A 72,089-nucleotide genomic window follows, 5' to 3' on the forward strand; every position below is an offset into this window, starting at 1 on the left:
GCCTTAATCCTATTACAAACTCTGCTGAATCCTTACCAAAACTGTTCTCATTATATTTTCCAGGCTGAAATACCTGCGTGTGTTTCATCAGACATGGCACCCATAAGAGAGGGTAAGGTGTCAGCATGGCCAGGAAGGCCCAGCATGGCAAAAACAAACTGTGCCACTGGGATGCATTTGCCAGGCATTTGGTCTTTGAACGCACCATTTTTTTCAGCTTAATTGCTCTTACAAATATTCCCTGACATTCCTTCAGCTGCACCAGTCAAGGAATTTCTCATAGATGTCCTTTCACAGCAAATGTTTCAAGGAACTTCTCAGCCAATGGACCTGAAGGTGTTTCAGGGAAGCCATGGCCACTTTTGGAAGTAGACTTCTCAGCAGGAGAATGTGGCAGATGAGGAGAGCCGACTCAAGGTGGCCGCTGTGGCAATGCTTTGCTGCTGCTGTGGCAATACTTTGCTGCTGCTGTGGCAATGCTTTGCTGCTGCTGCGGCAATGCTTTGCTGCTGCTGTGGGAATACTTTGCTGCTGCTGTGGCAATGCTTTCTTGCTGCTGTGGCAATGCTTTGCTGCTGCTGTGGCAATGCTTTCTTGCTGCTGTGGCAATGCTTTGCTGCTGCTGTGGCAATGCTTTGCAGGCCGGTGCCCCTCGCCTGTGCTCACGGAGGGCGGTGGAGCCGAGGGCAGCGGCGATGCTGCGGATGCCGGAGCTTCCCCCGGCCCCTCAGGCGGGCCGGCAAAGCCGCCGTTTTCCGCTGGGCAGAGTCATATGACAGCACACAGAACAATATTGCTGTGTTTCCTTCCCATTGACTACTTAGGGACCGGTACTTTGGGGAAAAGTAGGAAAATTCCTGTCTGCTGCTGCTGAGTAGCAAAGTTATGAAAAAACAACTATTTCTTTTAAATTCACTACTCATTCTCCTCTTGTTACATTTTTTTTTTCATTCTGATGTAATGCAAGACCTTTTACATTATTTTCTGTGTCTTAAGTTTCCTGCATAGGAAGCATCATTCTGATGTATTGTATCAATCCTTAAAGAGGATCAAATGAAAAAAAGACAAAAATACTCAAATTAGGATCCTCTTGAAGATGATTTTCTTGTTTTCCATTTCCTGTCAGAATTTGATTTTGCAAATGAAGCTGACATATGCAAACTCTGATCACATCTCGCTATTAGTTTTATATTTAGATTTATGAGCTTGATTCAGATTTAGCTTGGGATTATCAGAATTTCAGCTGCTCATTTCTTTAACACAGAAAAAAGTTCTGCAAGGAAAGCACATCTGAGGATAACAGCATGATAGATCAATAAGAGCATTATATGTAATACCATATTTCTATCAAAGATAAATCACTTCCCACTTGTCAAAAAGGTGCATACCTATCTCCTGGAACAGCAAAAGAGAAGAGACAAATCTATATATCCAAAACCAAATACAGGGGAAACAGAAATGAACTGAAGACTGTTCAATTTGGATGTCAAAGTAACATTGAAATATTTCCGTACATTGTAAACAGAACTGTGGAAAAACTGCAGTGTAGCAGAGGAACACATATTCTCAGAAAAGTCCATTTTAAAATCATAGGAAGTCACAGTTTTGTGACTTCCCCCCATAAAATTTTTCACAAGAATATATTGTCTCCTTCATATGATATAAAATGAAAGTTGAGAATATGCTGTCATATATATCAAAATAAGTTGTATTCAGCACATATTTGTATCAAAAGATGTAGCATCACTGTAGCCAAAAGGCATAAGAAATAAACAAGAGAGGTTTGGTAAGTAGGGATTACATCTTTTATTAGATGAATTGGTGTAATTAAAAAAAAAATAGAAATAAAAAAAGCTGCCATTAACACAAGCTCTTGTATAGATCTGAAATAGAAGCAGCAAGGCAAAGTTTGCTATGGAACTAAGTTTCACTGCACATCACTGACTGCTCCTTTTCCCATTCTCACATCAGGCAGGTAATACATTACCCCTCCCCACACTTCAAGGGATAAACTTATCAAATTTCTCCATTTTGCTGAGCAAGTACCAGCTACCTTTTCTGCCACGTGGCCAAACTTACATACACCCAGTTTGGCTTAGAGCAGCTTCCCTCTACTTCTGCCAAGCTTTGAAGTTTGCTTCTACGTCTTACCAGCAATGGCCAGGCGTGCTCAAAAGTTTGTCTTACTCAGTGTGCAAACCTCTTCTTGCCAGAGTGTGTTAGTGCACCCCATCTCCATCAATTTGTTGCCATCTCTCATGATGTGCTAACACAGAATAAGCCAGATGAGAAGAAAAACATGGGCAAGTTTTACTGCAGCAGCATGACAACGACATAAACACTTCAAGCACTAGCGTCACTGGCATAGGAGAAAATAAACACTTCCACAGCAAGAAATAAATTCTTAGAGAAAATTTTAGACTCACGAATGAAATATGAGTGAATTCCGTATGACACAGTATTTTTAGACCAGATGAATGCAGGGGGATGGCAGTCACTTTTGTTAGTAGATGAATATTTTCCAAGAACAGTTCAACACTAGATGTTATTTGTAAGTATTGTCATGGTTTGAGAGGAAGTGAGTTTTTTGGGATATAGAAATAATTATAGAAATAAATAAAAAAATAAATTTATACCTAATATATATATATAAATGATTATTTTTTAAATTTTAATTTCATTCTCTAAATATGCAGTGTGGACTCCAAAACTCTAAGAGAGCACACAATAAGTATCCATACTCAGACAGCCCCAGATAGACCACCTAGATTTTGCATTTTATCACAAAAATGAGGGAAGGTACAGGGTGTGCTTGCTGTCCCTGTGTCCATAGGGCATACTCGGATGAGGTCTGGATCAGTGTATAGGTGAGCTGGAAGTGTGGTCTTTTAATTAGCAAAGAGATATGGACTGAAGGTATTGAAAAAGGGAAAGTTTTGTCTGTCCCTAATTAATAACGTGTGTGCTCCACCTTTCTCATTACGTAATGTGGCATTATGTTATTTATGTTGCAAGTTAGCCTAAATAAAGGGAGACAGGGTAAGGAAAACGGCAGGAGGAAAAACATAAATTTCAATCCAAAAATTTTCCAAGCATGAGATTAAAATAATAAGGAAAAAAATCCCTCCATTTTTAGAAGTCCCAACGCAGCACTGTTGTGTGCAAAAGGCCTGAAGAAGGAGGCCCTTGGTTGTGTTACCCTCGTCTTCACATTACACAGGTCATCAACTCTGTTGTCGCAACATTTTCGGGCAATTGATTACCTGGTTAGGAAGCACAACTTAATGAGTCATGAGCAGAAAGGTTTTGTTGTGAGTGACACATGTTTGTTTAATCCACATGAGAAATTAAATGTTTGTTCAATCCATGTGAGAAATTACATTAAAAGCATCAGTAGCCATTTCAAACTAGATGAACATCAGAGAAGAGCAAATAGTTTTGTATTTCTAATACTACATGTTGGCACCAAACCCTTCTTCTGACAGGAACCCAAAAGGTAAACAATGAGCCAGTGAGTGCTTGTGCCCATAAAGGCTGCGTGTGTCGCCAGCAACAGTTAGCCGTGAAATTGAAAGCAAATATTTGCTCTGCTTAAAAAATGCTCAGACTGTAATAACTGCATAGTGCTGTAAGCTTCGAGAGCTTCTTGATCATTTACGGACACTGCCTCTCTGCCTGCAGAATATTTACTGAGCTCAGGGTGAGGTTCTCAGCAATTGACAATCAGTCACTCCCCTGGTTAAACCCAAAACATTTTCAAACAGAATTATGCATGTGAGTCAAGTTCTGATACACCATATTTTTAGTTTCCTGGTTCCCTGTAATACAAGCAGCTGGTTTTGTTTGTGGCAGTGGGCATGCCCCAAAGTCCAACCCCTCGTTCCTTTAAGGTCCTGATTTGGGTCTCTTAAAATTGCCATCAAAATCTTGACATTTCCTATGCCAGGCATGCTCTAAGCACTAGGTGGCTTGGGGGTGAGTTGTGGGACTGGATTTGTCCTGTCTCAACCAAAAAGAGAGGAGAAGAGTTTGTGGCTGGGGTTGGCTATTTTTCTCTTCCACTTGGCATCCAGATTTTCCCAATTCTCGACTTTGCCCTAAGCCACAGATTTAATGCAAAAAACAAAAAGTGCAAAACCCAAGGAAAATTGGGTAAGAACAGTGCCTTTTACCTGGAATAAATGCAGGAATAAATACAGTTTTATAACCCAGAGAGCTGTGTAGCTCCTGTAGGGCTGCTGCAGGTGGCTGCTGCAGGGAGCTGCAGTGAGCTACCATGCTCCCTCCAGGTCAGCATACAGAGCATCCTTTCTGAGTCTTACCCAGGCTAGTACCACCAGCCCATCCCCCATGTTAGGAGGCAGCCCTCACCAGGTCTGAGAGCACTGTTCCCCTGCTCTGATCCCAAGCATCCCAGTGGTGCCCCAGCCATGGTGTGCTCCCCCTGAGGCTGCCTGGGCCCCAGGGAGGGTCCTGCTCTGGGGAAGGGAAACAGCAGTGCAGTGGGGACTCTCAAGCACCCAGTCTAGGAAGGGGATGGAAGGGGTGGGGTTAAAAATCTCTTGTTCTAGCTCTTCCAGTGGGAAGTCAGGTCCCAGACAAGTTGTTGTAGACAGCTCTAATGAGTTAAAAGTGCTAGCTCAGGCTTCAGGGAAGAAAAGCTGCCTGTGCACCACCTGCCCATTTCTGCCTTTGCAATGGCCCCTCTGTGAACAGATCTGAGCTCAAGGTTTGGGATGATGCTGTTGCTAACCAGGATGTGTGCCCCAGCCTGGCTGGAAGGAAATGGGATGGCTCTGCAACCACAGCCTAGTAGGGAGGCATGCTCCTGCATGGACTGCTCCTTGCCCCTGGGCCCTTTGTAACTTCTGAGAAATTATTTACACCATTACATCCTGGACTCCCCTTTATGGACCAAATTTCAGAAAGTGCTTCAGTACAGCATTTGTTTTATGCATCTCCCTACCTTCATTATCTTCAGGAAGCTTCTGGCCAGCCCTAACACTGAGATTGCCTAAGGGGCCACTTCTCACAGCCCCCCTGCCCATGCAGAGAGGGGTCATGGACTCTGCAAAACTGGTACCACAACTTTTTCTGAAAATAGAAGTTTTGGACTACAGTCTTCAAGAAAAGCATCCACAGACTGAACCAGGTAGCATTTGTGATGAACATTAATATTTCAGAACACATTTGCAAAATGCAATTATGCCTTCCTTTTACATCAGCATTAAGCCATGATGGTAATACTAAAAACACATTGGGCTTTGTATACTAGTCCATAACAGTATTTCCAATGTGACTTCAGTACCTGAATGCACAAAATTTGCAGGATCAGGCTATGGCTTTCTGCCAAGGCAAGGCTTTAGGAAGACAGTGTTTTCAAATGGCCATTTTGAACTAAGTACACTTAGCAAACTACAGTCAAGCTCCTGCATGAAATACAAGTTCTAAACCCATACTCAGGATTTTTTTTTAAATGTATTTATTATAAGAGCTATAGTAGCATCAGATAATATAGATTATACAAGATAATATAGATTATACATTGGATCAGATAATATAGATTATATATTGGATATCTTTAAATTTTAGCTATAAAATAATAATGTAAATTTATATATCCTACATATTGTAATATATCTTTTGTCTTCTGGTTACTCAGAGCTTTATACCCCAGATCTACTGGCAAAGCATTTGTTGCACTCTGATCTTCTAAGAACTTTTTCTACTATCAGTTTCCTCAGGATACATCTTTTTAAACCAACATTTAGACTCTTACATGAGTCTTTGAAATTTTATTGCACTCTACCTCTGACACAGTCTTGTTAAAATGTTACTGTTACCTGTTCTCTTCATCTTCTGACTAAGCAACATGAAACAGATGGTGAAACAGGAGGGACCTGTAGATGAGTGAAAGCAGTGGGAATCAAAACTACTGAATCCCTTTTCCAGTGTGAAGAGCCTCTGCCAAAGCTTGGGTTGTGTATGTTCCACTGATAATGATCATCTTGTTTCTGTGAGAGGGTCCACATTTAGTTGTAAGCATTGCTAAGTGAACAGCATCTTCTGCTAGTACATACACATTTGTCTGAAGAGGCTGCAGGACAAGGCAGGCAGTCTTCACTCAGGTGTTCAACTTCTGGTCACACCAACTGTCCCACACAGGACACTATGGGGTGTAAGCCCTGACAGGAGAGGGATTTAAGCCCACAGTGTTGAAATACATTTTAGATGGGCAAATAGACAGCTGCTGGAAGACAATAAAACAGATGCTGGTAAGGAGCAGGTTTAGTTGTCCATCCCAAAGAAGTCAGGAGCTGGTATGAAGGCAGCCCATCTGAGAGGTAAATATCAGTAATTAAGGCAGACATGTGATGTCTTCTCTCTTGTAACACTGTGCTTCTATCGTTAATATGACTACATAGAATTGTATGAAGAGTGGGGCATGTTCTGGGAAATAAAAGTTGCAGGTGCTGTATCTACCTGGAGACTGTGAGCAGTCTCATTTTGTACCCAAAACCTATAGCACCAGGACCTGCATGGAAGATCCTTTTATCCAAAAGAAATGCAACAAAAGGTCTCTTGCATCCTCTTGAGGACATTAAAGAAAAAGGTATCTAGTCTTTAACTAGCTAGTCTTGCTGTAACATTTGATGGGTGTCCTAAATGAATAATGTATTCTTCTTTTTTTCCCCAAGTTTTCAATTTGCAATGGGACTAATAATACTTGCCCCTTGTAGCAAAATACTAAGAGATGCTGAGATGAAAAACTCTGTGTAAATTTAAAGTACTTAATGTAATCAATAATTCTACAATATGATAGACCCCTCACTTCAATCAAATGCACTTAAAAAAAAAATTATGTGCTCTAAAGATAATTTCCCAAACACTATCCTTGAAATCAGAGGATTCAGATATGGAGTACTTAATTAGATTGCAGGAACGCATGCCACTTCTAGTCCTGTAATGAGGCAACAGAGCAGATCTAATCACTTCATTACTGTAATGACAGCTGCTACACGAAGCCCAAAACCAGAGAGAGAAATAGGTTACCACACAGGTACCTCAGAATGTGTTTAAGCATGACTGCTAATAGAGCTGCATACTTTGACATTTTTGTCTGCTATTTGCCTTTTCTCCTCATCTGCAGCTCGAGCTCAGAGCCTGTCTGTGAGGCTGGTGTTGTCCAGCTCCCTGCAGAACAGGAGACCCAGGGGAAGCAGCCACACCAGCAAGGCTTGAAGCTTCCCTGTCTTGGGCAGATCAGGAACTCTTTATATATTTATAACATGAAATTCCAGTGTGTTTAATTTTATTAGTTTAATGCTTTTTCTATGGAACTTTACTCCTCCATAAACATGTCATTAAAGACATGCACACATAATAACCACTGAACACATATGCACACAGCATGGCCTTGGCCTATAGCACTGTCACAATCTGGGACTTGCATGGAATATGCAATACTCAAAGCCTTGTAAATGATGGGATAAATTCTGCTTGCACTGATTTAATTTACGTTTAATGAATATTGAATTTGTTTGTATTTTACAGAATTGCAAAAGCTAATGTAATTACCAGAAGAAGGATGAGATGGGTCCTGAGTACCATATGAGGCATCTGTCTGGTCTTACAGATGTGTTAATGACATCAGATTTTAAATAAACTGACTACTTCTGTCAGATTCCAGCCACCCTTCCTGAAATGCCCTCAGACATGTCAATAGCTTTGTTTTGGTTTATTCTTTTAAAAAATATTGGCCATCAAGGTGTTCTTAACAGATATCATTTTAAAATGTAGTCCTCTACTCCCTGAGTCTGAATTTCTTGTGTGAAAATCTAAGCTTTTTTAGTTGTTTGTTTACTGTTGTGATTTAAAGAATTCATCATTTTTCCACCATCCTGAAAATCTTATGCCATCTTATTACATAGGAATTGTCAAAAAACAATTCTTTCTTTTTTTCCAAATTCTCCCATTTCATGATGTTTCATGATACCATGATGTCAGCAGATAATGTTATTGCAGGGTTACACTAAGATCAGTACGTACAACCTGGATACTTACAAGTCAGCACCTAATTTCACACATAGTAAGGTAAATGAGCACTCTGCTTTCTAAAGAAACTGATTTTCCTCCATGCCCATGTATTTAAGCAGCAGTGAGATATGCTCATCAACTTCAAAAGCTTTTAATTAATGTTATGGATTTAGATATATAATATTTGGCACCTAAATTCTCAACTAAGTTTTCTTTTTTTTTTTCTTTCATATATCTATATATATCTATATATATCTATATATATCTACCTTTTAATCTATCTTCTTTAAAAGAGGAGAATTCAATTACGGGGCTCTGCACTAGCAGCCCAGTCCTAGATTAAACAAATTATATTTAGTATAATTTAATACAATACATAACTAAGTATTTTTAGTATAATTTAATTCACAACAGTTTTCAATTATCTCATGTTTCTAGACACATCCCATTCTCAATAGCTATGCTGTATATGCTGGAACTAGGAGTTGCAATTTGCCAGGACAATTTCTGACAACATAAGATCACAGGTATTATCTCTCAAAATGCTAAGCAAGCCCTTGAAGTTCTCTCTACAAATGGAATGGCAAAACCCATTCTTTTCTGGGGAAAAGAAGAGAGGATCTCATCTTTATGTTGTAACACAGCTCAGCATCCTGGTCACCACAAAATATAAATTTACTCATTTCAAAAAGATCAAAGTTTTATGGTATATTCAGATCATATAAATTGGTCTATAGTGCTATAAACTGACGTCAATAACAACACCTTAAAGGCAAGTAAATAAAAGAGCATCTTGTTACACCTACTTTTAAAATATATTTAAATGAAACTTCTACTATCACTGCAGGCATCTATCGTATTGTAAATCTCTTTTATTTTAGCCACTGCTATTTCCTTAGCCTCATGCAAGAAGTTTGAAAACTTTGTATCACAGTAAAACACTTGTTCTGACCGAAAAAAAGAGTTAGAGTAGATGATCAGGAGTTAAGGAGAAAAAGCACAACTACCTGGTTCGTTGTGTGAATTCCTGAATCTAAAGAGAAAGAGCAGAGGACAACTCTTATTAAACCAGGATTACTCATCATCAGTTGTATTGTACTTTGGCCAGGAAACTAACAAGTGATAACATCTCATGGTCACAGCATTACAGACATGCATGCAAGATTTCACAGCCCTGGAAAACTGATTGTCTCAACATGCAGGGTTGGAGGCGGCTGAACACATGTTTAAACACAGTTGATGCTATCAGTGTTCACAAAATCTGTGACAAGTGTGGGCAGCTCTTTTCGGAGTATCACACAAGACCAGTCATGTACAGATCGTACATTATGCATCACAGTCAATGATGTTCTGCCTTGCCCAGCTGCTAGGCAAAATATCCTCCTCTGCTAATGTCACAGACTCAGCGTCAGGACCCTGCTAGCACCAGAAGGCTTTTAACATGGTGATTGATATCCCCAAAACCTATATTTTTGTTTGATAGCAAATCCTGGTGCAGCAGCACTAGAGAATCCACAGATATTTGTTGAAACATTTCGTTTATTTCCAGGAATAAATTTGTACTGTGAAGTAAATAGCTTACTCTTCCACTCTGAAAGCCTTCACTCACTTCAGCAAGCCCCATCGTGTGTTTGGGCTTGAGCCATACCCAGCCCAAGTAGGTATCAGTATTTTGTTTGTCCTTGCAGCACATCTCCAAGAGTTTTCGAGCACACGGTCTCTGTGCAGCTTTGGTGAGAAAGGGATCTCCCTGTCTAATTACTTCTTTTAAGAGGACCAGTACTGCCCCCTCCTGTGAGCAGTCCCGTGGCTAAGACACTGTTATCAAACCTAAGCTTCTTGGCTCTCCGCAGGAAATGGACATGAATTCCTCTTTCCAAAAAAAATAAAAACAGTGGGGGAAAAAAAAGGCACGAAATTCTATGTGCATTTTAGTTCAGCTTGATTTAGATGGAGTACTGAGGTGCAAAAATAGCCATTGCTTACGCCCTTTGCTTCATCGCTATTCTTGAATGGCAGTCAGAGACTTTAAAGAGGTTCAAGGTCACTTTCTGGCAGCAAGCACCTTCTCTGAAAAACACAGGATTTTGTCCTTCAGCTGGATTTACACTTTTGATCTGTTCTCTTTTATTCTCCTCTCTTTCACACAAGCACTAACACATGAGTTCAAGCATGCCAATGACGGATGTACTAAAATAGAGGTGAAGAACACTCTGTAAGCACCTCCAGCTCCACCTGTCAGCCTCATCACATCAGCCGTGAATTCCTCTGCCCCAGGCACAGCCACCTCCAACTCCAGCAACTCCATTCCCCTGGGCTGCAGCCATATATTTGCCTGAGGGTAAAATAGTTGAATGGATAATCATACAAAATTAATGATGCTCTGTCATCAGCTTTGTTTCAGGTGCAAGAATTGTGTCTGGAATGTCTGGTAGGCTTTGCTGCAATTTGGAAGCAAAAGACAACAAAGAAGCCAAACAAGCCCCACGTTCAATGAAATGCATGCCAAATCAAACAGCATTCTGAAACTGCATGAAGAAAATTGCCAAATATTCACACGTGCAATAATTTAGTCAACCAAAGAAGTATTTGGTGTCTTTTGATTTAAGTTCACTTTTATTATGTAGATATATTTTTTGTCGCATACCAGCAGTTTCCATTAGTAAGTATAAGTTAGTCAATAAGCATAAATTTTTGAAGGAGAGTACAGAAGGGAATTTTCCAGACTCTGGAAGAACATTGCACTTCAGAGGGTAGTTTTGAAAATGAACATGACTGTTGATTCATTTTAGGCAGGCAAAATATAATCTAAAGGATATTTGGAAGTTGCAAGTCTGAACAAAAGCAGGATGAGAATGGTGATACCACAAACAGAGAAAGGCTCAGGGTTATTTCAGAGGAAAGAAAAGAGGATCCATTTTGACTAGATAAAAGTGCATTGAAAGACATCCAGAAGAGATTTGTGATGGATAACCATCTCATACCAGTTTAATATGGGCAACAGAAAGAAAAATATTACAGTAAATTCCTGAATTTTGTAGTATATCTCTAAACCAGGAATAGGAGCAAGATAATGAATGAAAAGAATAAAGAGAAAGATACAGGAGGCATGAATAGGGTCAATAAGGAGTGACTGCTATGAAAACCTGTTGGAAAAAAGCCTACAAGAAACCATAAAACTAGAACTAGAAGATGCTTGCCACAAGCATCAAAGTTTCACAGCATATCAAGGCAAACAGAACCAACAGTGATAAAAAAATCAGAGAGATATTGAGAGGGAGATTGGAGAAATTTGAACTACTAAAGATGCAAAGTAAAATACTTTCCATTCCTGAGAAGTACTATAATTTTTTGGAGCTGGTTAAAATATATTAAAATGACTTTTTTTTGAAATTCTATTAAAAATAATTACCTCCATTCTAAGAATGCACATGACAAGGTAAGAATCAAATAGCCTGCCTTTGTAACTATAAAAGGAAAGGAGGTAGCAGAACACATCAAATCAATGATCATTCACCTGATAGCCTGATACATATTTTGTTTTAAAGAAACAAAGTAGTATCCTCTTATTCCCCACAGTAACACCACCTGACCTCATCCACTATATAATACATATTTTTATTCAATAATCTGGGGGAGAGATTGATTTTCAGTTTACCATATATAAGTCTAAGTGAGTCAGAGGGAATTGCAAATACTTACTTCTCTGCTTTCAGGCACGGTACCTTGCACTGAGGGCTGGGTGGGGAATGAAGCCTCTGGCTTGAAATCCAGTCCCACATCTTTTGTCAATCTTAAATTTCTCTGGAGCTGCATATGATTCTGATGTGATTCTGTGTTTAATCACACGAGTGAGGTTGAAAGATCAGCCCTTGCCTTAATGCCCTTGTTCAGCTAGCTCTTCCTCAGGCTTCACTCTCAATGCTGGGATGATATGGCTCTTGTCCTAGCAGGGTGCAATAGGTGTTAATTAAGTTACTGCTTGCACAGCACATTCAGAGAACTCTGGGGTCCTCAGCACAGGAGACACATGGAGGTTTGGAGCAGTAGGGTCCTGGTGATGATCATAGGTATGGACCCCCTCTCCTATGAGAAAAGGCTGAAAGAGTTGGTGTTTTTCAGCCTGGGGAAAAGAAGGCTCCAAGGAGACCTTATTGTGTATTTCAGTACCTACAGAGGGCCTATAAGAGAGTGACAAACTTTTTAGCAGGGCCTGTTGCAAGAGGACAAGGGTCTAAACTAAGGAGGGTCAATTTAGATTAGATATAAGGAAAGATTAGATATAAGGAAACACTGAAAGAGGTTGCCCAGAGGGATGGTGGATCCCTGAAAACATTCAAAGACAGGCTGGATGGAGCTCTGAGCAATTTGATGTAGCTGAGGATGTCCCTGTTCATTGCTGGGGGTTGCACTAGATTACTTTTAAAGGTCCTTCCAACCCAAACTGTTCTATGATTCTGTGAACTGCTCTACTGGGGAAAAAAAAATAAAAATTGTGAAAGCACCAAAACAGGAATCCAATTTCTGTATGCAAATCAGTAATTTGAAAACCACAGTTCTTCATGTGTGTCATCTGCCTTTTCGGCCTGACATTTATGAGACACAGCAGTGGAAATTCCAGAGCAAGCACCTCAAGAAGCTTATGAAAGAGTTGCCATGAAAGCTTCCCAGAAGCCATTACCGTTCATGGGTAGCGAGGCAAACTGCACCCAAACCCACAGGCTCCATCACCCTTTCATTCTCTGCCTTGTGATATCCCATGCAAGTCATGTGTTCTGTAGGGGAGGGCAGCCAAGGACAGCTGCAATACCATCTTGCTTCAGGTTAGTTCTTAAAAAGTTTTTTTCCAATCCAAAAAGCTCATGCAATGCTTTCTAGGTATTAGGATGGAAATAACAAGCTACAGCAAATCATCTGTGCACTGAATTCCCCCGTTCATTTTAAGGAAGGTGTCTTGCCCCAGCAGGAAATACTCCGACCTCTTGCACAAATGGCAGCATTTACCTTTTGCATGACACAACAGGAAATCGGCTAACACAATAGTGCCAGATCTTCCGTAGCCATTTCAAGTCACAAAAATCCAACCTGCCTTCCAGGAGGGCTTCTCCAACCGTGGCGTGAAAAAAATTATTGTCTTTTGTAAAAAGAATGAAAAATCACTTTAAAATCACTTTTTTTTTTTTTTTTTAAAGGAAAGGTGTTGAAGGTCCGTGCGGCCGGGGAGCTGTGCGTGTCGGGGGGCCCGAGGGTGCCCTGCCCGGACCCGTGCGAGGAGCGGCCGCCCCGCGGAGTCCCCGCGCCCCGCAGCACCTGAAGGCGCGGCCCCGGCCCCGCGCGGCGCGCGCCCGGCGCGCTCCCGCCAGCCCGCCCACCTCCACATGCACACACCCGCGGCGGGAGGAGGAAGGGCATCTTTCTAGTCGTTTTCGTTTCGTCAGTTTCATTCACCCCCCTTCTCGCCCCTTTCTCTCCTTCTTCTTCTTATTTTTTATTTTTCTTTTTTTTCAATTATATTTTATTTTATTTTTATCGCTATAATTATTTATCAGGGTTCTTCAGTCGGATCCCGGCGGAAAAGGTGGATCGCTTCTCAGAGGGTCCCCGCGGCTCCTGGGCAAGGTAGGCAGCAGCGGCTAACGCAATGGGAGGGATGGGGCCGCGGCTCCCCGTGCCCCCTTTGTCTCGGCACCGCGGCCGCGCAGCGCGGGCCGGAGCCCGGAGCCCGCCGCCGCCCGCGCTTTGTCCCCGCCGTGTGCGCAACCCTCCCCCATCCCCTGCGAAACGTGTCTGCTCGCCCCTGGTGCTGCCCAGCGCAAACCCTAAAAATGCGAGCAGCGAGCCGGGCGGGGCTCGGGGAGCCCGGCGGGGCGGAGGGGACGAGGGGACGGGCGGCCATGCGGCATCTCCCGCGGCTGGGCGCGCTGCCGCGCCGGAGGCGGGAGGCGATGCTCCCCTCGCCGACTGCTGAGGCGGGCAGCAGTTTGTGGAAAAAACCCACAAACAAACAAAACCCGCAGAAATAAAACAAAAACCAGGCAGTCTGCGGCTACGGGCTTCCGCTGGCAGAGAAAAAGAATGTAGTAATAATAAATGAGTTTGCCCCTTATGACGGCCGGGTCGCGGGTGCCGCAGCCCGGGCAGGGTGCGCGGCCGCGGTGTAGCCGTGCCCGGGGAACGTTCCTGCCTTTCCCTTAAACCCAGCACTGCCATGGGGTCAGTGCAAGTTTTACGGTATTCGGAAAATGCAGTCTGGGCCCATGGCGCGCACGCGTGTGCGTGGTGCCCGTAAATACATAGTAACAGCTGAGGTGGTCGCTTTTCGTGAGCCGAGGCGAGAACAAAAAGAGGCCCGGGTGAATGCCCGGGGTTGCATTGGCTCACGTGTGTGTACGTCCTGCTCGCTCTTGCGGCTGGGGGCTTGTTCCATTGTTCTGCAGAGTTCGTAATGCAACCTGTAGCTAGGATGTGTCTGTTTCCTTGTGAGGGAGGAGACGATGAGGTGTGTAAAGCCGTGCTTTGTTTATGTGACATTGGAAGGACTGAAATAAACCCTGGATCTGGCAGCTGGTTTTATGGAAGGAGAAGCTATAGTTTTCTTGCGCTACCAGCTGAACTCACCTCATGTCCGCAGGCTATTCAAAATCCCAGACTGCTGTGGGGCATATCTACCAACCTTTAGTCCAAATTATAAATAGGAACCTGTGCTCTGCTTCCTTCACCTTCGGGTTTGTTTGGCTTTTACTTGTGCATGAAAGGCAAAATAACATAGAATAGACATTGTTCTAGAAGTAAAGTGTAAGAAAAAGATACCTTTTAGTTGATAAAATATATTGCAGGAATAAAAAACATAACAAAGCAAAAATCCCCTACATTCTGAGGATAACCTTCATAGATCAGAAGAAATAAAAACAGCTGCAGGGGGAGAAAGAAACAGCATCCTCCATCTAAATTTTACTTCATTTGCTACCAAAACACCACCTTCATTTAGAAAGCCTCTTAAAGGACATTCCATCTGTTGCTGAAGGATATAGGTATCAATAACTGCCCTTTCCAGGCTAGGAGCCCCTGCCGAAATGGCGCTGAAATCCGCTTTGCAAAACCTGCGTGAGATCTCCGAACTGCCATATTGCTGGTGAGCAGAGGCCTTCTGCTGAGGCTCAGTGGAAATTCACTGACTAAAATGGGATCTGCTTCACTGTCGTGCTGAATGACTCCTATTTGACTTTGCCTTTTTGGAAGGTCGGGTTTTTTTCTTTTTAAGAGGCACCATAGAGAGAGCACTTCACTGAAGCACACTGCAGCATCCTCTGTCTCGTCACTTGAGACGATTTATGCTGTAGTTGGACCAACTGGGCTCTCCAGGCTGGGTGAGGATGGGAGACGGTTGTTGGCAGTGTGCACCAAGCTGCACATACCCGTGTGAAGACGATTATCCCCAGAGTTTGGGGCTTTCTGCAGACTGCTGTAAAATGTGGAGAATCAATTGTCCTTCGTGCCCAAATCCTGCTTTTTACAAGGGTTTTAAAGGGTGGGAGGGGAGGCAGTGCTCTCTCGGCCTTCCTGCTTGGAGGCTGCTCATCCTGGGTCTCTGTCCTACATTTTGTCTGTGTTTGCTGTTTTGGGAGCTTGCTCTTAGCAGTGTAAGAGTGGTGACTGAGCAGAAATGGGACTCTCTCCTGTGCTCTTCTCTTTCTTTTTAGCATCTTGCTCATTTCTGTTGGAATCTGCGTAGCAATTAACATGATAATAACCATCACTTACAAGTTTGTATTGTGAAGACAAGTGGATGTTATGGAAATATTTAAATATTTTAAGCCTGAATTCAGTTTTCTTTCTGATGGATACTTACTGCTGTGACCTTAATCCAATCCAAGAAGTTTGAGCAGCTGCTCTTGGGAAAAATGGCAGCTTTTACATGTTTTGCAGTTAGCGCTTAAAATATTTGCCCAAGCTTATCAGGTAAATATTGCTTCAAGTCTCTTACAGTCAAGAAAACTGAGGCAGAGAAATTACTTGTAAACTGGGGCAGAGGAAAAGTGAGTTACACATGAATTTATACAAAGGATTCTTCCTTCTGTAGTACAAAAGTTTACTTAAATGGAAATTTCAAAGCTGCTGTTTAACCCTTAGAAATACATCTGGATAGTGTGTTTTCTTGCAGTGACCCATAAAGCCCCACTCATACAGAATTTCCACTTTCTGTGGAAGACAAGAGCGCATTTATTTGTGGCGGTGCGTTGTGGGATCTCTTCTGAAAACCAAGACTGTCGAGAGAATTTCACAAAGAAATATAATTAGGAAAAAATGTGACTATATTCCTCTGCCAAATGCCTTTCCTAATTTGACTGGGAAGGGCTCAAAACAAAAATGTACTCAAGACCATTTTCCTTTATGGCTCATCTTTAAGTGTTTTGCCTAAAGTAATGAATCACTTGGTGAATCAGACTGGGATTTTATGGTTTCTTATTTGCCTTCCTTTGATCAGCTGAGTAGCCTGTCGAAACTTAATTTGGGACTGTCTTCCCTTTCTTCATGGCAGCATGGAAGGGCAGTGTGGAGAGTGATGGGGCAGAGCAGGAACGTTTTCCTGTTGCAGCACAAGGTCGTGCACTACCAAGAGGATGGCTGACTATCCACATTTGTTCTCATCACTTCTGTTTTATGGCACTCTTTTCTGAGCTTCCTTCCCAAGACTTCTGACACTTGTTTTCCAACCCCCTATCTTATCTTTTAACTGTTTCCATCCTGCATGCTGTGGGGGTTGTGAGAGAGAGGAGCCTGGGGATGAGAGGTGGTGGCTTGCAGACACCAAGCAAATGGCTGCAGCAGCACCAAGGCCTTCTGGCCACCACGCTGCCCTCATCCTGGCAGTGCCCCAATGGGCAGGACAGTGCCAGCACCCTGTGGGTTCTGTGTGGCACCTTGACCCAGCTGGGACACCACTGGGGCTGGGGTGAACCCGGTTCCTTCTACTGCTCCTGTGGCTGCAGTCTGCTGCAGAGGGGCAGAGCTGAGGAGCTGGAGGCAATGACATTTCAAGCACTGCAGATGTTTGCTCAGTGGATGTGAGTCAGTCTAATTTCCAAGCTCTTTGTTATCTCAGTGGCTCTTCTGTAATTTCTCCATTTTGTCCTTTCTGTAGATGAGGAGTAAGTCTGGAGCTTTATGTCCCTCATGTCAGGTGTCACCAATGCAGAACAAAAAGCTGATAGCTGCTTCCCTGCCTCCCAGTGTGATACTGTTACGTATAAAGCCTATTCTTGCTTTCTGTCATTTAAGTGAATAGTTAGTACACAGAGTTTCAGTCTCTGTGTTTCATTATTTATATCCATGGTGTCTTACTGGTCATATTGCTCTTCTTTGAAGAAAACTTTCAAAAGTATGACCAAAGAATCACACCTCAGGCTTTGCAGGAATAAAAACAGCTTGTGTGAAACTCGAGTGCAGGGTTCTCATGACTTGTAACTAACCTGGTTTTTCTTGCCAATACTCTCTTTGAGAAGAAAGTTGACAAAAGTCGCATTTTGTCTTTTGAGCAACTTATCTCGATTTCCATAGTTGAAAGTGCTTAGTGTGTTTTGGATATTTACCAGCCCCAAGACCATTTGACTGCAGGAAGTGTGCAGTGAATGAAGTGCCCAGTGAAAGGGCATATTGCAAAAACCATACACAGAGGTGGACTAGATGTTGTCCAGATTGACCACTTGCCCAAATGCCTCTCATGTACTGGGTCAGCTTTTGAGCAGCCATATGCCTTAAGATTACACTTTTGGAACTGTGTCATTTACAGGATATGAAAAAAACATGAATTAAGCCATTGTGATTACTACCAGGAGTGATGATGTTCTTTTTAGAAACACAGCTTCTGACGAAGTGTTTTCTGAGATTATACCTCTTCCATGTATGGCCTAGAAAGGATTCATGCATGAACCAGAAGAAATAGGTTTTCTGTATTATCAAATTTTTTCCAAACATAAAGTTTTTGATCCCATTACTGCTCTTGTGGAATTTTAACAGTCCAGGAAAATGGAGTTGTAGGGATTTTCTTTTTTATGTTTCACAAGTCAACAGAAAAAATTACTACAGTTCCTGGAATATGTTTTAATGGCTTGTGAAGGTCTCTGTGTCCTTGAAAATAATAAGCTTATTTTATCTTCTTGTGTCATCTCACAGTCCTCCTGAAGTTGTGACCAGTTGTAATCTTTCCTCTATTCTGCAAGGAGCACACAGCAAATAAATTATCTGTAATGGCTTTTACAAGACATATCATGGGATATTTAAAGAGAAAGCCAAGCTACTAGGCCAGAGCAATGCTTTTCTACTAAACAGAGGAGCTGGGTCAGCTACCAAACGCAGATCCTTGAGGTTTATTTTGAAGAGTCATTAGCTCTTTGCTGGTCTTCTCTCCGGCTGATGCCTTTTACAAGAAGGAGTGCTTGCCCATTTGAGTCGAAAAATTTGAAACAAGAGCAAAATTCAGATTTGTCCTTTATGATTTACTAAGTATGTGTCTGGAAGAAGAGGTTTGATTGTGAGTCTCTGGAGGTTTTCCTTTCAAGAGGTTAAAAGCTGAGTAGTAGGACAGAGTAGTAGGCACAGTGGCTGAGGTGATTGGAATTTCTGCAGTCACTATTAATGTGATTATTTACTGTCTTTCAATTTGAATTAGGAATAAAGCTCAGCCTAAGAACTCTTGCCAACATAGCATTTTTATTTGCATGTCTTTTAAGACATTTCTTGAATGAAAAGGCCGTAAAAGTACAAATATTACCCTGCTGCTTCCATTAAATCTCAGTATCAACATATGGTGAATTTTTATTAGTTGAAGCAATTTTGGGATTTTTTTCTCACAGCACTAGTGGCACGTACACTTGAGGTGGCAACTTGCTCAGCTATCCCAGCACTGAATCTCCTTTTGGGAGCAAAGCTATTGCAATTGCAGGGAACAGCTCAGTGTGACTGCAGACCCCTCCCATGGGTCAGGGGGTTGTCCCCCAGCAGCAGGCTCTGCTGTAGAGGCCAAGTGACAGGTCTGGAGTGGACACTGGATTTGTAAGGAATTAAGCTATTTGACATGATCCCTAACCTTTTGGGATTTTAGATTTTATTTAGGCTCTGTGATTTGTCACATGAGTGAACTTGAAGTTTAGTCTAGGTGATTTGGGGATGAAATTCATGTGACCACCTATACTCCCTTGACTGTGGAGAGTGCCCTGAGTAATTAGCAGTGACAGAGGGTTTTCTCTGTATATCTCTAAGATAAAGTTATTGCAAAAATTTTGTGATTTGCATAGTGTTTTATTCCTGGTATCACACTTGTATCACCCTTTGTCTCTAAATCTTCAAGCACTTCACAAACTGAGTGTTAGTGTCGCTATTACCATCTTAATTTTATAGGTGGAGATGCAGAGGACATGTTGGTTTTACTTTGCCAGAGATCTGTGATGAGTTCATGCCATGACAATGAAAACTTAGTTCCCAGCCCCACCACTCTCTCCTCACCCACCTCATGTTTTGACGCTGAGATCAGGTTTTCTCATACTTGGCAGTGCTATGCATTATTTCATTCACGATTTTTTTGTTTGTTTGTTTTTGTTATGGTGTTTTTTTTAGTAAATCACTTACCCTAGCAAGAACCTGACACATATTCAGAGATATGCCCACTTTTATGGTGCTTCAGGAGCAACTTGTCTGTCTGAAACATGAAATCTTGCTGGTGCTTCAGTTTACTCTAAGATTTTGCTCTGTCCTATAGAATCATGGAAGGGTTTGTGTTGGAAAAGAGCTTCAAGATCACCTCATTCCAACCCCTCTCCCATGGGCAAGGAGACGTTCCACTACACCAGGTTGTACAAAGCCCTATCCAACCTGACCTTGGAACAGTTCCAGAGATGGGGCATCCACAACTTCTCTGAGCAACCCGTTCCTGTGCCTCACCACCCTCACAGTGAAGAATTTCTTCCTAATATCTAACTTAAACCTGTCCTCTTTCAGTTTAAAGCAATTCCCCCTTGTCCTATCACTACATGCCCTCGAAGAGTCTCCATTCAATTCGTTTTCTGTAGAAGCAGGGTTTTGATTGAAACGGACAAAGCTTGCCACTTTTGTGCTGCAAAGATTCCTTGGGAATGAAGCAGGGAGCTGTGTTGCTGCCAGTCTGGTGCTGTAGTGTTTCAGGGACAGAGGGGCAGAGGGCGAAGCTGGAGCCACACGTCAGTGAGCTGTGCAGCCGCTCTCCGGTGCGCTGCTTACCTCACATGGCTGCTAATTTCAGCACCTGCTTCTGAAACACTTAACGGGGAATTTATTAAGCCCAGGCAATGTCAAGGCAGTTCTGAAAATCCTCCTGGGCATCATGATGCATAACGGTGCCCAAAGGAAAAGCTTCTCTGCTTGAATCTCAGCTGAACCTTTTTACAGGCTTTAAAATGCCAGGGGACCCAGATCCTGGTACAGAGGTTGCCGGGTCTCTTAAGAAATTGTTTATTTTAGGAACTCATGGTCACAAGAAACTACAGAAATTAAGTGGGCTTGGTCCTTGCCACCTCAGCACTTGCTGTCTCCTGTGGCTTTATCCTTTTATAAAAAGATTGTGCTTCTCTTCCAAAATAGGTAGACTATTATATCCCTGCAGCCTCTGGGAAGACTGTTCCAGAATGCTAAAACCACCCTCTGCTTGCCAGTCTGCATTTATTTATCAGTAGCCTAAATCAATTTTTATTTTTTTAATATTTTATTGTGCCAACATTTTAATACCTGAGTAGCTTTCTCCTGCTATCTGTAGTGGAAATCTCTTTTGCAGAGGAGTTGAAAAGTACCCAGCTCACACACCCCAAACTCTACCCTTCCACCAGGCAGTGTTTGCCACTATAACCACATGCTTAGCTGCTCCTTCAGTTGAAGAGAAGGGATCCTGCTGTTAGCCTCGAGGGTAGCCTTTAAACTTGGCTCCTGAACTTTGGACAGGATGGGCTCTTGAGGAATTAAAAATGGCGTTTCTGAGAAAGAATTTACAGGGAAAAAGCTGTTCATTTGCAAAGCTATCTTCTGTGTGGTGGGGATGTGGTATAAAACAGAAGTACTGGCTTCTGTAAACTTAATTTGAAACAGGCAGATGTCATAACTGAACGAGTGAACTACATCCTCCTGTCTCGCCCTGCAAGAGCCTGGGGATGCTCGTGCCTCTGGTTGCATGCAGTTCGATGGCTTTGAGGTAGCCCTGAGAATTAAAATATCCCCAAACTAATCTGGTGTCTGAGGGTTCACCACGTACCCCAGGCTGAATGCTGTTTGGCAATACTGCAGGAAATTCATTCACAAAATGGGAATTGAGAGAGTTGTGGTGCAGGAGCTTGTTTGTGAGTAACATGCTGTTGCCTCACTACCACGCTGGAGTTGTAGCTCAGCCGAGGGTGGTTGGACTCCAGGAAAATATTGGTCTTTCGGTTGCTTTGCATTGCTGATGAGGAAGTATGTCACTGTAGCAGGCTTCTCTGATCTGCCTTTGGTGTTCCTCTTTGTGCTTTTATGGAACACATCTATCAGAAGAGACATCACCTGGTCTCTAGATAATAACTGCTTGACACAAGGTATACATTGCTCTTTCTTTCTGTGATACATGAGCTTAGGGATTTTGGTTTTTTCTGTTTCTCTCCTTGTTCATAACAAGTTTAACCATCCAAAAATTTGAACAAAGCATCCACTGCACCTGTGCTTTCCCAAAAATCCTTAACAAGTTGGAATACATGTGCTAGTAGCACAGAGTACTGGGATAACTCTATCCCTCTTTGTATCCCACTTAGAATCAGCATAGATATGTATTTTATATTTTTAAGTAAGAATGGAGAGCATAGAGAGGACAAACACCAGATATTGAATTGGGACAGACTTCGACAAGCAAATAGTTTTTAGTCCTTAATTTGAGGTTAATCTTTTTTCCTGAAACAAACAGGGTGGGTTTGCTCACAAGTTTAAAAAAATTACTGTCTTCAGCAATAGATTGCAGGACAGGGTAAATTTGTAAGGTTAGTGAGGTTGATCTCATTAAGACATACAAGGTTACTATTGTTCAGCAATATATTTAGATAATAACATGAGGTCCATATAACAGTACAAAATTGGTTGGTATGGATGTCCCTCCAGTGCAGGTTTCACTGGTTTTTCCTGGTGATATTGCCTGCTGGTTTTGGTATACATCTTGGGTTTTTTCCTTTTGTTTTATTTAGGTTGTGGACACTGTGGCTCCAGTTTACTCACAAGATACCAACCAAACACTAGTATTTGAAGATCCACTTGGATAGGCACAGCTCCTCACCCAGCATGCCTTTCAAAGCTGGATTAGAACTGACCGAATTGCAGAATATGACTGTCCCTGAAGATGATAACATCAGCAATGATTCAAATGATTTCACAGAGGTGGAAAATGGCCAGATAAATAGGTGAGTATTTTTCCACTGACGTTGCCTCTGCTAAGAAACACACTGTTTAAAAACAGCATTCTAATTTTCAGTATGTATCTTGAATTATTTATTACCAAGTCATGCTCCATTTGAAGATGTAATTTGAATTTCATACGTAACATCTGTTGGGCATAGGCTGCAATAGCAGATAAAGCAAACAGAGTAGCAATTTATTCATCATTTTGAATCTTTCAAATTAGTCTAATAAAATTCATAAACATATAATGCAGCAAAAAGCCAAAATTTTAGATGCTTCTTTGCTTCCACACAGCAAAGAAGTAATAACAGTATGATGGCATAATTTTGGGGAAGTCTCTTAGTTGACTTTTCATCTCTGGTATGACAATTTTAGCTTGTCTGGCCACCTCCATGTATCCAAGCTTCTGGTGTGGTTGGCAGCAATTGTAGTTCCAGTCTGTGTTTGCAATTTGACAAGATAAACTGGGCAGCAGTTTGCTCCCTTGAGGCAGAAGTGGCAAGATGGTAAAACTCTGTCTTACACCTAACTCGGATCAAGGTTAAAAATTGCATCAATATTGGTGAAAATTCTTAGTTACAATTATTATCAATACAATTATTATCAATACAATTATTAGGCTGTTGGCTTTTTCTATAAGCTTACAGTCATTTCTGAAGAGCTGCCTTCTCTCCAGAGAGCAGTTCTCCAGCCCTTCCTGCCAGCCTCCAACAGGTGCTGAGCCATCCAGTTTCCAGCAAAGACCTGCTGACAGACCCTGTTTGTATTTTGTGAGCTGTAAAATAGGAAGCTCTGTTTTGATCAAACTTCCTGTTCAAATATTGCAAACCAAGGTGGAGCACAGGGCCAGTCAGTGCCTGCATAGGGATCCAGCCCTGCTGGGAAGCCTGTGCCAGCACATTGTTGCGATCCCTTCTGTGGGGCTGCCACCACCTGTTTTATGATCTTTAAAATCTTCTTCTCTTGCCTTTTCTTCCTGTTGGCAGCATCCTCTCCAACTACGTGAGAAACTCATTTTCTAGAGTTAAAATGAAATTCAGAGCTGGTTTTTCCCAGGCGAGGTTAGAGTCAGTTGTGACACTCGCAACTGCATGGGTGGACAAGGATCTTGGTGACAGGTGTGGGAATAAGCACCCAGCATTGTCCACACCATTCAAGTAGCAAAAGCAGCCAGCCGTGCCGTGGGACAGGGCAGGGACCCGGCTGGTGGCGGGGGTGGGGGCAGGAGGGTGCCAGCCCCGGGGAGGGGAAGTCCTGGGGCCGTCGCCGGCAGGGCGGGTGGTGCTGTGACCGCAGCGCAGCTGCGCTGATGAAGATTAGAGCTGGTCAGGAATTTTCTGATGCAACTGCTTTGATGGAAAGTGCCAAAATGAAACACAAACCACTTCTGTTGAAAAGAAAAAAAAAAAAAAAAGGCAAGAGAAAGACAAAAAGCCCGCCAAGTTTGCCAAAACAAAACAGTTCCAGTATGAACCTGCTTGCTTTCCTGCTGGTTCACGTTGTAAGGAGAGGAGCTATGGGGCTGACAGTGGTAAATTCACTCCCCGGAGGCTGTTGAGGATTTATATCCTTGAGACAAGGAGTGGCTATACCGGGCTGGCTGTGCCTCCCCAGCACTTTGGCTGATGCCATCAGTAACTGTTATGGGGAAAAACCCTGCTGGCACTTCATTGTCAGTGAATGTTTATGGAGGGTGGGGAAGGAGCGTGCTGTATGTGCCTGGTCCTCTGTGGTCACCATGTGCTCTGTGGAGTTAGGGCATAGTAAGTGTGGCAAGATCTGGGCTGGATCCAGACTGCCTGCAAAAGGAAGAAGAAAAGTGGAGTGATGAAAGAGGGTCAGAAACTCAGAGGTAGAATTTCTAATTACTGTTCTGGCTCTTAGGGCAAGTTAACATATTTCACAATTTTCTATTCCTTTCTGGAGAACTTGCTTCCTCTGCAGAAGAGGATATATCATTTGTCTATAGGATATAGCATATTATGGTTCCCTTAGTCCTCTGCCCAGGCAGTCATGGGACAGCTACTTGCATCCCATGCATGACTGTTTTGCCCTGTATATCCCAGTTTGTTCATGTCCCCCTCCATGTCCAAACCAAGAGTTTCAAGGCAGCTGGCACGGACCAGAGCTTCCAGTGCAGCAGCAGGCTGGCACCAGTGCAGCCCTGCCAGCATGCCCTGGGGCTGAGGCTGTCACTGAGCCACCCACAGCTGCTGCCCTGTGCAAGCACCTCCATGCCATCCTGTGTGACGAGCAAGCAGGCATATCCTGCTCTGCACCCGTGCATCCTGAAAGGATGTGGTTAGTCCCTTCCTATAGCTATTTTGGCAGACACCTATTTTTCCATGGAGTAAGAGGTTAACAGGCATAGGGAGCAACACATTTTGTGCTTCCTGGCACGTGATGTGAGGCCTTGTAAAATGCCCAAGTCCATCAAAATCAGTGGGACTTTTTCTGTTGATTTCACTTGAGCTTTAGATTAGATCTCTAATTTTCAACCAACTTACTTTTTTTATTGTTTCAACCTGTTTGATTTTGCACTCTGTATTTAATTTCTTTTTTTTTTTCTCTCAGGACGTAGTTTTTCCAGCTCAATGTAGAGCAAATTTTTAAGGGTCTTTTGGATGGTAACACCAGGCACAAGCTGTTTCCAAAGCTGGCTGTAAACTCCAAATATTTCTTGATCTTGGAAAAGAATCCTGTATGTTCCTTTGGCTTTCCAGCCTTTTCTGGGCCTAAATATATGTAGGGAGGGGATGTTGATTTGAAGAGGCTGTACTACTAAGAGGGCTTTTTCTTTGTATGCAGATGTTGAATGGGAATGTCTTCTGAAAATGTCAGTTCAGAAATTTGCATGAAACCCAGACATGGATTTTGTGACTTTTAACTATGTCTCCTGGCTATAAACCTTGCCATCTCTGCACATAATTGTAAATCAGTATTTAGATAGCCTACTCCTTGACTATAACTATGACAATGGTCTCAAGAGGTTGATGTCTGAATGCCTGTCTTGGTTTACAGTTGCTAGTAAGTTATCAGCACCCCTTGTTCAGTTAACAAGGTTGTTAGTAGGTATGCTAAGATCTGGTCCAAGTTTCATAGTGTAAGTCAGATCAAGCTTTCCTCTGCATTTCTTGTTCATGCCTGCCCTGGAAATCTTTGCCACTGCTCAAGTTAGCATGTAGTTTAAGAAGCTGCCTAAGGATAAAGTTCTGTCATCTTGGCAAAACTAGCTTTCCCTAACAAATGTTTAAGGCATTATAAAATACCATTTTAATTTAATTATATTTAAACGTATCCGAGATGGCTAAATGGTTTTTGGCTAACTCTGCTTAGCCAAAGTGGTTAGCTTGGGGGTATCACCTTAATCAAACATTTCTCATTGAAGTCCTTAAATAAATTAAATTTGGAAACCATAGTTAAACATCATCCTTTTTAAACCGCTTTATCAATAAGGCTAAGTTTCTACTTTGCACTAAATCAAACCAGGAAAAGAATTAGATTAAGATATTCTTTCCAGGCCAGCTGTGAGGCTTCATGCATCACAAGGATGAGCTCATTGTATCTTGGCCAGGATATTTCATTAATGTATCAGAAAAGTTTTGTATAGTCTTTTCCTGCTCAGCTATCATACAGGAAACACAACAGGAAAGCAGAAATATGTAAGAACAGGTTATGTCTTTCAGTGATGGGTAAAGCATCGTTTGAAATGAAGACAACAAACAGTGCAAATGGATTTCATGCTTGTCAGGGAGTCTCAAGGCTTTGATGGCACAGACAGTCCTACAGTGCATTGCCACAGCACCTCTCACAGTTGGCCTCTGATCCTTGGGAGGGCTGGCAGAGGCGGCGTAAACAGGCGTTTCACTTAATTTGTGTCATCTTCATAAAGGTCAAAAATACAGCATTCTGTAACAATGAATGGCTTGTTTTCTGAGCACATCTATTAAGCAGAGCAGATGCATGGCACAGTTTAACTAGAAATTCCGGTACTCCAGCATATGTTTCCTTTCATATGCTCTAAGGGAGAAAAACCGCCCTGAAATAATAAAAAAAAAAGTTTATAAAAAGCAATAACTTGATATAATTTGTTTCTGCTGAATTCATTGGATTACCTTCCACTGTACTTTTTTTTCCTTTTCATTTTATTTCATTTAAGATCAGTAATATTTTTCATTTGTGGAAAAATTTTCTGGCATGTGGTATAGCCACACCAAGTGTTGTCCCAAGGCAGACTTCTGCTCTGGACTTGCAGGTTAAGTTGTCTGCAACAGCAAATGCAGCACAGGCAGAGCCCACATCCCCCTGTACTGCAGCACTGCTGGGCTGTCCAAGCAAGCCATCCTGGGGCTGGGAAGTCCCCCATAAGAAAGCTGGGCTCAGTGCTATGTCCCTCATTGTTTGGGGTCCCAGTACCCTCATTCCCATGTCTGACTCTGCCCTCCTGTACACATCACACAGAAAAATGGCAAAAAGTGCAGTTTGATGTGGGGTGGATGAGGAGCCTACTGGGCAACAAGCCAACTCCATTTTTACTCTAGAACTAACTCAGAAGAAAGTACTTTGGATCAATTTATCAAATCAGACTAGTTCTCTCAAAGTTGCATCCAGAAGGAAATAACATGTTTGTTGGCTGTGGAAGATACCAGCTTTGCAGAAGCTGTTTATTCTGTCAGAAGTATTCTAATGGAAAGTCCCGTGGTCACTTTTATATTCAAGCAATGTCACTCAAGTGTTGTCTTTATCCTGTATTCGTTTTTTAACAATAATTTTCATGAAAGTTTAATACCAGAAGACAATAATAATAGTGTGCACAAATTCGTTATTTTTGTAATTATTAAGGGGGAACTGGCTGCAGAGGGATGAGCAGAACTGGGGGGAGCAGACTAGTGACTTCTATCATAACTCTTGACAAAATCTAAAATGACACATGATCTCCATAAAGAACAGAAGAAGGCAAAGTCTGCAGATGTTCCCAGCAGCAGTTACAAATCCAAAAGAGACAAAACTTTTCTCTGTGCTCCTGCCTGTACAAATTGCCTGCAGGGTGTTTCGAGAGAGAGCTGGAATGTCTTTTTCAAGCCGTTCACACTCTGCTGCCTGTGTTCAAGAGATGGGCTTTAAACAGACATAAAAGAGAAAAAGCACATGCTCTGAATCAGGTTGAGATTCTATTCCACAAGGATGAAATACCTACAAGGTGAGCTTTGGAAAGCTAATTTCAGATCAGTCTATCTTAGAAGTGGTTGCTTCTCACTTCATAAAATGGTGGGGGAGGTTCAGCCATCTATTCCAACTGTGTTAGTAAATCTGACATCATATCTATATTTTGCAGCAAATTAGTTGCTGAAGTTAGTATTTAAAAAATACAGGAGAAGCCTATAGTTCTTTTTTGATTTAAAGGAAGTCAAAGCAGACCAATGGGCAGGAGGCAAAACTGCAAAAAAACCCAGCTAAAATACTACTTACATTTTGCCATCTATGCCTGGATTTAAGGCATAAACACAAAATGTTAAAGACACGAGGCCCAGTGTGTCAGCTGTGGAAGCCAACTCAGCAGCATTTTAGCTGCATGATTTTGGCATAGCCTTAGAAGCTGTGCTAGCATACATATCAGCAGTAATTAGGCCACAACTGGGGCAGTAGGGAAGTTTGCTCAAGGTCTGTCTTTATAAGTTCACGGATTTATTACCAGCCTGAATACTGCTGGATGTATTGAGATGATGTAAAATTTTCAGTCACAGTTTGAACTATACATTCCTGGCCAGTAGATGTTTCCCACTGTGGGAAAGGACCAGCAGTGCTGCTGTTTGTGTTGTGTTGTTTGCCTGCTTCAATTTAAGAAGAGCCAGCTTAATGTAGCTACAGCTAAAATGGGCTCTGACACTTGGTGACAGCCCCTGGTTAGGTATGTGACGTGTACCACGGCTGAGGCATTAGCCAGTGCAGACTAAGAACCGTCTGTGGATTAGCAAAGATGCCAGGGACTTAATTGTGCATAAACCTTCAAAAGATGAAAAGCTGAAAGAATGCTTTATACAAACTAACATGTTTGCTGAAGAGAAGGTCTGTGAGAAAGTAACAGCACATCCAAATCAGAAGTGTCGTAAATCTCAAGGATGCCAACACTGCCACAGGGGGACAGTAAGTTCCTAAATGTGGATTTATCAAGGACACAGAACAAGCAAAGGGTAAAGAGAAAGAAAAGCTGTTTATTCTATGTTTCCCTGCACCGAAGTGTTTAATTTTGCAGTATGATGAAGTCAGCATTGAGTTTTGAAAGACACTTACATGAAAATCCAGTAGCCCAGAGCAGTGTACCAACCGAGCAGGTTGCCTGCTTCAGGACTGTCCAGCCAGCAGTGGCATGTGTGTCACATCTTCCTCCTCTTAACTCCCTATGTGGCAGTGTCCTGGGGTGTCTTTATGATGCTTGTATCCCCATTTGTCTGTTTAGCCCAGAAATAACTTTTGCATCTTTAAGACTGGTTCTGAGAGAGAAGCGGGGGAGAGAAGAAGTGTGCAGTTTGTTGTCAGAAACTGCACTTGCTCCCCTGCATCCTTCTCCTGGACTGTGTTGTCTGCAGATGGACAGATGGCAAGACAGAGCTCTCCTTTGCTTTTAGCTAGTTTTTAACTCACTGAGGCAGAGAAGTTCCCTGGACTGTGGTTTTTCTTTTTCTTGGACCTGTTTAAACCTGCTCTGGACTGAACACCCAGAGGAGCGCCAGCAGCTCACACCTGTGGCCCACGGGACCGGGCCTGGCCTGTGACATTTCCAGCCAAAGAGGGATTGCTAACAGACTGGGGGAGCTGAGCTACAGCCCACAAAAAGGACTTTCTGAGTTTGTCATCTCTTCAGATTGGCAAGAGGTTTTATTGTTTAATATTGTTCATTTTCTGTGCTGGTGAATGCTTTGCCTGTTAAATAAACAGATTTTTCCACTTTCCTCCAAGGAAATCTTTTCCTGAACCAGTTGGGGGAGGGCCCACTTGAATTTGCTTTCTAGAGGCACCCTTTTGGAGGTTTTCTCCCAAATTGGCCCTAAACCAAGACAGGCAGCTTAAGGTTTCAGTAGCAATATAGGGTTTTGCAGTGCCACCTGACAGTGAGGAGACAGTGACATCTTTTAGGGATCCCTGGCAGAATAATGATGGCAGTAATTCATAGTTACATAGATTAAAGGTTTATTTTTTAGCAGGATGTTATGATTAGTGTAGCACAGAATTTATTATTAGAATGGCACAGGATTTCAACAAGCAGAATCAATGCAGTGCAATCTATAAGTAGCATAATACAGAATTTAGAGTATAATTTGGCTTACAGTTTCTAGTCAACTGGATGCTCAGCAGATAGGGTCTGATCTTAATCTATGGTTTCTTGTATCAGTACACAAACATAATCTCGACTCAAAAATCATGTAAAAGAATATGAGCCTCTCCCATAATCCTTGGAGGATGCAGAGGACAGGGGTTTGTCTCTGGCCAGGGGCAGCTGCAGTCACAAGTTCCCCACTTAGGACTTGTGACTGCTTGATTTTATCCTCAGTGCCCAGGATGCTTGTTATTCTTTCCTCTGCTTGATTTTATCCTCAGTGCCCAGGATGCTTGTTATTCCTTCCTCTTCTGTGGAGGGTCATCACCACTGCTTGCTGAGCCGTGTGCCTGGGACCTTCCAGCCTGGCAAGGCAGGAAGTAATTGAGCTGGTGCCCAGGAGTCTTGAGGTTGATAGGGAGGGGAAGAAGAAGTCTGTTTGGTTTCTTGTTGTACTTGCTTCACAGGACCTTGTGTTCATATTTTCTAAGCACTTTGTGGAAATAAATCCTCTGACTTCTTTCAGCAAATTTATTTCGGATCGAGAAAGCAGAAGAAGTCTCACAAACAGCCACCTTGAGAAGAAGAAATGTGATGAATATGTAAGTCTCTCTCACTGCTCTGTTCCCTGTCAAAAGGATCTGCATGTTGTGTATATGAAAGGCCTTTAGACATTGTCTTCAAAAGTGCTGGGCACACACAACTGTAACTGAATTCAATTTCCAGTAGGAACTGCCTGGGATCAGCACATAAATAAAACCCCCGAGCATATTAGTTGGGTTGAGGCCAGGGAATCCCCCTGGCTTCTGTTGGGCAGGAAGTTGTGGTTCCTTATGGCTTTGCCATATATGAATTACACATCCAGGATGTTTCTCAGGTGTAGTAGAAGATGGGGTTTAAAACTGAAAGTGCAATATGAGCTGTGTGTTGCCTGTACCATTTAGGTCAGTTTACAAAACCTATTGGGCAGCAAGCAGCTCAGCTGTGACAGAGTTCAGCGACACTTTCTCCTCTTTCAAAAAATTTTTATTAAATCCTTTTCATAGCAGTAGTAACTTACCTCTGATACATCACAAAACATGGGGTTTGAAGCAGGGGTGCATTTCCCTGCTCTGTTCCAAGCTGTTGCTGACACATCTGTCTTTATTTCTCCAGATCCCAGGAACTACTTCACTGGGAATGTCTGTCTTCAACCTTAGCAATGCAATTATGGGCAGTGGGATTTTGGGTCTTGCTTTTGCCTTGGCCAACACAGGAATTCTCCTTTTTCTGTAAGTATTCATGTGGTGAGTAGCTGATCTCCATGGAATTTCACTGTGTTTAAAGAATGCATGCACTGCCAGCAAGTGGAGGGATTTATAGTCCATGTGTAATCAACTACAGCATTCAAGCCTGAAAATATTAGTTACAAGTTTCAGACATCTTTTTTTCAGTCACATGCTTTTGCGGAAAAAAACACTACTTGTAGTGCTAGAAAAAATTAGTTCCATGTTATTTACTACAGACCTAGACAGGGATTTTTCCTGTGCTCTGCAAGCTACATAGACATCAAAAATATTCTATAGTAATAGTTGCAGTGATGAGTTAGTACTTAGTTCTTACTTCTGTCACAGGATTTCCAGAGCTTTCTTCAAAGCATGGTGCAATAAACACTTTTTTTAAACCAAGAATATTTATTTCCTTTATATGTTACATATAATATTTTCATCTCACTCCCACAGTTTCTTTAATGAGAGTCCTTGAAAGCCAACATAAATATAGCCAAGATTTTAGTATAGAAAAGAACTTAGGTAGACTACTTAACTCCAGAAAAAAAAGAAAAAAGGCTTTTTATAAAGGAGAATTTCATAGTTAAAAATGAAACAGCGCCATTGAATGACTAAGACAGTGTTATTCTGGATCTCAGTATGAGACATTTCATTTTGAAAAGTGATTGTTAAGAAATCAGTTGGGAATTGTGTGCAGATTTCAATGATAAATGTTCATTGAGGAAGGAAATACAATAATTTACATTATTTGAGAACAATTCAACAAAGTTATTGAGTTTACAGATTGCTCTAAAGAGATGTCATTTCTTGAATGTCAAATCTAAAAATATAGAACTTTTGCCATTTCTTGGGATTTTGGGAAATACATAATTTGAGCCCTGTATAAAGCAGAGTAGATGGCCAAAGGGGTACATATAGCCATCTGCTCTGGAGTTTTGTGCCAGGATAGCTAGATCCATGCTGCTAGCTTAGAGTTTGCTGTGACTGGGTAAAATCTAGGGGTAATCAAAGGAGTTAATCCATTTACTTTAAGAGTGTAGAAGGTCTCATTATTGTGCTGTCACTAAGCTAGGCTGGACTGTAATTTACATCTTTTGTTAGCAACGTGAAGAGTTTGTTTTATTTTTGCTGCTTTTTTACCTAGTGCTCTAACCTGTGTGTAATATTCCACCCATGCTCCATCTCTGAGAGTACAAACTGGTGGTTGCAATAACTGCTGTTGATGCCTTAGGCCTCTGTTTTTAGGTAGTCCTGAAAAGGCATTGCTGTAAGGAGAGAAAAAGAAGTTGCATCTTTTCAGGCTTGTTACCTGATACAGGCTGATTAACAGGCTCTCAGCAAAGGAGCAGCCTCAATTTGTCCTTACTGCTTTAGTTTTTTTACAATCCCATCCTCTTCTCATTCTTTCAGCAGTTTTTATGAGAGTTAGGTGACATGTGTTTGTTCTAAAGGATGTAAAAATGCAGTTTCTTTTAAGTGACATAGATCAGACAGGTGACCTGAACACCAGAGAAACTTCTAGCAAGGTTTACTGGTGACTTGAGTAGTGAGTGTGTAGATCTGTACCAACACATTGTACAAAAATCTGCCAAACATGAATGTGGAGGTCTCATTCAGTAAATGAGAGCATTGATCTCTATAGAATTAACTGTGTGTATTTAAAAGTGGATAATAGTTTTTGTTAGCTTTATGATGCCTTTAGATCTGTTGGCCTTGAGATAGAGCAGCCAGCTGAGATCAAAGGAAGTAAGTTAGCAGCATCTTCCTGAGCAGGCTAGTAGAGCTTCCCTCTTTGAAGCCTGGAGATGCAGGATCCTAACCTGGTGTCTATAGTTAGGCTTGAAAGTTGAACTGCTTTAAATGTTCTGCTCTCATGCCATAATCTCAGCATTAAACCTAGTCCATTAGTGATAGATTTTTTCTTACATGCTAATTCAGTTCATTTTTCCCATAAGCATATAGTTCTGCTGTCATTGTCACAGGTAGATCATTTCTGCTTTGCAGGTGATTAGAGTCCTAACAATACTTTCACTGCTTTTTGCACATGAGAAAGACCTTAAATTCACTGCTTTTGAGTAGCACAGTTCTGGAAAGGTTCTAGGTTGCTTTATCTAGTATTGGCATGCACCATCGCTGAAAATTCTGCAGATGCAGAAAAATGAAGGGAGCATTTTCAGCACTAACAAAGCAGACCCAGCCTGATTTCCACTCTCACAACTTTTGGGCTCCTGCAGTGTGAAGTGTGTACTGCTATGAACATCTGGATCAATTCAGGTCTGATATCCTAAGCAAAAGATGTGCAAAATAAACATGGCAATGACACATCTTATTTGCTTAACAGTGCCATCACAAAGCATTATACTTTCTAGCCAAAATTACTGGCCAAAATTACTGAGGGTGGGAACTCAGAGGAACTTCATCCCAGTGTTATTGATAACTATTGCCTAGACCAAAAGACAGCATCATTTCCAGGATGAAAAAGGAGAGAAAACTTTGCTGTAGAAAGATAACAGAAGAAGTTTGGAAAACTAGAGATGAGCTGGACTACCTGGGGATGGCAGGAGCAGTTGTTGGTTGTTTGTGGTTTCATCCTGGAGAGCCAGGACCAAAGTGATGGATCACATTGCAGAGAAATATGGGCTGGCCGAGCACCAGGTATTTTCAACCTGCATTTAACCCAGCACTGCATGTGATCTGAAACACCTTGCTGAGGCAGAGGGGCTTGTTAGATTGGGAATAATATGAGACTACAGCTGAAGTCTCACACTGCAGCCACTTCTGCTGGGTGTGTCTGGAAGGGGCCAGGAAGCTGCAGTGTAAGTCCTGCAGTGTTTTAGGGAAAGCTGGCAGACCTGCAGGGAGGCTGTATGAGAGCAAACCCTCTGCTCTTCCATCCTCTGCACCTTTTGAGGGTTCAGAACTGCTCAGTGAAATAATTCTTATGACTGCATAATCCTCACAGGTGTTCTAGCCCCAAAGCCTGGGACTCCACAGAGGGGAGGGACAGCACAGGTTTCAGTTTACCTGGTAAATGTGGCATCTGGGAGAAGACAGCAGAAGGCATCACAGAAGCACTTTGTTCTTCCCAACACTGTATCAGTTCCCTAGCCTAAACTGTTTATTCTTTTGAGGAAGGTAACTTTCGTATCTGCTGTTGGCTTCCGTAGCTACCAGCACTTCTTTGAAAGCAGACAAAATAAAAAGTAGAGGAGTGCTTTTGAGACTGCAGTGCAAGCTCTTCTGCTTCTGTTTTGAATTTGTGCAGAGCGAGTGGCATGGACATTTTCATTCCTTTCCAAGGGGTGGTTCTGGCACGAATATTGCTGTCCATACCACAGTCCTAGGACAAACAAGTTTTTCATACAGTGCTAATGAAAATGCCAAGTGTCTGTAGGAACCCTATGGGGAGCTAAGGACAACAGATCAGATAAATACCTGGCTGCTTGGGAGTGTTATTTTTACCACTGCAAAGGCTCCATGAGCTCAGTGCCTGAAAAACAGAAGCTTTTAATATTAAGACAGACTGGATGCTGGCATGCAGAGCTGTAGCCATTTGGGGCTGGGAGTGAGTCAGCCCCTGCAGCTGAGCACTGGGGCTGAGCGCTGTGCCTGTAGGCAGACAGGGGCGGAACGGCTCGGCAGGGAACACGGGCAGCAGCAGGGCTTAGCAAATCCATAAAAAATGGACCAGAGTGACCTCAGCTAGTACAATCTTCCTTTCCTTCTCCACCTTCTCAAGGAGAAACACCCTTAGGGCTGTACAAAGAGTGTGTTGTTATTGTCAACCATCATTCTTTGCTGGCGAAAGGACAGTTCCTCCTATCACCTCTTTATGTTTCTCCCTGTTCCTCTGGCCCAAAGAAACTAGTTGGTCATTATTTGGCACGAAAGTATTTCCAGTCTAAACTAATAAAAAAGTGGGGGAGGAGGCTTCTCATTCTGTTCTTTCTATGTATTCCTATAAAAAAGATGTGCTGCTGCCTATCTATGGCAGCAGTTTGTTTTCTCTTGAATTTTAGTCGTGTTTTTCTTGGTGTCCAGAGGGTAGTTGTCATAATAAAGGGAGGGATTGCCAACGGATTGTCTGAATGCTCTTCACACACATCATGAAAACATCATCAGGTCTTTGTGTGTCAGAGTGTTGGAGGGGAAGGCACACATGGTGCTTGGATTAAAGACATTGAGCAATGAGAAAATGTGCTTTTATGCACTTGGCCCCCGGCACTGACTAATTATCATTTGTGCCAGCAAGTTCCCTACACAAACAGTTTGGTCATTACTTCCTGCAATTCTTCTGTGTGAAGTTAAATCATGGATCATGTCAGACCAGGACTGACATCAGTGAGGCAACATGAATCTCTACCTGGACAATGTACAAGCCTTAGGTTGTAGCCTTTATTCCCAAGGGAAGCCAGTCTAGCCTTAACTCCCCGCATCTTCCTCCTCCTCGGGCACTGTGAGGGACATAAAAAGCCATTTGGGCACCCCTTTGGTAGCATATGAAACATGTCCTGGGAAAAGATGCTTCCATTTGGTATGGAAGTCCTTAAATGAAGGACTTTGCTTTAAATTTTCACTCTGCTTCCAGAAAATAAAAAAGCGCCTTAGAATGGATTTTGAGTGACATACCTGGCTTGTCTGTGCTCTGATAAATCTTCATTCCTCTCTGATAAAACATCTTTATTTTTGCTTTTTTCTATATGAGGAGATGTAACTCTGCAGCTCTGCTAAGTCTTATTTGGTTGTATCCCTCTCCATGCAGAGTATTCTACCTCTGTGGTGGAACTGCAAGCAGGATGAGAATCACATGTATTTTAGGGCTTATTGCATTGTCAGGAGAATAAAAAATTATCTCAGAGTCGATAGGAACGTACATGAAATATTGCAATGTCAGACCTCATCTCATATGGTAAACCTTCTTTTCCATTCCTTTTTAGGCTACTTTTGATTTCGGTCACGCTGCTGTCTATTTATTCAATACATCTCCTGTTGGTGTGTTCAAAGGAAACAGGTAATTTAAGATGCTACACCATTCAGTAGAATGTAAAAATCAAGAAATGACAAGTGTTTAAATGAAGCCAGGTGCTTTGTGTAAGATGGGGATTTTCTATCACTTTGCTGACACAATAGGAAGGCCTGATACACTTTGAGTCAGAAGCCTAGAATTAACAAGAATTTGAAGAATTTATGGAATGGCAATGGAGAACAACATCACTGTAAAGAGAAATACTTGTGACAAAGAATGAATTCTGCTGCCCAGCAATGTTATCTTCAGTGAGCTAGAAGGAACAACTCATATAGTTTCTTTGCATTGCAAATGAAATATAATGTATCTTTGCCTATGGTAAAACTTACCTGGAAATACAGTTTGTCCTTAGTGGTTAATGTGAAACTCCTGATAATCTTTGTGGTGGAGTTTTCTTAGAATAAAATAAAAGGGAACAGTTCCTTCACAGAGAGAAGTGTAACTGTAACACAGATACACTATCTCAACACAGAAATTGGAAGTTGCCTACAGTATTATGTCAAATGACACTGTGTTCTGAAGTCCAAGAGCCTCTTTCCTTGTTAACAATGTCTAAATGTTAACAATGTTTCCTTGTTAACAATGTCATATTTAAAAAATAATCTGTGCATAAGAATACTGTAATATTTAAATATGCAATTTGGACATACATGATTACTGTTATAATACGTATAATGGCAGCAACTGCCTATTTCAACTAGGTACAGCTTCCTCAATGTGGTTACATTTGTGTCCCATTACACCCAAAATTTAAATCCTGTTTTCTGTGTTGCTGGTACATTTAAGCTCAGACTTACTTTTTACACAAACTTTAAAGCAGAAATGTCAGCTGTAAGGTAATATAGAGAAAACCAGATAATGGGATGCATTTTAAAAATCTATCCCAAAAATCATCTGCCCAGTATAACATCTGCAGTATTTCTCTTTCTGTTCCTATGTATCTCACCATCTTCACAATGCCCACTACTCTTTTTATCAGCCTACATCACAGACAAGTAAAAAAAAAAAATTAACATAAACACAAACCAATTAATAGAGGAGTTTCACAAGCTTGACAGATATTTGAAAAGAAATTTTAGTTATCTTTTACACCTTTGGCTGCTTTACCAAAAACATACAACACTGAGAATTCACAAGTTGAGGCTTTGTCATTAGAAGCCATAAATGATCCTCTAAACCAGTGGCTGTCCTCATTTGATCATTCAGTCAAGGCAAGCAGAACTGCAGAATGGCAGTAGTGTGTGTCCAGGCTGCCTGGGCTGACTTGTGGAGCCTGCTGTGCTGGGTTTCTTCTGGAGAGGAGCCTTTCTACATTACTCTCATTGCAAGTGCAAAACTTATTATGCTGGGATGAGGATACCAGAACTTAACATGTCACTTGGGGTATAGACAGACTCATTAAAAGTGTGTAATACTCTCTTTAAGAGCTTCCATTTCAGAAGTCACTGGTAGCCAACAATAACATTTTTAGAAGTCAGGAAAATATACCTACATAATTTTCAGCCCTAGAAATTACAAGAGCTCCCTATTTACTTGCGAATGGTAGGTTTGGCTGCATAGATGGGTGCTTGGCTGAAAAGGAATCGTAAATGCTTTGACTCCACAGCTTTCTGTAGTGTGTTTGTTACCTTTCTCCTCTTCTTCTCATGCAGGCTGCATGGTGTATGAAAAGCTTGGTGAGCAGATCTTTGGTACTCCAGGGAAAATGATTGTCTTTGGATCTACATCTCTTCAGAATATTGGAGGTAAAGGAAATAAAGAATATTGGAAAACAAAGGCTAGGAAAATCTCAATAATTTTACAGCTGCAAACAAGTCAGGTTCCTTCTCTCCATGACATCCAGAGACCTTCATGCTCCTCAATATAGTTGTGGCTATCATTTTGCATGCAGCCCTTTAAAAATACTGCATTACTGAGTGATCAGTAATTTACAGTCAGTCATAGTTTGGGGTTTTCTATCATCAGACACTGACGTGGGAGGGAGAAGGTTAAGGATGCTTCTCGGTACTTGTTCCACAAACTATTTTACCCATTTTCTAAAATTATCTTAATTCTTCCTCCAGCAATGTTGAGCTATCTCTTCATAGTCAAAAATGAGCTGCCTTCTGCCATAAAGTTTCTAATGGGAAAAGAAGAAACTTTTTCGTAAGTTGAATTAGTTCTGATACTCAGACTGTAGAATTTAACATTGTATAGTAAAGTTTAAGCATATGTTTACAAAAGCTTTGAAGCATTGGATACCCTTTAAGTTTGTCTAAGTAGATTTTCACAGGAATATCTCAGGGAGTTAATAAAAGACAAAATTGGGAAGGAGACGATGGATAGGGAATGAAACTTTAGTTGCCCTTTTTGCACACCAGCTTTTCATGAAGAATTTTGTTGTATACAAAACTCTTATCATAGAATCCAATATTTTACAGTGTTAGGCAACACTTGAAATATTGGGAACAATGCAAGTTAAAGATGTTATGTGTTTCCATGAGTTCTCAGTCCCTTACATGATTTTGCCCCTGAAACAAGGTCCACAGAGTGAAATTCTTTGCTAGTAGCATATGAGCACTGCAGAATATTTATATAAATATTATAAGATTATAAGATTTTTATTATGAGATTTCTGCCCCTTATCATTCTTTGGCATTTGCCAGCTACTTTAGTAGAGGGGTAGCATTTTTTTATACCAGTTAATACCCCTTGCACTGGATTATATGGTGTGCTGCAGTGTAAGAGAAGGTTGTAGAGACAGAGATTCCATTCTTAGGCTTTCCTACTGTACTGGACCAAGCAATGGAAATAGGCCATACAGAAGATCACTAACACTGCCCCTTCTCCTCTTTCTTTCTTTACAGTAGGATGCAAAGCACTTTGGTAGAGGAGATGCAGACTTGGGCTAGCTAGTGCATGCCAGCCTGCTGGAGCCTGTGTTGCTGCTCCAGTCACGTGCCTGAGTGGTTTGGCAAATGACTTGTGGTGGCCCCTCAGCCCCACTGGGCTCTCTGGCCCACTGTGTGATCTTTCATTGTCCTGGCAGGGTGGCTTGTGTCAGGTTACAGAGGTGGTGGTTCTGCCTCTCAGACCCACACACTGATCTCCATGGTAGGGTAATACTTTGGTGACTCTGGAAATCTGCCCTACCTGAGTCAGAGCAGTGCCATGGATACCTAACGTGTCTACAAAGCCAAGATGTGATCCTTTCTCTCCTTTTTTGGGAACTTGTAGGGTAAGGAGACCAAAGATAGTTCTGTAAGTATAGCAATCAAAGAGGATGACTGAGTGAGGAAAACCAGAAAATGTTTAGGATGTGCTCATGGTATGGTTTTTTTATTGTTTTATACAGGGAATGGTACGTGGATGGGCGGATTCTTGTTGTTGCGGTGACGCTTTTTATAATCCTCCCTTTATGTCTCCTGAAGAACTTAGGTAAGATGAAAATGCCATCATGAGAATCAAAAAGAGGAACCCAGATATTGTGCCACTGATGGCCAAACTGACAATTCAACTATAATAAGAAAAATATGCTCTCATTGTTATCTAAGCAGCCTCCCTGATCCAGAAATAATCTGTGTTCTGTGCATTTTGAAACAAGTAGGCCTAAATTATCACAGTGATTGGGCTCAGTATTAACCAGCTTTATCCACACAATTGTGGAAATTGATTTTACAAATTATAGTTAAGAGGGTCTTCATTTCATAAGGTAATTCAATTTTATGTGTGGCCCATAAAAACAAGTTCACAACTGGTGAGATTACAAAAAATGTTACTTTTCTATCTGCATGAAAATTTTTACTGGTGAGGTTAATTGGAAGTATTGGACTTTGAAGTAAGATATGTACAGAGAATTGCATTTTGAGATGTGTTTGAATCCAATTGCAATGGCAGTAGGTACACAGTACTTTTTAAAAACCATGCTGGTAACATTTGGCACCAAAGTCCATTTGGGATCTTCTTTTTTGAGACTCAGCTGACATGACTCAGGGAACCTGAGTCATATTCAGATTGCAATTGCACACTTTCAGGTTTTTTTCAATTATCATAGCCTCTTTTAAAAGTAAAGTTAGTTAAACTGTGGTAAAGGTGACCCTGAGGAAGTCACAACAGGTCAGAGCAAAGCTTAGGCTTGCCCAAAAGCTAGGAGACTTGAAAGACTTTGGGAGACTCCCACACCAACAGGACATGCTCTTGTCCTGCCCAGAAGTTCACAACACATATTAAATGTTTGGAAAATTTGGATGGATGCATGGAAAATTTGAATTTTCCATGCAGAAGCAAAAAGCACTAAAAACCAAGATAAGACTAATAAAATTATTCTGTATGAGACTTCCTCTTAATTTCTTTCAGGATACCTTGGCTATACCAGTGGATTTTCATTAAGCTGCATGGTATTTTTCCTGGTAGTGGTAAGTTCAGCTTGCTTTCTTTGTTGGATGAATCACTTGGAATCAGAATTGTTAAGGTGTCGGCGATGAAGAGACTGGAAAAGTCCAACTGTCAACCGAGCACCTTGTTCACCATTAAACTATGTCCTCGAGTGAAACATCCACTTGTGTGTTTTTGAACACTTTTAGGGATAGTGACTCCACCAGTTCCCTGGCCAGTCTTTCCAATGCTTCACAACTGTTTCCATTTAAAAAAAAAAATTCTTAATAACCAGTTTGAATGCCCCTTGGTGCAACTTAAGGTCATTTCCTCTCGTCCTGTCACTTGTTACCTGGAAGAAGAGGTTGAGCTCCACCTGGCTACAGCCTCCTATCAAGCAATTGTAGAGAGTAATAAGGTCCCTGCTCAGCCTCTTTTTCTCCAGGCTAAACATCCCCAGCTTCCTCAGCAGCTCCTCTTATGACTCACTATCAGCCCTTTACCAGCTGTGCTGCCCTTCTCTGGATATGCTGTGGCACCTCAATGTCCTTCTTGTACTGAGAGGCCCAGAACTGGAAACAGCACTCGAGGGAAAGCCTCACCAGTGCTGAGTACAGGGTATTGATCACTTCCCTAGTCCTGCTGGCCACACTATTGCTGATGCAGGTCAGGATGCCCACAATTCCACTGATATTTCAATTCTAATTTGCTTTTCATTATTATTTTAGCAATTAGCTATCTTCTCCTCTTATTCTAGGTTATTTACAAGAAGTTTCAAATTCCCTGTGATGGACAAGGGCTAAATGCAACATCATCTATCCTATCAAATAGCTCAGAACATACGTGTAAGCCAAAGTATGTTATCTTTAATTCCAAGGTATGTTTCTTTTTATAATACTTACTTCTAATTCACATAATATATGCACCTACACCCCATATTCTTATTCTGATCAGCACCACAAAGGGCCTGATTCTCCATGGTTCCACCTGTGATCCAGTGGTTGATGCACAACGGGTGTCCTTGCCCAGTGTTACAGAGATGCCATGGTGAATGTGTCTCCTTGCAGTCTTGTCCTGCCCTGGCAGTAGATGTGTTAAAGCTACGAGCCCAAGCTGCCACTGGACAATAACTGCTCTCTTCAGGAGATTTTTCCTTTCCACTGCTGCTTACTATCCATGCTGCAACTGTGCCTTTAGGATGTTGCTTAGTAGAGGCTAAGTAGGTCACATCTCCATCCAAAGCCCAAAACCTCTGTCCGGCACACAAACCACTTCTTTGTAACAGGGTACATGTTTCTGTAGCCATGCAGTGAACTGGATTGTGAAAAGGATATGGTTGAAAGGTAATCCAGCAAAAATTTGGTTGCCTTTCAGCTGGATGCTCCCCTCCATCACCACACAGCTGCAGAAAAAGTTGGTCTAAGAGAATGTGAGAGGGCAGCTGTCTCTACCTGTAGGAGCAGGAGGATGGCTCCTGTCAGCTGTGCTGGGATGCAGTGTTCCTAGTGAAACAGCACCTTATCCATCAGGGCGTGGTCCTCAGGGCCTTAGTCGCTTTCATAGGGAATGTGCATTTATAGCAGAGGTGTGCAAAATGTATATTTTTAAAATTTAACCCACCAGCTTCAGTTGAAGAAGCCAAGTGAAACACTTTTCTTTGGCTGTGGGTAACCATCACCCCAGATCCATCATGATGAACCAAGAATTAGTTAACTTGTTGTGCCATGGCAGCTTAGGTGTAGGTATATTTCAGTAAATTTTGAAGGGCAGTCTTCTTCTTCAGTGTGTGTCAGCATTTGCCTCAGTGCCAATGGAGGCACCTCGGAAGGATCAGTCCATCTGAATTAGGAGCTGAACTCCAGAGGCTTGCCCTCTGGGCCAACAATTTGCCAGTCATTTTAGCAGCTTCATTGTGTGAGAGGAGAGACAGGAGAGTTTCACAGAACAGAAGGACAACTGAGGTTGGCAGAGACCTGGAAATCACCTGGTCAAACCTCTGTGCTGAGGTAAGGCCACCTAGCACTGTGTCCAGGCAACTTCTGAATATCCCTACAGATGGAGACACCACAACAGTACTGTTCTGTGAGTGAGGGAGAGGTGGCAAAGGCCTGGGCAAGGAAGGACCTCCGGAGAGCAACCAGCACATTTACTGAATCTGTCAGGCCTGGGGTGCACTGTAGGATGTCTTGTGTGGGAAGGGGATGCCTGTGACCAGCACAAGCAGATCTCAGAGGGCAGGACAGAGCTGCGTGTAGAATAGACTCATGTCGTCCTTAGAGGAGGACCTATAATTACCTATAATTTCAGGTATGTGACCTCTGCTCATACCTCCTCCCTCAGGAGAACGGAAGTGTCTGAGCACTGATACCATTTTTGAAGTTTGGCTGAGGACTGAAACCCACCCAAGTTGTTAGTGGAGAAGGGGCTGAGGTCCCATTTGGAGGCCTTCTGCCCTTTCTGGTGACATAATGGTCTTTCTCTTTCCCCAAGAAAAAGCATGCTCCCTCCACAGCTCTCCTGGTCCTTTTGTTGGCCTGTGAAATAAGGGATTCAGTCTGGTACCTTGAAATATCCATTTCTTTGTAAGTTCTGCATTCCTGTTCTCTTTTCTTACAGTCTGGATACGGGCTTCCTCTTCAGGACTTCAGCCTTAGCCCCATGGGTGTGCACCCCTCTCCATGCCAAGGCAGGGTAGCGTAGCCGTGACCCACCATACGTCCCTTTCACGCGTGACACTGTGACACTGTGCTAGTGATGGTGGCACTAGCTGGGCAGGCAGACCCATCCCAGGGGGCAAAGCCAGCAGCAGCGTGGCAAAGCCAGCTCTGTGCTCTGTGAGCACAGTCAGTGCTGCTCTGATGCCACCAATGCAAGACTTTGTCCTCCTGTTGAAAGCGCGCTGGTTTCCCCATTTCGTTAAACACATGCTAAGTGACAGGTCTTCTGCCTTCTCAGAAAGGCTCTCAGTGTTTGTTTGAAGAGTCCAGCGAGCTTGGAGCTGAGGTAGTTGAACATGGAACATTTCTTCAGACCACTGGGGAAAATACTTCTTCTTAACTTATTTTCTGAAATTCTCTCTGAACAGACCGTGTACGCTTTGCCCACCATTGCTTTTGCATTTGTGTGCCACCCATCAGTCCTCCCGATTTACAGCGAACTTAAAGAGTAAGCCTTTTTTATTTTTTTTAAACAGTTTATTGTTTTGACCTGTTTTACATGGAAAATGTTAGCACAGAGATGCTCTGAGTCATTTGTACCACTCAGAGGTGTGCTTTAGTAACACTCATCAAGTGTGGCTGTCAGCTAGGAAATCTGGCCTCCCAGGCATACTGTGCCCCTGGAGCAGGGGCGAGGGAGGTGGAGAATAATGCAATACTTGGGAGTTTTCCCTGGAAATACACAGCAGCCTGGGGAGAGCCAAGTTCTGCCAGGTGATATTTGGCACAGGAGAGGCGTGTGTTCCGCTAACAGTGTTTGTTCCACAGCATTAGTGCAACTGAAGGTCTGTTGCAGTACCAGGAAAATAAAAGTGCTTCCAGCCTTACTGATACTAAAAGACCTTTGTTGGTACTGCTGTCTCACTGACACCTCCAGCTAGGATGGGCTGTGGGGAGCTGGAGACCAGCTCTGCTGTGACACTGCTGACAGCCCTGGGCAGCTGCAGTGGGGTCCTGGGCCATGGGGGAGCCCCAGGGGAGAGGTCAGGGTCTGTCAGACCCATGACTGCACTCAGACACTTGCTGGGTGCTTTAAATTTCAAGTCACTTGAGCAGGTTCCAGGTACCTGTTAGGGCAACCTTGTGTGGGTTTAAAAGTCTGAGTTTAGGTACTGGAGTGTTCATGCTTCAGAATAAATATCTAAAGATTAAATGTTTACACTTAACCTATTTTACAGGTCAGCATAAATCCAGTATTTTCTGCCCATGGGGACACAAATATTTCTCTGCAGTCATTCAAAACATTTTGGGGCTTTTTTCCTCTCTTAATAATTTTATGCTTCCTTCATTTTGACCTTTTAATTTAATTACCAAAGTGTTTCAGGGTCATCCTGTCTCCACATGGCTTCACTGTTTAAGCAGGTACAGACATGGAGCAGATCCACAGGTCACACCCACTATTTTTTCACTTAAGCCCCAAGAAGGGTCCTTTTCCCCAGTCCTTTTCTTCCTTGTGCAGCTGTCAGTGAGTTTCTGTTTTAAATGAAAATGCATTCATGAGTCTCCCCAGAATTACTATGCTTATGCAAACACCTAATACATTTTGAAACAGCTATGGAAAAATCCAGCCCAACCATTCTTATGTGTTCTTTTCTTGTTCTTTCTCCAGCCGTTCACAGAAAAAAATGCAGTTGGTTTCAAATATCTCATTTTTTGCCATGTTTCTGATGTACTTTATGACTGCCATATTTGGCTATTTGACTTTCTACGGTAAGTATGGGGTTCTTTACTTATTGGAGTAGAAAGGGGATACATGTAAAATCAATAGTGTATCCCAGCTGGAAAAGAAAGTCCCATCCACTTATATTAAAATACTTTTCCAAATAATTTTCCTTGTAGTTCTCATATTGTAGGTATAAATCCTTTTCTCCTCTTTCTCTGTGGATGAAATGCACAAGTGAAAGTATTATTTGCAAAAGGCATTTTTAAAATATGAGGGAGAGATTTGTTTTACAGAATTGAGGATTAGCCGGGCCCCACTAAGATTTTGTTTTATTCCAAGGTCCTCACCTGAATGATGTGTGCATTGGTAATGGCTGAAGCATGCATATTTGCAAAAGTTGAGACAGATTTGAGAGCAGGTCCTAGGAAATAAGTAACAAATTGGCCATCACAGCTTTTTCACTTTCTTAGTAACACTTTCGTCATAGAGGCAACAGACCAAATGTTTTCTCTGTGTCCCTAGAGCTGACCTCTTAAGGTCTTGGTTAAACAAACTGGCAGTGAAGGTGGGGAAGCTTTGAGTGTTGTCCCAGCTCAGCCACCGAAGGATGATTATCTCAGTGTTGGAGACTCCCACCCTGTCTCTTTCCATGCATATCAATTCAGTAAACAAACAAATTATATTGTATCACTAAAGGATACAATATGCATGCCCTAAAGGCACAATTCTTAAGTAAAGTAAGATAAAATAAGAATGTTGCCCAGGAACTCCCATATTCCAGTATCATGAGAATGTTGAAAAGTAGTGTTTTTTCCATGGACCGTTAAGGGGTTACAAGACAGGTGACAAAGCTGATGTTTGCCTTTTACCTCAGAGCCACCCATCAGTCTTCACCACCCTATTCTAAGTGGCATTTTTGTTACAACCTCCTCATTCATGATAATGTCCCTTGTGAGCCATCAATTGCAAGAGAAAAAAAACAAGTAAATATGAAATGTGGCTTTTTTTTTCCAAAGGTGTACCAAATCTCATATTTGCTTTCTCAAACTCTCATTCTGATTATGAGGCCTTGAGTATACATGTGTTGAAGTAACTTGAGGTCATCTGTTCTAATTTTCCCAATGAACCCACAAATAGGCTGCAAGTGACAACAGCATCAGCCGTTCTCATCCAGCTGCTCCCATCTAACACATTTTCGTAGAGATGCATCAAATTAGCAGCCCCAGGGAGCAAGTGGGTGTAAATCAGCATGGACCCCTTCGCTTTGGCAGGGAGGAGATTCTGATGTGATTGCCCCAGGGATCTGAGGAGGCAGATCTGTGGCGCTCCTCTCTGGGAAGCTCCCACATCCCTCAAGGACGAGGGTCTGGAGTCCATGGAGGAGGTAGGGGCTGCGTCCTTCTGGCCCTCCTGAGGGGGAATGGCGGAGGAATCCCTGGGGTGTCTTGTGTGCCTCTCCCCACATTAGGCATCCCTGCTCTCCAGCACTGACAGCCCATAGGTGGAAGCTGTGGAGAGCTCTGCTGGGGCTTCTGCAGTGTCACTGCAGTGACAGGCTGCAAAAAAGACACTGAGGGAATGTAGAATTCCTCCATAAAATTCCTTCATTCTTCCCCTTGAGACCAAAAAGACCTTACCTTTCATATGTTCACTTACAGTGTTCTAACCCTCTTCTCTACCCTTACCTGGGTAAGAACAGTATTTTTATTGTGACCATTTCTTCTTTACACCAATAGTACTTGTCTGTTTGCTGTGTTCTCAAAAGTGTTGCAGTGATGACTATATTTACATTGCAGAATTACAGAAAAGAGGTGTTTTTCTTCCCCTAAAAGGTCACAGTGTGGTTGGGCTCTGTGGTGTATCTAGCTGAAAGGAAAACAGACCTTCAACTGTAAGCCTTGCCCTTCACTTCCTACCTGGCTGCAGCCCGTGAGCGGTACAGAAGTTGCAGTCTGTGCTTGCAGGAGCAGAGTAAGCTCTGTGTTGCAGAAGCTGTGCATGTGCCCGGCTTGAAAACCCCACTCCTGATCTGCAGGGAGGTGGGAGAGCGTTTTCTTTCTCCTGGTGGGGATTCAGGCACTGCCTAGGTGGTGTTGACCTGTGGTCTCTACCCAGAAGGGCGCCCTGGGGGGAGTGTAGGCATTTTGCCACAGAACAGATCCCTCTGCCTCCAGGAATACATGAGGTTTTCCCAAGTGCCAAAGATGGTAAATTAGACGTGGCCACTGAGTTCCCTTTAAGAGCTGTTATGTTTTACCACCAGCTTTCTAAGATTAGCAAGCAGAAACAAGGGCCTAAAAAGGGGCAGCAAGTGTGTTTGGTGGCATGCTTAACAGCCACCCCTTTAGGTTATTGCTCCTGGATATTTAAAAATTACAAAGCAAACATGTAGGTCCCTCAGCAACTTGGTTTTCCTGCTGGTTAGTACACGCAGACCTGCTCTGCACTATTTATCACAGCTTCAAGGCAACATTTTGGCAGGAGGTTGTATTAAAATATTGCCAGCACCTCCCTGTTAAGCACCCCCTGTGATTTGTCTTGGCTGCTGGGGCTGCTGGCCAGCGTGGAGCTGAGCTGCAGGCTCTGCTGGCAGCCCTCAGAGGAGCTGCTGAAGGATTTGAGTGCAAATGTCAGAGTGTCCTGCTGAGAGCTGACCTGAGATAGGCTTTGTTCTCAGTTGAGAACAGGGGCACTGCTTTTTGCTGGAAGTTCATTTGCTGTTTAAACGAATTTAGCTCAAGACCTTGCAGTTTATGTTAAGTTCAGCCATTGCAGTGCATGTGTTTATTTTTATATCATTTGGAACTTTAAAAAAGTCCACAGAACCAATTAAAAATAGCTAATTTCACTTCACCTATTTTTGTATAAATGTATATATGTAAGCAAGCTTTCGTGTATGTCTCACTGTTGTCTTTTCTACAGTGAAAATTACCTTAGACTCAGGCATGTGCTGTCATGAATTGAAATGCATTCCTAAATCAGGCCTCCAAAGAATTAATCTGGAATAATGGGATCATTGGGATTTTGTTTAAAGTGCTGTATTAACTCAAGGATGTTTCATTCCATACTCTTTTGTTTACAGATAAATCACTTGTTGTTCAAGAAGGCTGTTGTTAAGCAATGATTTTTGTGGACTAATTGCCTTTTTGCTAGAACACTTACCTTACTGTCTTTCCCATAGAGAATGTGCAGTCAGATCTGCTTCACAAATACCAGAGCAAAGATGACATCCTCATCCTGACTGTGCGCTTGGCTGTGATCGTGGCAGTGATTCTCACTGTGCCAGTGCTGTTTTTCACTGTAAGTAAAAAAGGTCTGCATGGTTTGGAAGTTGGTAACAGCTGTACACAGCACATTTCCTCAAACCACAATCCAGTGGTGGCTGAGACTAGAGTGTTGCAGCTACAAAAAGAGCTTGAGCTTGGATTAGTCTTTTCTCATGCCAGATGCCCACTAACTTCTGGAGAAGTTCTCTATACAGTAAATAAATAAATCACTTTTGGTCTTAAATCTGTTTTAAAATGAATCCACAAGGATCCTCTCTTATGTCACATCACTTTACTGGAGCAGGCTCAGAGGTGAAGTTCCTTTTAAAGTGCAGAAGGATTCAAAAAGGCATGTTAGAAAGAGAGGAATATCCTACTGCACATGCACATGTACCTACAGTTCTGAAATAAAAATTACCTCAGGCAACCCAAAATTTCTGACAGATCTATGCAGCACTTGTCACATGAATAACCAATTAAAATAAACATGGGAAGCTCATAGACTGTTCTTGACAGAAAACTTCCTCTCTCTCTCCCCCTACAGGTGCGTTCGTCGTTATTCGAGATGGCCAGAAAAACAAAATTTGACTTATGCCGTCATATTTTTGTTACTTTGGTTCTTTTGATTATCATCAACCTGTTAGTCATTTTTATCCCATCCATGAAGGATATTTTTGGAGTTGTAGGTAGAGTATCCTGGTTTTGTCCTCCTAATAAAAAACAGTTGCTAATCAGCAACGCAATAATTAGCTGTTGCCGACAGTTAACAAAACTCTTTCATTTGAATTTTGCAGGGGTCACTTCTGCCAACATGCTGATCTTCATTCTTCCTTCATCGTTGTATTTAAAAATTACACAGCAGGATGGATCAAAGTTGACTCAGAGGATTTGGGTATAAATTCCATTCCCATCAATGCAACACCTCCATCTTGTCATTCTCTTTAATGTGCTAGGTGCAAAGCAGACCAAATCTGAACATATGTGTGAGCTCCTTTACGTTACATTCCCTCTGTACTTCAGTCAGCTGGCAGCTGTGCTTGCCCTTCTCCTTTGCTTACCCTGGGAGTCCCCTGGTGGAGGGGCCGTGCCATGCACAGCATCTTGTGTTTTGGGGAGACCCTCCTCTGTGGGATGAGGTACTTCCCTGGCTGGCAAGCAGAAGCAGCTGTCAGCAGGGTACAGGAAGCCCACTTCAACAAGCCTTTCAGTGCAGCAAGCTCTCTCTGCTTCTGTGTGTTGATCCAGAAAGCATGCAAAGTGCTCCATTTGCAGTATTCCTCAAGGTTTTAATGGACCTGAGTCAGACCTAGGGTGGTTCCACACAAAGAAGCCAGCTGAAGTGTTATGTTAGCCGTTTGGCATGCTTGAGCAAATAGGAATGGACCTTGGAAAGATTTCCTGTGAGCTCCAGAGAGTGCTGCAGCTGAAAAGATGCAACACTCTTGTGTATTCCCAGTCTAATGGGGCATGCACTGGAAGCATTGTACAGTTAGACCTTTCTTCTCTGAGCAGACAGGTAGGAAACTTGTTTCACTTTGGTTGCATCCACAGATCCCATGATGGAAGGTCTGAACTTAGATGAACACATATCCAACAGGAAGAATATACTGATTACTGTGAGGCTTTGGAAAGAGCAGGTTGATCAGTCCTAAAAACAGACCCACTTAATCATCTTTAGAGGTGATCAGTGTTTAAGAAGGGAATTGAAAGGAGAAAAAAAATTAGTTTCATGTTCAGCAAGTAATTAATGGTGCTAATCTGTTTAATTATCTGTTGGTCTTTACCAGAAGTGCTAGCTCATTTTAGCTGATGACTTTATTACATCACCTTGTACATATTCTTAAGAGAAGTTAACATACTTGAATTAATTGTCTTTTTATTTGTTAATCTTCTCTCCTTTTTTTTTTTTTTTTTTTTTTTTTGTTGTTTCAGGCTTATCTTTTTTTGGCACTGGGGGTATTGTTTTCCCTGGTGAGCATTCCCTTGGTCATCTATGACTGGGTACAATCAGGAGGCAGTGCTGAAGGCCACTGAAGTTCACCTTCTTCTCAAAAGAAGATACCCCTGTTTGCTACACACCAAAATCGCAACCATCCGTTCTGTTGTCTGTTCCACCTTTTGTGAGTTTACTCAAATCAAATCCAAATAATGATTATCCAGTACTGAAAATACTGTCATGGGAGTATTTTCTTGCAGAAAACACCCATTCTTCCAGCAGTTACTCTCTGATCAGCAAAAAGTCTGTGTTAATTGTCCATGAGATTATATAGGGCATCACTTATAGAAATTCGTCACAATTAGTCTCCCCTCTTCCACACATGAATTGCATTGTTCCATTATTTTCCTTAGCCCTCCAGCCACAAGCTCTGCTCCTTTAGGGCAGCAGTGCTTGTTGCTATCAATTCCAACTGGAGTGTTGTCCGTTCACATCCTTCCCCCCTCTTTTAGCCAAAACTCTGCTCTCTAATTGTATGTATCTGGTTTGTTGGTTTGTTTGTTTGTTCTGTTGCTGTTCCAGGCACCATTTGCCTCACTGGGTTAAGTGTAGCATTCTGGATACAGGCATGAAAAGCACCACGAGAGCGTAGCTGAGTGCTGTGTAAGCGTAGGTCCTAAATCCGGTGCTTCTCTGATGTTTTGGGGGCAAACCAGGCCCAGGGCTTGGTCCATTCATGGCTCTGGGGAACAAACAGACTGTGTGTGTCTGTGTGTGTGTGTGTGTCTTTGTGATGTGGACCAGGGAGCAGGAGAAGGACAGACACCACCACCAGCCACTATTCCTCTGTCACACTTGAGCTGGAAGTTGACCAGAACTTGACCCCAAACCATGAGTACTTGAGTCTGAAGAGAAGCAGGCATTTGGAGATTTCCATAAGAAGTCTGCATTTTCTTCAGCATTAAATTGTTTAGTAATGCCCCATTGGTCTCAGAAAAAAAAATACCAAGCTCCAGTTTATCAAAACCTACGCATTTAATCATACCTCATGCCTTTTCCATACCTTGTAGGGACTGGCTCCTCTCGTGTGTCTTACCCTCCTCCCACTGAAGTCAGTGGGGTCTTTGATAGCAGTGGGAGCAGGATTTGACTCACTCTGCCAAACTACTAGATTTCTAATGGAAATTGAAATCTGCAACATTTATTTAACTGAACAGAAATACTTTTTACATTTAAAAGATTTCATTTACATTTTTCATTAGTTCTGCATACCAATTAGAAGATATTCTACTAGCAGAAACACTGTAACTTGCAACAGTTGTCCACAGAATAAGCATTTGCCTAATGCCTTATAGCTGGTGTAGAGAACCACATGTAGAGACTCAAAAGCTAAGCAGATGATCACTCACTGTCCTGAGCAGGCATCTTCTATTAGTACACTGCCAGCAGCATAAACATGTTCACTTTATGTCATTCACCATGTGAGCTAAGGAGTGACTCAGAATATGAACGTGGCTCCCACTGAAAGAGCTGATTGCTGGAGGGATCCCCACTTCATGCCCAAGGGCTGTGATGCCCTTGGTATGCTCAGACCATACCTGTCCATATGCAGTGACCCTCTTGTTCTCAGTAGCTGCTTCATTGACAGCTGCCTTTGTAACTGTGGAAGCAGACCATCATCAGCTGTGAGGACCCTGTCATTGCAACTTACTCTTTTTAAGGTTAGGGATAGAGCATTTGGGATCTTGGGATTTCTGTGAGCTACTGAATTGCCCCAGTTGCCATTACCTTGTAATGTAACACCTCACTATCACTTCAAGTCACTGAGAGTTGAGATCACAGAACGCATCTCAGGACCCTGAAAGTTGGTTTCTAAAGATAACATCCAGAGAGGTTAGTTTTGGGCCTTCCTAGAAATTTGGGCATTGAGATGCAGATTGTTCATGCTGCAGAAACTAAGCCTACTAAGCCCAGACTGCCAGATTTGTACCTTAGCATGGGCAGTGAGGTGCTTGCCTCTGATGCTACTTCACTGTGATCCAGAAATAAGGCAGAGTGGATTCCACAAGCTTCCAAACTACTTGGAGTAGCCCAGCAGCAAGAACAAAACTGGAAACCTCCCAGCAAGGTCTCTGGTGCATAATCCTTTCTCCCAAGCACCCCCTAGCCCAGCCTTTAACATACAAACTGCTGAGCTACCTGGAACCCATGCACTAAGGTACAAGGGACCTTCCTGTGGGTGGTCTCAGACCCTTATCTGTGATGGTGCAGGTCACTGGTTCTTTCTGTGCTGTCCCCTTATGGGACTGATCCCTGCCCTCATTCACAGAGAAGTCCTTACCATAGCCTACAAGACCAGATGTTAGGCAAGCTCTAGGGAGAAGAGCCTGTGCTTTGTTCCTATCTCTTTGTGCCTCATTCCAGGCATCTTCTCAGCCTGGGATGTAAATTTATGGTTTTCCTTTGCAGGCACCCAACCCTCAGTGATCACTGCAGCAGAAGCCCAGCATCTCACTCCATTCTCTGACTCAGCTTGCTGAGGTTGCATTTCAGGTTTTGAGGTGCCTTATAATCTCTCTGGATTTATCCTAAAAACCTAACTCAGACCTGAGAATGCTGTGCAGTGTTATCCTTAATATGCTACCAGGCTCTCCTGCTTTCCTCTCCCTTTGTCTTTCTTCTACTACTGATTAATGAGCAGCACAGTGCTGTGCACTGGGGGGTTGTGAGAGACAAGATCCTGGGAAAGATTTTCAAGTATCCAGGTATGAGCTAGAGGTCTGATCTGCTGCACAGGATTCCAGCAAGATCCCATATATGACATCTCCCTCCTCCTTCCCCCCACCCCCCAATAGTCTGTAGTCTGCTGTTTGAAATATGAACCATTGAGTTTTGGCACCCAACTTCCTTCAACTTGAAGGGCTGTTGGGTCAGTGATTGTTCATCTTCCTAAACCTCCTCCATCACTATTCCTCTCTCTTCTCTTTGCTATTCTGCCTTCTCCTTTTCCCCAGTTTATTTGTATACTGGAGTTTTACTGAATAAATAGGGAGAATGAGCTGAGTGTGCATAGAAGTGAAATTACCCAAGGTACTGAACCACCAAAGCATGTCTTATATACTGAAAAATAGATACCCAAAATATTAAGTCTTTAAATAGACTTTGTTTCTGGGTCTCATTAAAAAAAAAAAAAAAAAGAAAAAAAAGAGGGAATTTTGCTTAGACTGATTTACTGGCATCATATTTATAGATATTTATGGAAAGGAATCATGTGTTTTTTGATGTCTGTGGTAATGAACGTGAAATAACGTGCTTTTTGTTTTCTCATCAGGTTTATACATTCTTAACAGAATGCAATAGACCCTGCTGTAACTGTCAACATCAGTGATGGATGACAATATTTGTATGAGGTTATCTGTAAAATGTACTGCTGTTATTCAGTTCATTTGGAATAGTGAACCTGTAGCCACGATTGTTCGAGTCCCACATTTTAGTTAGGATTTTAAGAGCACAGTGAAATGCTGTAGGAGTTTCTCTGTTGTAAAATTAATAGGAACCAGAGTACCATATCTACTTAGTAGGTGATAGCATGCTTTCTTTTCATAGAGAGTTTATCACTATTGTGAGCACTGCAAATGTCATAGACTGGATGCAAAATTGCTCCTAATAACTGCAACAAAAAACTTTAACATTCTTATTTGTGTAGTAGCAACAATCGAGTGGTGAGGGACAAGGAAGGACTAATTAGAAGCAGGGATTACTAATAAGATTGTAAGAGTTAATCCTACACTTAAAAGACAGCCTTGCTGCCTCTCCTAGTCCACAACACATTGCAAAGAAAATAGTTATGGGCTTACAGCAGCCATAATACAGCTGCCCTTCTCTGTCCAATGGCAAACATGCCTAGGTAGTAAAACACAATAAATTGTTATTTGGGAACAGTGTCTCGGGGCAGTGACCTCTCTGGGTGATGCGTGCTCCTGGTCAGAGGGCCAATGCCAAATCTGTGCACCAGCACAGACCTTTTGTAGAGCTGACACAGACCAAGGGGTGCCTGGCACATGTGCAAGCCTAGGGCACAAGAGCTGGTGTCATCCTGCGAGGTCAGGGGATGGGAATGCTCATCCACTCCGAGGGCTGCTCTTCTGAGCCACATATGAAGCCTGTGCTTCACCTGAAATAGGTCACACATGCAAGTGTGGGTTGGATGGTGTGTGGGTTTTGTCTGTACATCTGCCTTACAATGCATAAGCGCAACACAGCTCTCTGATATTGAGTATTAAACAGTAACAATTAATGGTATGTCTAGTTTAAATTTATACATCTCTTTGCTTGAACCTTACATTAAGGCTAAAGAGCACCTCGGTCAAAACAAAACTTTCATGTGGTGGTGTCCCACCTCCAGTCCTACTGCCCCACCCCAGTGCCTGTAGGAGAAAGGCACCACAGAATGTACTCAGCTCCATCAGCAGCTCCATGAGATGGCTTTATCAGCTGGCGCCACGGTGCTTTCATAAACAAATCCCCAGAGCCCTTGGCGTCAGAAAATCCTTATTTCCTGTAACGTACAGCAAAGAATGTTTTATTTGTATCTAATGTAAGGATTACTGTAATGAACTGTGAAAAAAAAAAAAAGATAATGAATTAATAAAAGGTACTGGGCTAGAAAGTCTAGAATTCACAAATTGTACACATACCTATGTTTCTGAAGACAAATCTATGCAGTTGTGTTGTAGGAAATTTCAATTTTATGTACATATATATTGTAAATAAATAGGATGCTGTATATTTTTGCAGTTGGTTATCCCCTATGAATGGAAGTGTTGAGATAGGCTCTGCATATTAAGAATAATTTTAATAGAAATACAAATACTTTAGCTTCTTAGCAAAATGTATATCCTTTTCTTTCTCCCAAGAGTTCACAAGTTAAATCCTAAACTTGAAATTATAATTACATCCCTAAAGTAAAAAGAGAAATAAAAGGTCCAGTTAAATTGCTAGGATTAATTCCAGTGCATGACTCCCTGTTTTCTCAACAGCAAGTCTACCAGTCTTCCTGTTGGGTAAAATATCTCCCTTGTTAAAGGGCCCCTTTGGTACCCAGATCCCTCTTACCTTCTCAGCTGGGATCAGTTGGGCGGAAGGTGCTGAGAAGGGTTTATGGAAGAAACCATGGCAAACTGCAGCCAGCAGTTTGACCTAGCATTATGCTGTGTTGTGTCCAGGCGTGTATTTACCCAACTAGTACAAACAGAAGTCAGGGCAGAGCTTCGGCATTTCCATTTTCAGCCACCAGAATGCCAGTAGTTCAGAAAAAAAAAGTATGACCAGCCAGGGTTCAGCAGCAACCAGAGCGATTGGTGCCATTTCCAGCCCCCGCCCTTCCTGCAGAGTCCTGCGGCTGGTCTGCCTCATACTCTGCTGCTCTCATGAGACCAAAATGCTGGCACCTGAGGCTGCCAAGAGCTTCCCTGGCCAGGGACTGCTTGCACATCCCACTCTGTGAACAGGCAGAGGTCGTTGGATAGCTGTGTCTAGGGCTGAGGGCTGGGTATCTCCTGAGAGTGCATCCATCAGAGGCCTTGCATAGACTTTCTTACTGGTAAAGCATGGAAATGTTTTTTCGGGACTGCTGAAAAATGGAGGTAAAGAAATGCATCTAAAAATAATTGTGGGTTTTTTCCATGTTTACTTTATGGGCTTGGATGAAAATGAAACTTGAAATAACATTTGCTTTTATCATGAGCACAAATTTGAGGGGAAAACCCTATATACAGTTCCTACAGAACTTTTCAAATTAATACCAGTGTATGTTTTGTTTTCAGTGTTATAGCCAACAAAATATAAACTGAAAAGGTATTTTTCCACTAGACTTGAACTTTTCATTGTTTATATAAACCTGGTTTTAGTGTCCCAACATATGCTAAGGCTCACACAGATCCAGTATAAACAATGTTGTTTGAATGATGTATGCTTCATACAAGCTCATGTCTAATAGATTGTTGAAGTGAGTCATTGGTAATATTTTGCTCCTTTTAACATCACCTCTTAACTTTGTGCTGCTCATATCCAAATAAACAACACAGTTTTTCAGTTTCTATGTGTAAATAAAATGTATCAAGTTCTATGATCTCTATGTTACCTCTTGGTTTTTAAACATTAAAATTGGGATCTTAATTAATGTTGAGACCATACTCATTCTTCCAAAGGGATGATGATGTATCATTTTAATGGCTTGAACAACAAATGCTCTCTTACTCTTTATCCAAGTATTTTCACTGAATTTAGGGCATGCAGCTCTTGCAAAGCCAACTACATTAGATTTGGTTCAGTATACACAGCAAAGCATCAACAAACAGCTATGGAACATTAAGGTGAAGTTTCTGAAACAGTTTTAGAGGGACCTGAAACTTGGACAGATGGTTGCTATAGCCTGCGGTTGCTGAAGATGACAGCATTCCTCAAGGCCAGTACTTGTTTCTGCCAGCTTCTAGAAGACTGTCTGAATGCTTGCCAGTCTGTTTCAAGGTTAAATCAGGCAATTTAACTTAAAGGGCTGGTGTTAAGTTGGGTTTAAGATGTCAAACTGGTTCCTGAAGTGACCGAACCCCTGCCAGACTTTTTCTCAGCTATGGAAGCAGAAGCCATTAGCAGATGTATGAGGAGGATACCCAAAGACAGTAATGTCTTAAGCAGCTGTTTCTGCTGAAGTACCTTTGTCAAAGCTTTAAAGGGCCTGGAAAGTGCTACCTTTTTTGTCTTTGACCATAATTTTCCTAGTGTTCAGATTATAGTTACCACCTACAAAAAGGTTTCTTGGCTAGAGTCCAACAACTGAAGAGCATACCTGACTGTGCAGGATGAGTACAGCTCCCCAGGCTCCTCTGCAGAAGTGATGAGACCATTTGTGTATCAGAGGATCCTTGGAAGCCGTTGTCTGGTCCCCAAGCCCAGGGATGTATCCTAAAGCCATAAACATGGTAGCACAGTGGAACAAGCTTCTGCACTGGACTGGTCTAATAGTCTCCTCTGTTTGGCATGCATTTGCACACACTTCTCTACCCAGCCAAACTTAATCCTATCATAGCTATATCTTAAGACATAGGAACATAATTTATGGAGCAAAGGAAAAAAGAGAAGCTATAGTTCTTTTTTCTCCTTGCTTGCAGAGACTACCACAAATATCTGTTGCCTTCTGCAGTGCAGTCTGACAGCTTCACCTGAAGTTCACCTAAAACCACAGAGCCAAAGTTAAAAACACCAATCTCCTTTCCAGCCACATGCTTCTACTTTTGGCTTTTATCCCCAAACTCAGCATCATCTCTTGAGTACATCTGACCAGTCCCTGTTTGTGAGAGGGAAAAAAAAAGAAGAATTACTATTTCCTAGGGCAAGCAATGCTTTTATCTAAAGGAAGACATTCCTCCATATTGTTCAAGTGGGGTGTTGGTTTGACTTAAACTCATGTAAAATTGCAATTAATCTTCAAGCTGAAGCCCAAATTCAAGCCACTGTTAAGATGTCTCATTCTCCACTACACTAAGAGCTGGGAGTAAGAACTCATGCCAACTTCAGGAAGTGTGGAGAAAGTGGAGATGGTAGGAACAGGCACAAATGATCAGTCCGTTTCTAAGACTTTCTGACCACAAACTTAATATGGGTTTAGTTTCCTGTGAGGAAGCTTCCTCCCCTGTTCTCAGCCCTGTGCAGGAGAGCAGCACCCTTTTCTTCACAGTCAGTTGTGTTAAGGATCTCTGGCTGAAATACTGACTTCCTAACACAAATCCCAGTGTGGTTACACAGAAGTTTTCAGGAAACTCAGCATCTGCATTTTGCAAATATTAAGTGCATGAATTTCTCTTTCGGCTTACAGTTATGGAAAATGGAGACTCTTAAAGCTGTCAGTGTTACTAAATTTCATGGCACCTGCAAGGGATGGTGCTGCTGGCTTAGTGTGCCTCAACCTTGTCACAGCTCTCTGCCTGAAAAATGTCAGGTTATTGGTACTCTTAGAAAATGCTGTTGATCAGCTGAGGCTTAGACAATATGCCTGGGAAAGTAAACCGTGAAGGGTGAAGTGGCACAGGCCAGGTCTGCCTGAGAGTCAATCTGCAGATAAAGCCACACTGAGAATTCCCTGAGCTATGGGCCCACAGAAGCTGGTGTCCTGGAAAAATGGAGGAAAGTGTATCATCAACATGAGTCAGAAAGCACCCCAGAGACAGGAACCACATCCCTCCTTAAAAATGCTACCTGGCTTAAAATGTCAGGTTCTTTTCCCAGAGGTAACCAGATCCCCTTCGTCCTGCCTGACACATTTTCTTGGTTTAAGACAATTTAAAGAAGTGGCCACTCTAAAAATGAGTTACCTCCCCTTAGTTCCAATCAATCTATTTCCACCAATAAAGAACTAATACCAGTAGATACAAGTGGGAAAATTGAGTTACTAACAAGTGAAACAGCAACAGGCAAAAAATAGCAGTGAATAATAACTAAATACAAAATTGCTAAATCACAAGCTCCACAGGAACAAAGAGACACTCCAATTGGCAGGGTACCGCCCCCTTCCAAGATAGCAGCCCCCACTGCCAACTGAAAATGGGGAGACAAAGGGAAACCAGTGTCAGACCCAAACCTTTGAAAGGGATTCATGCCCCCTGACCATCCCACAGTTGTGGTTCTGGCTGTGCTACTGGGCCGTAAACAGACAGTGATTTTTTGGACACAGACAGATAAGGGATACAATAGCATCTTGGGTTACCTTGGACACATGTACCCTTGGGAGAATGTTTGCCCATTGGGCAGCAAACCTGAAGCACTGTCCTCTTGCCAGTTATGAAAAGCTGGTGAAATTTACCTAGCTTTGGGTGGAGATCATCAATTCAGACTAAACTCCTTAAATGTACTAAGTACTAACCGTGCCCTTGACATGCTCCCATGTGGTCTTCCTTCCTGCACACTTTTTGGGACTCATGTTCAGGTAAGTTCCCAAAAATTATTCTTTCCAAACCCCACTGTTTTCCCCGCAGTGCTCACTTTAAGCTTTGCAATAGCTGCACCATCCTTGTTGCTGCCCACTACAGACCTGCCCCACAGCCCAGGCAAACCTGCCAGCTCCCCTCACCTTGCTTAGGAGGGGTTTGCTTAACCATTCCCCTTGCACATCACTGGATGGCAACAACCCTTGCACAGAGTTGTTTGACAGTGATTACAGAGATAAAACCAAGTATCAGACATGGGAGCATCTGCAGCTGCCATTTCTCCTCTTCAGGCTCATGTCATGAGTTCATCCTGGTAAGCAGCTGATGGGGATGAGAGAGGAGGGTCTGTTGCCCAGATGTCTCCCTGGCCACCAGTTCCAGCCCATCAGAGCTGGATGTGCAGTCTGTTACAGAGATGGGAGCACCACTGCAGGAGCCAAGTGCATTGAGGATAAAAAAACTGTTGTTCTACCCCAGGTAATTATAAGGGAACATAGCAGAGTCAGGCGTCAAGGTATTGGAAAGTGTTAGGATAACAAAGAAACTCACGAAGAGGGTGGAGAAATTTTTATGATGTGGGATCAGATTAATGACCTGTACAATGGCTGCAGTAAAAACAGCAGCATACAGATGCTACAACATTTGTAGAACACATTTCTTCAAACCATAACCAAAGGCTGTAATTTACTAGGATGTTAAAAAAAAAAAAAAAAAGGGAAAGAAAAAAAAGAAAATTATATGTTCACTGACACAGCCAGTTCTTGCTGTCTCTGAAGTCTTCTCGGGCTTAGTGCAGGCAGCAGTTCCCTGTAGTACTTCTTACATAATAGCTGGATTTCCTATTAATTTTCAGATACCATTTGTAGATAATCAGAGAAGTACCAGATGCTGGAGAAACAACTTCCCTGACATAACAAGGAATTATATATCTCTTGCAATTAGATCATCACAAAATGAAAGGAAAGCAGGCATCAGTCTGCTATTCCTGCATCCAGTGGCACTTAAACAATGAGCACAGTTTCTGTTACTATTGCTGGCAGCCCTCCAGCAGCACTTTGAAAAGGCAGCGTGGCCTCCCTGTAAACTGATGAACAATCTTGTAAAGCAACAGGCACAGGAACATTCAAGTCTTTGTTGAATTTTTACTTGAGTAAAGAACTAATTGGCATCTTTCTGTGCAGAACAAGCAGGGTCAACTTCTCCCTGTCCAGAGGTAGATTATTTTAACCAGAATCCACAATCCCTGTAGTTAATGGAATAAACACTAGGAATGGAGGTACTAGGAGATGCAGAAATTATTTTCTCAAAGAGCTCTGGTTGTGAAACAATTAAACTCAGTTGACAAAAAAAGACAAAATAAATGAGTCCTAGCTGTGTTGATGGCTTCAAAACATATTCATTATCACTACAAAAGCAGACATGTCATCCTCACACGGGATGCTGATGTTCTAAAGTAACATGTGATTGATTACTGGCTGTACCATTCAGTCCAGTCTCACCCAGAGAGGGGATGATATTCTCACCCCTTCTTTGGGCCAAAGAATAAAAAACAGCCTGAAATCTTTTGTACAAAGCTGCCAGTGCCCACCAAGATGCAGAGTGCTCTCTAAGGAGTGGGAAATGTGCTCAGATAAATGCATGCCACCTAATTATTGTCCTTCATACAGTGTTTTGGCATGTCCCTGCCTGCTCCAAATTACACCAAGGCAAATTCAGCTCTTGGTAGGACTCATGCTCTGGACAACTGGGAGGAGAAAGCTTGTCCCTGTGGATGATCAGAGTATGAGTTTAAATAGACCATGATGAGTAGGTGTACCAGAGCAGATGTACCCTATGCAGTCTGTAAACCCCACATAGGCAGCTAAAGCACAGAGCAAGTCAGGCTTCACCTCAGCACTTCAGGCAAGCACATCACCAACAGCTTAACCTCTCTGGGGACAATTTCACTATCCTAAAAGAGAGCACAGTAATAAATCAGTTCATTCAAGCAAGAACATTTCTATATTTACATTATAACCCTCTGTCAAGCACAAGAGACCACTAGTTCTGTTTACTGCAGAAATAAGCAATACTTCCTCTCAGACAACTGAATATCACTCTGAGGTCTCAAAACAGTTGTCTAAAATTGGAAAGCATCTTTTTTGGGATATTTTTTATTTTACTTACATCTGGCAAACAGTCCAGATACCAAAAAACAAAATAGGTCAAAACTAATAGCTAGAAAATAAGTCTTGCAACACACTCTTTACCTACCCATTTACCCTTGAGGAAACAACGTGGTTAGTACAGTTGAGACAGGAAAACAACACCCACAAAGGGCAGGATTCATCAAAGCCAGCTCTGAGAGGTACTTTTCATAATGGGACATGAAAGGGGGCATTTATGGAAGAGGGCATTTACCTGCAAGAACAGGCAGTGTTTCCAACCTGCCTACCCACTGTCCAAGATCAGGTAGTGTTTCCAACCTGCCTACCCACTGTCCAAGAACAGGCAGTGTTTCCAACCAGACTTTACAGGTGCTGCATCAATGGACCTCCAGCAAAGGCAGCATTGTCCCAACACACAGCTGGTAACACCTCTGCTGCCTTGCTGGGGAAGTACCAACCTCGGGATGTTCCATGGCTCAAAGCCAAAAAAGAGATTTCATGTATCTTTGCTATGGATCATCTCAGCAAATTTTCAATCCCAGAGGCCCTCCAGGAAGATCTGGATGAGTCCAAGACAGAAAATCCACAGCCTAGTTACAAGAGGCCAGATGAGCTATATAGCACCCATATATGAATGCTGTGCATTTTTTAAAGAATTAAATAATGCCTCTCAAGAATTTCAAGTGCCAAGTTTTATGAGCAAAGAAATCTAGCCACAAACATCTTGAACTGGTACAGAGCTTATTTCACAAAGGGTACTAGCAAGCACTACTAAGTGGTAGGCACACCAGACTAGCTTGCTAATTAGATAGACAGAGCTATTTCCAGGCACTATTTCCACAGACTTTCCAAGGTTCATACCCTGCTGGGAAAAGGTTGAGGTCCACTGTGATCAATGGAATCAGCTTTGGATTTATATAACCTGATAAAATGTCTTAGACTTCTGAAGAACTACTTTAATGGATTCCTACCAAGTTATATATGAATTGCTTTGAGGAGTTGGAGTGAATAGGAGAAATCCTGTATAAGTTTCAAGCCTTTGTATCTTTTAGTGCTGATAAAGGATTTATATTTTACTTGTTTCAACCTTGATAAGAAATGAAAAACTATCTAAACTGACTCTGTAAACAATGCAAAGGGTCAACAAAACCCCAGAAAAACAGACAGTACTACTGAGGAAAATATCTTTAGATGAAAATTCAATGGAGTTGCATGAACTCCAGGTCTCTTAGGAAAATATTACTTCAAATCTCTATTGAATACAAGAAAAAAATTAGAGGTAAGTGCAAGTGTGGTAATAGAGCCCAGTGAAACACCATTTAATGCACAAGGCCCAAGCTGTGAGGAGGTAGTCAACATGGCTAGTGATGGCAACTGAGAACTGCACAACTAGCACCAAAATCCTCTCTGCTCTTATGGAAAACATTATTTTGCATACACACATATTTATAAGTCTGTCCTTACTTATTGATGCTATTTTTCTTCATCTTCACAGTTAGCAGAGCAAAACCATCACTGCCTATAGGATTTGTCATTGCAGGCTACACATGAAGACTAATCCCTAACACAAATTTGTCATTCTTATCCAAGTCAGGAGGCAAATCACTACAGACACGAGCAGTTTAGCATTTCACAACTTTGTAGCAATACTGCATGCTACAGAAAATACATCTATCTGTTCTCACCTGCAGGGAAACTGGCTTATCAAAAGTATTTCCTCCTTCACCCTTGTTTTACATCTGAACATAGAAACTGAAGTGTATGTGTAAACTCTGATGTTCAAGCTTCTGATGACCCATGAAACAAATCTACCTCACCCAACCAAGTTAATGGAAGGGCAAACACAAGTCCCACTGGGAATAATTTTTCAAACCATTAGGGCTGGGATAAGACAGTCACATGTTTTGCTTCAATAGCTGGAAAAAAATAGCCATACCACTGCACTAATATGTGCATTTAATTTAGCAGCCCAGTTGACATTGCTTGTGACAGCCTTAACTTCTCTGCAAGACACTGTATGCCTACTGCTTTTTCTGTGTCAAGTCAGAAGATAGTGCTTTTAGAAGGACTATGTTTTTTAGAAGGACTGACTTACAGCCAAAGAAGTTTGGTAAACCCTGTAAAGAGATGCTCCAGCAAGCTGCATCTCACCTGGGAAACCTAGAAGGTGAGTAGGAAGACAAGGTTGCACATACATAATTTTACTATTGGTTGAAGTAAGGAAAGATGGACAGAGGGGCAGAAAGCTTTGTGTGGAAATGTAGGTCTCTAGATGAGCCATGCTTTCATTTTTAGTAATGTGCTGCTCTCTCATCTCAGCATTTTATGCTGCTGGTTCTCATGAGACAGTGTCCAACTGCCCCCCAATACACAGTCAAGATGGTGAAGTCTCTGTTCTCTTGTGCTCTGAAGAGAGGCACAAAACAGACTGCAAAGGAGGAAAGTGCCCCCAAGAGACTCAACATCTCCTCAGAGCTGGCCAGGCAAGGAGATGTTGGCCCGATGGCTGTTTTGACTGGGTCTTGTGTTTGACAGCCCTGAGGAGGATTGGGGAAGAGAATAAGGCAAATCAGTTTATTTATAATTCCCTTCTTAATGCTTCTGTCCTTTTCTGTCTGACTCATTCTCTGCCCCATAGATGGAATTTCCATGTCAAAAAACCACAAGGCATTTGAATTAATTTTAGTAATATTGGTCCTTATTCATAATATTGTTACATTATTAGGATAACTATAATAATTCAGAAAATGCACATTGTTTGTATTCTTTAAATGTTCATTCCATTTGCCTTTTTAAAGAAAATTATAGTTTTGTTGTGTTTTTATAAAGATCCAAAGTACTTTCACAGGTGTCTCCCCTCTCCCCCTTGCCCAGGCAGTGTAGCCACAGTTGGATTTTCATGGGGGCAATTCAGACCTGAGATTTCCTTTCCTCCTGCACAGAGGTGATCCTCAATCTCTGCCTGCCTGCTCTCAGAGGCTGGGCAGGAAGGGCAGAGACAGCTTCTTGGCCCCTAGATGAGTTCACCAACCATGGGAGAGCAAAAGTAACTCACTGCATGTGCCAGACAGGCTCACTGAAGTGTTCCCAAACTCATGGGGTCGGTGCTAGGACTGCTGTCCTGCCTGTCATTCTTTTCTTACCATAACAAACACTTAGCTTTCAGTCTCTGCCCTTGTGCTTTCAAGGGACTGTCAGCAGCCTAGCTCCTGTAACACTGAATGGAGCAAAGAATGGGACAGCCCACACACACCCACAACCAACTCCGCTGCTCTTGTGCTGGTACTGAGCCACTCCCTCCCTGAGGAGCCAGCAACCCATTTAAGGGTTCACATTGCTGCAGTGTAACCCAAGTGACATCAATGATGCTCCCATTTGGCACCTGTATTTATGGTAGTTACGGTCTCAACATTATGATAGAAATTACATAAACCAGATCTCTGCAGCTTTCACAGCTTCTTTGTAATAACTGAGACCTAACACAAATATTACTCTGACTTCATCCAAGCAAATTCATAGTAAGTTTTGGAAAAAAATATGGAAAAAATTTTAATAAATTAGGTCTACATCAATTTTCTTACTGCTTTACAGAAATAACCTTGTTAAAAACGTTAATTTTAGTACAGTCGATTAGTGATACCCACTGTGTTTCACAGACTTAGCAAAAATCAGAGCAATTTAAATCAAATTGAAGTGTGTTCACTGGGTAGGCATATGCAAGAGAAACCACAGAGGGTTGTTAGTCCCAGGCACGTAGAAGGTAGCCAATACAGCTTTCCTGGTATATTGCTGGAGCAAATGACAACACAAAATTGATGCTAGGTAGAAGACCAGCAGGTCTGCAAACATCAAGGAGGAGTTGGCTCTCTGCAGTTGTCTGAACTGTGCCTCCTGCAGTTTGTTATAACATCACTCGCACATGGAAGCAGATGGTTTCCTACATATCAATTTACTATGCCTCTCTTTCACTGATTTTTTTTCAGCTCCGTCTGTGCATTTTTATTCAAAAGGGGACCATATGGTCCCTCTAAGGTAGTTTATAAATAATTGTATATTTACAGTAGCAATTGAAACCAGAGTCACATGCTTGCCTTCAGGAAAGCAGCTGAAAGTAGCTGGGTACTATAGGATTTGGAATTATTTTCTCAGTACAGCATAGAAATATGCAATGAATAATTCAATAAAAATTGATCTCACATGGCCTTCCTGATTGCATTTGTTCTGCTACTGCTGCAAAACACAAGGTTCCTAATCAGAACTGGTCGAAGAGAGATGGGTCATGTGCACTCTGACAGCATTGCTTCCGTCTGTCATTTGCAGGCTGGAGCAATGATCCCTGCTTTGTCAAGGGCTGGATTCAGCTTTCAGTGAAAGAGGGCCTAGGAAAGATGGTGCTGTGTCCCTAGGAGACCCTACTTTACTTCATCTTTGAAGCCTGCAGGGGCTGCTTTGAATACCTAGTTCAGCCCTTCCCCAGCAGGGTAGTTTTCCAGCTGCAGATTGTTGGAGGGCAGCCAATATTTAGCTAGCATCACTTCCTCAGATTCTGAGGATTAAAGGCTCCTGTGAATGACTGCCACCCTAGTGCTCCTTCTGCTCACCCTTCCCCTTCCTCCCTGAGGGCCTGTTTGGCCATATCCTTCTTCAATCTCAGCAAATTACTCTAAGAAAAAAGCCCAACTGTCTGAAGAAACAAGACCAAAGTTACTTGTATAACTTGGTGACTGAAGTGACTGAATTAGGGGTAGCCTTGCCTCCTCCTCCTCTCCTGCCCCATATATTTTCAGCACTGTCCTTGTTTTTGCACAAAAGAATGAAAGACAAACCTGCACCTCCCCAGTACCAAGGGAGGGTGTACAAGGTCAGATGTCTCAGATATTTTTTCTTCCCACTGGGAATAAATTGTCAGAAGAGTTCATCTCCTGCTTAGATCAATAAATAAGAGCATATTTTTAAGTGCCTCACATTGATATTATTGGCCAAGATATGCGAGTGAGAGTGCTATTCTGGAAAGTTCAATATCTCTTTGTAAATCCTGCCTACTTACTTGAGGGCTTAACTGGGGACACTGGAATAAGCATGGCCTCTGACCCACTAATCCCACACCTTCAGCCTGAAACCTGGGCTCCTCTAAAATGGAAAATCCTGTACTCCAATTCCTACCTCATTTACCACCCCCCTGGCACAGTGCATTTGCATATCTAAGAAGTAGTATCTGATAAAAATGAAGATAAAACTGATTCCACTGAGGTGGTAACATTATCATTCTCTTTACTTTCCTTTTTCTATGTCTTACACTGCTGATGGCTAAGGAGATTTGCTTTTCATCATGATCCTCTGGGTTGATGCCTAAGAAGAGCACTGCAAGCTGTGATTTACCAAGCTAGGAGGCAGGATTAGGTGGTTTATGTAAGCAAGACAGCAAAATCAATCATGAATGAAATCTAGACTCGTTCCAGTGTTGTGTTGAACCCTGCCTTCTTGCCTTCAGCTTGAGGAGAAAAATTGCAGAGATCTGTACAATGATTTGAGAAGTGGCTTTGAAGCACTGTCCCTTCTCCTCCTCTGCATCTTGGCTGTTCATACTGCCAGATGCTGCCAGCATCTTCTGCCTTGGTATCCACACATTCAGCAGTATCACATGCAGTAATATGTGCTGATGTGTTTCTCTCATACAAGTGTGAAAGACAAGCAGTACAACATATACTTGAAGCCCCAGCTGATTAAATCTGCTCCTCATTCAGTTATCAGTAAATATGGTCAGGAGTAAGGTGATGGTTTGCCCACCAAGAACATGGTGACCATGGGGACAAGAATTGCCAGTCCTAAGCTTCCTCAGGTGAAATGATGGGGTGGCATGTGGTGGGCAGTGGAGCAGACTGGGTTTGCAGGGTTACAGAACATCTCCTTCAGAGATGTCAGGTCTCTGTGGTGCTTCATTTTTTTGCCTTAAGAAAGCCAGAAGATGTGTTGCCTAGAATTGCTGCTTTTTTGCCACTTTGTGGTACTTTCACTGAGAGGGTGAGGAGGGCTTCCCACCCACATCCCCACTGCAGCTGCCAACTGTCCTGTCCACTCCTGCACCTTGGGTAGGTTACCCTGCAAAAGCATCTGCAGGAGCATGAGCTTCTAAATGGAAAGCCACTCGCCTGCTGTTATCTTCTGTATTGCTGGATGGAACATTTTAGCTCTCTTTCCTTATTTCAAGAGCAAAAAAAGAAGTTTTGGTTTTCACTGTTTTTCTTTCTAAGCTTGACAACCAGACTGTTCACAGTAACAGAGTAAGGTACGCATTAATGTGTTTCCATTAGCAGGACCTCTGACTCCACAAAGTTATTTAGGTTCCTAATAATAAACACAACCACTAGGCTTGCCCTTAAATTCAGATCTTCAGAGTATTTCAGTTTGGAAATCTGAAATATCTCTGAAGATCTGAATTTAAGTGGCCATATCAGCAAACCCATGAAACTAATATTACACAGACTGCTATCAAATCCATAGACTAATCAGCCAAAATATAGCAAAATTGCTTTTTGCTAATGGCTTTCATTAATAATTATTCTGCTGCTATTGGTAATAATAAACTCTTTTTCTCCTGATAGGATCCCCTTAAAAGTCCCAATGCAATGCTTGATACAAATACAGTGTATCAGTTCTGTGCTTCTGTAAAAGCTCCAGACGGTAAAACTGACATAAATATGAGAAATATTTTCTCTCTAAACTAGTTCACTGTGATGAAAGGAGTAAGCAAAATACCTGAGAAACCTGAATTTTTAAGGTGTTATTGTTTCATGCACTGTTATTGGTTTAGCAATCCTACCTTTAAAGGTATAGACCCATTCTAAATATACTACACCAGATAATACCCTGATGCAAATAATTATTTCATTGATTTAATCAAAGAAATTTAACTTTTGCTAGGTAACAACCCGATCCAATAGTATCTGTACTCTATTTATAGCTTTACTCCAGAATTCCACATTGTCCCTGACATAGTAAAATGACACCTTCCACAAAGGCACGAAATCCACTGACTTCATATTCTAAACAAACCATTGTTAAAATAAATGGAAGTCTCTTAATTCTTAACAATAGTGAGTCAGATGGATCTGACCTCTGTGGGTGGGACTTTAATTATGCCCACTATGTTTAAGAAAGTACAGTGCTGTAATAATATTATTCATTGCATTCCAAGAGTTCCATCAAAGGCTTGACAATCCCAGGAAATGATGCACATCCTCACTTATAGTACTGCTGAATTGCTACATATATCCGGTCATATAAAAGCTGATCTTGTGAATTTTTGGAATTGCCACTTAATAGGAACTAATAATATCTAGTTGTCCCTTTCCCTATGTGAGTCATTGTGCTCAATCACAGATTTTAGCCCTCTCTAAAAAAGGATAAGCAGAATAAAACTCCAGCAAAACCCAGTGGTATCAGTGCTGTGCAATGAAGTGTTTGTGATGGGTGGAAGGAAGAGGGTGAATAAGTGGATATCTGGTGGGGAAAGCCAGGAATGGTAACGTATAGAGGCCAGGAGGGCTACTGTAGGGAGGGAGATTGCAACGTGACATAAAAGTGGTGTCTCCACTGAGTCTGTGGTTTCTTTTCAGCAGCTCAGTTATGAGTCAGAACTGCCCAGCACAGACTGCCCTCCTGCAGAGTGCCATGGTGCCACCTACAGCTTCTTCTGCTTGGCTGCTGGGAAACTCCATCCGAAGAGAGAAACTCCATATCTCCTTCAAATGGTGTGGCTAACTGATACTTAACATGACAATTAATTTTGAACTGATTTCATTGCAGTGAACAGAAAAGTTGTCTGAAAGGAGTTGCTGCAGTAATCCTCTTCTTTTTTTTTTTTTTTTTTCCCTGGAATTGTAGGATGCTACTGCTCAGTTAAACCTCTCAGTCACAGCAGCAGTGTCCACAGAAACAACTGCAGACTTATTCCGAATCACAGGCTGTGGTTTAGATCCTGATGAAATATAGTTTCTTGGTGGAAATTGGTCACGATATTCAACATTCAGAAAATTAAATTCTTCCCCTAATCTTATTTTTCCATTGTAGCAGTTAGGTGTGTAGCTGGGGTCCTGTGCTCCCTGGCACTCAATCTCTCTGTTTAGTTTTGCTGAAAGGCTTGCTAAACCTCTTCCCTGTTGACAACTGCTTTTTCTCTGTGTGTTTGCTCTCTATTTGAAAGCCTACTGATCATTTATGTCTGGAAGACAACAAAGAGGAAACCTGCCAGCACTCTGGGAGGCAGCACCTCTCCTCCCAAGCCAGAAGGAGCATCTCCTGGGATGCTTTGACCTCCGTCTTCTCAAACCTAGCTCCACCATGCGGCTGCTTGTGTTAACGGGCATCTTCTGCATCTGCAGGCGCACAATAGCTGCTTGCTGCAATAGCTTTTCAGGAGCTGCCCCAGGAAGGTTCTCCGATGGAGTTTTCCAACTGCTCATCCTGATGCTCAGTTGGGGAAGAGGTCCTATTCAAAAAGGACTTTGCATCGTTTCCCACAATTATCTAGGTAACTATAGTTTGAGAAAATATGGACAACTGTAGCTAGCAAATGCAGTTTTCATTTCCATTTAAAATTTTCAAGAATTATTAGTTCAGAATCAAATGAAAATTCACATTTTCCCTCTAAAAATTAGAAATCTGCTTTACAAAAACTAGCACAGAAATCTGCACAAACTGCTGCCACAGGAAGTGTTCCCAGGAGCTGGGGGGAAGAAAGGGAGGGGTAGTATGTACAAACTGGCTGACAGGAGTTTTCTTGTTGCCACATGCAAGGCCAGCAGTGCTCTCCAGGCCACCACAACACCAACCTCCCACACGAACTAATATTTTGATGTAGTGATAGGGAAAATGGCATCAAGGGAACACTGAGTTTGCAGGGCTAGAGAATGTTCAACACATCTAACATTCTGGAGGGGTTGGCTGCTGGACAGGGGCAGTCTCAGTGCTGCATCTCAATTTTGTTAAAAAGGTACAAAATTTCATTTGAAGTCTCTTTACCACTTGTATTATAGACTTTAAAGCAGCTGGAAAGAAGTTGGCAGGCAAAAACACATACTCTTATACTATGTACTTAGAATGTTAGTGGCAGTGTACCTCAATACTTGAAAACACAAAGTTTGCCACAGATCAGGTATAGACTCAGCCACAACTTTAATGCTGAATTGAGCAGGTCATTACTGACTCCCCTTAACAGTTCAGTGTTATAAATAGCTACAAAATATATCATGTGCTCCCTCAGCAGAAATGTGGCTATTATATTCACGCTTTATAACACTTCCTTTTCACTAACCTGGGAAGATGGCCTTAATAGGATCTACTTAGCTCTTTTGGAAATTTGGAAGTTTATAGAACTACTCTATTTGATAGCTTTTTCTTTTCTTTTTTTTTTTCTTTTTTTTTTTTCTGAAAAGCAGCTTAGTAAAAAAGGCCATGAGGGTCCTGATTGACACCCAGTTGAACATGAGCCATGAGCCAGCAAAGTAGCCCAGCTGCAAAGAAGGCAAGTGTTAGGCAAAGTTAGGCAAAGCAGGTTGAGAGATGTCATCCTTCACTAGGGAGAGGATTCACTTGGAGTGCTGTGTCCATTTCTGGGCTCCCCACTAAAAGAGTAATATTGAGCTATTTGAGACAGTCTAGCTAAGGACCACACAGACGATGAAGGGACTGGAGCACCTAACATAGGAGGCAAGGCCAAGGGATCTAGGACTGTCCAGCCTGGAGAAGACAAAGCTCAAGGGGATCTCATCAGTGTGTACAAACACCTGCAGGGAAGGTGTAAAGAGGATGGAGCCAGGCTCTTTTCAATGGTGCCCAGAGACAGAATCCATTACAACAGACACAGCCCGAAACACAGCTGGTTCCCTCTGAATGTCAGGGCACAAATTGCCCATGGAGGCTGTGATCTCCATCTCTGGAGTATTCAAAAGCCATCTAGACATGGTCCTGGGCAACCAGCTTTAAGTGGCCCTTCCTGAGCAAGGTGAGGTTGGACCAGATGATCTCTAGAGGTCCCTCGCAACCACAAGAACTCTGTCATTCTGTGAATTCTGTCTGATAAACAAATGGTTACATAACCATTCTGTGTAGGCATATTACAAGGATATATCCAATGTAAATAGAAGACACAGACAACAAAGGACAACATCTCACTAAGGAGTTGTGGGCAGCGAGAGCATTTACCTGCAGTCACTCCACCTAAACACATCTATGGTAACAGCAAGGTGGGGGGGAAGAACATAATTAAGACATTCTTTCCTTCAACAGCTGGCTAATTGGGTTTGATGGGTCAAATCCCTTCTGATTTCTGACATTATATGATAGTTACAACCCAGTCCCTCTTTTCATCCTCTGGGTCTATTGAAGAGATCATGGCTTTTCCTTTCATACACCACTCCAAATTTTCTCTCCCACTTCTGTGTCCCATGAGCCCTCCTTGGGTGACGGGTTCAATACCATGGCAACCTCGCTGTTCTACCATGCAGAGCTGAGAGAGCAGGGACAGGGACCCACAGCATGCAGTGCCAAAGAGTGCAGCAGAGGGAGTATCAAAAGGTGGTCAAGAATTATTATTGGGAAGGTTATTTTCCTATTTTTAGTTAGTATTTACAAGTGTGAAAATGCTTTGAGTTTCGGCTAAAATTTTCTTTCAGCATTTTAAATACAAAGGACAAGCAAACTTCAGGTGGAAAAAGCTTCACTGCAAAAAATTGTGGCTTAAGTGACAAGAATATTTTTTAATGTAACTATAGGACAAAATAAATCAGAATAGCCTAGAAAAACCCCAGAGCATGGGATGATGAGCCCAAGAAATAATTATATTTCTCCTAAATTTTATAACCTGTGGATAATCTCAGCAATTCAACAGAACTCTTCTCACTGCATAAAACAAACACCTCCTCTAGTCCAGCCTTGATGGTGGCT

The 72,089-nt window shown here is 42.2% G+C and overlaps 1 protein-coding gene across 2 annotated transcripts; it reads left to right on the forward strand.

Annotated features, from left to right (window-relative positions):
- Positions 1-13,352: 13,352 nt before the first annotated feature.
- SLC38A1 (solute carrier family 38 member 1) lies at positions 13,353-56,198 on the forward strand. Of its 2 annotated transcripts, XR_011678637.1 has the most exons (17): positions 13,353-13,656; positions 22,263-22,475; positions 30,315-30,390; positions 30,944-31,059; positions 35,994-36,067; positions 37,735-37,827; positions 38,146-38,227; positions 39,417-39,499; positions 40,418-40,476; positions 41,193-41,312; positions 43,521-43,600; positions 44,762-44,862; positions 47,997-48,115; positions 48,626-48,767; positions 48,876-48,973; positions 50,014-50,201; positions 53,349-56,198. XR_011678637.1 is itself a non-coding variant. In XM_071423550.1 (16 exons), the coding sequence occupies exons 2-16, from the start codon at positions 22,357-22,359 to the stop codon at positions 50,113-50,115; spliced, it is 1,464 nt and encodes a 487-aa protein (XP_071279651.1). In that variant the 5' UTR covers positions 13,353-13,656; positions 22,263-22,356; the 3' UTR covers positions 50,116-56,198. The 2 variants fall into 2 exon arrangements, 1 of the variants encoding a protein (XP_071279651.1); XM_071423550.1 differs by having other exon boundaries at positions 50,014-56,198.
- The last annotated feature ends 15,891 nt before the right edge of the window (positions 56,199-72,089 follow it).

This window comes from Agelaius tricolor, unplaced genomic scaffold (genome assembly GCF_023055355.1).
Source record: "Agelaius tricolor isolate 1412-34295 unplaced genomic scaffold, bAgeTri1.0.p SCAF_3, whole genome shotgun sequence".
In the NCBI taxonomy this organism is placed as follows: Eukaryota; Metazoa; Chordata; class Aves; order Passeriformes; family Icteridae; genus Agelaius; species Agelaius tricolor.

Excerpts from the sequence above, each read along its gene's own strand:
- SLC38A1 (XM_071423550.1), top strand. The coding sequence starts at position 22,357 with ATGCCTTTCAAAGCTGGATTAGAACTGACCGAATTGCAGAATATGACT. Across the intron at positions 22,476-30,314 it reads GAAAATGGCCAGATAAATAG|CAAATTTATTTCGGATCGAG; the intron begins GTGAGTATTTTT and ends GACTTCTTTCAG. Across the intron at positions 36,068-37,734 it reads GGTGTGTTCAAAGGAAACAG|GCTGCATGGTGTATGAAAAG; the intron begins GTAATTTAAGAT and ends CTTCTCATGCAG.